The following is a 72089-nucleotide window of genomic DNA, read 5'->3' on the forward strand; positions in this document are numbered from 1 at the left end:
TTAACACCTTGAAAATTAACACATTTTGTAGTTAATTGTCACGATGTTCATTGAGATAAAACTTCCCAAAAAATTTGTAGACTATCAGCTGGAAAAAAAACACAAATTAACAACCCGGCAAACTTTCCTTTTAGTCAACGACTTCTAACAATAGATTTGAATCAATAAACACGCGTGTCTAACAGCGCACCTCTGCTGCTCTTGAAACTATTTTCATTTGGTGCCAAACAATTATTTACCAAACTAGATTTATACAAAGAGAATTTTACTGTAGGTTGTATTTGGAGAATGATAAAAGGATGTTAGGTATTTGCTATTACTGCAAAATAGCACCTTCATAATAGAAAGTTATATGAGAAGCTATAAAGGCAAATAATAATTTGCCACCAATAAAACAGTTGGGCAGTGACAGGTGTAAAAGTGTAACAGCATTTATGTTGTTGTTGTTACAACACATATGTATGTATCTGTATATCTCTGTAAGCGCTTTGCTAATCGATGAATAGGCACTAACCACTCGTTGATGTAAAAATAAATGTGTTTTGTTTAAAAAGTTTGTGGTCAATCACCATGAAAACACAATGTTTGTTGCGAGTTTCTGTTTTCGTTGACTAATAAAAAAACATACATTTGTTGTAGACTTATTTTTCACTAAATCAATCAATTTTTGAGTTCAATATTTGAGCATGTAGAAAATATAAAATTTCAAATGAATTTTAAAAACTTAACAACATCTTGCTTACATTTAGCTTGATCATAATTTATGTATGTACAATGTACATACATAATTAGACCGATTAATATGTAAGAACCGATCCAAATCTATTTCTTAATTCGGATATTGTAGAAGTAGTGATATTTGAACACCTAAATTCCATCTCTCTCATCGGATATTTTATTCCCCCGGATACCCTTATGTCCTGGAATCCATATCAACTCAACGTGATGTTGTAAATCCAATTAAGAAGACATTTCGGCTTAAAAACATAGGAGTTAAGAGTCTTGAGTTATGCAAGTCTATGCAAGTCTATGCAAGTATATATGTATAGTCGAATATTCGAGTTTTCATTGCCGGATTCTTATTGCGGCTTTAACGATGGCAGTGTCATGTAGAACACCTGTCTTGACGGCCTTATATTACCGTGGTAATTTTCATGCACTGGGTAGACTTGAGAATGGTCTATCATACGCCCTTGAATACTACTTTGAAGAACACAGGTGACTTTTTTTTACATGGCTGAGCCGGTTCATGTATAAGCACTTTCCTGAAGTACTCGAGCTATCAAATCTCTTACCATAGTAGCCCCGTTGCGGAATGACAGACGGCATAGACTCAAACGAAATGCACCCCCGACAAGGAAAGAGCAATCACTGGTCCAAAGTCAACAGAAGGCAACATCAGGTGATATCAATCTTCCGGATATACCAGAAGATGACCACCCTTATGATGCCATTAAAGATTGTATTATTTAATAAGCAATCCCCATCATACTAACCTGACAATTTTCATACGGAAGTTAATACGGGCGTCCCACTACGCGACCAGTAAGAAGAGATCGGTATGATCGGGTTCAGGAATCCAGCATATACTGTTTTGACACAGACATGTTCCAGACCTGTTAAACCATAGCAACTACGTGGATCCCAAAGTGCTGCGGGCAACTTGGCCACCCGTAGTACAAGATTATCTTGTGCTCTGGTAAGACCCCATGCCAAATCTTTCAAACGAGAAGATGAGGATACATTTGACATCACCAGTTTATAGTTCCGGCAAACAAGAGATATTGGTAGAACCTTATTACGCCGGGATTGAAATTACACCAAGGTGAAGATTTCACTAAGCAAACATGCCCCCGGGGGGAAGTCGAAGAGACTGTGGAAGATTAAGTTTTTCGCAGAAGAAGGATATGCAGGATTACATGAAGCTTTTAACATTTAAAGAGAATAAGAATTATATTCTAATTCAGATAGATTATCTGATCAAATTGATGTTATCTGTCTTCTATAGTTATATAACAATCAAATTTCATCTGAATGCTATTCTAAAATTAAATAATAACTCGCAATAGTAGTAATAATTATTTATTTCCAACAAATTTTTATAATTTTTTTAAATAAAATTTTGTATTAAATACTTAAACATAAATAATAAGAACTTTATTAAGTTGTAAATAATGTTTGTAATTTTTCTAAATTTCGTAAATTCTATTGAGTGCGAATTTACCTTAAAATAATAATAAATATTCGATTTTTCTCAAAATTTTTTAGTAATTTTCAAAAACTTAAACGAAACATATTCGTTTACATTTTCAATGTAAAATCTCTAACATTACTTAAAAACTAAAGAAATATTTTCTAACAAAAACAACAACAAATAATAATGTTCGAGCAAATGATAAAATCTAAAAGAATATAAGATATTTTTGAGAAACAAAAAATAGCAGAAAAGAACTGACAACTAAATGATTCCTGTGGATGATGGCAGCAGTCAACCAACGCCCTTAGACAATAAATGTTTTTACAAAAATAAACGTCTGTTGATGCAGTTGTTGAGCCATTCCAGTACATGAAATTTAAAGTGAGAGCAATATATCAAATTCTCTGATTTACTTCATCTATTGTTGCCTTTAAGGGCAACTAACCAAACAAACAACCAACTTTCCATACAACTCTTAAATGTATAAAATGTGGTTTGCCCTGTATAAAATGGTAGTATTAAGTTGATAAGTGGTGGTATTAGAAAGCTCATAGATACACTAATACTTTTACATGCACACAGACATATAAGTATAGGTATTGAAGTACTATGTATCTGTGTGTATAAAAGTTTCTAAATGTAGGTGAATTATTTGTTGTCTTATAAAATAAGTTTAAAATATATTTTTGTTGTTGTTGTTGCTAATGTCCTTGTTTTATATTTCATTGTTAGCAGAGTGTTATTGTTGCTGTAGCTGGTGTTGCTGTTTCTTATCTTAAAATGTTGCCAATGCAAAATATACAACAGCAAATGTTTTTGCAGCTGCCGCTGCAGTTGCTGCCGTTTTTGCATTAAGTAAGTATATTTGATAATTTTACTTGAGCTGCACCAACACCATGAAGTATGTGACAACTGCACCAAGAACCTGAAAATATTATAAGAAAATACTCGTAAATAACAAAATTTCCAAGTACTTAGTATTTTATCTTATGTATTTGTCGATGTGTATTTGTGTATGTAGATGTACTAGTTATGTACATGTGTGTATATGTTTTGATAACAAATAGTATTTACCAAGTTAATGTTGTTACAAGAATGAAATATTTTCAAAAGTTTTTGTTTTCGCAAATATTTCTAAGAAAAGTTGTTTTGGAAAAACTGATTTTTTAACATTTAGTGGAAGCACATTGGGTTGTAAGAAGATGAAATTTAGTCAATATTTATTAAAAGTACTACCAAATTTTTAAGTTTTATGATTCTTCAGGCCTTGGCTATATTTCTAAGAGGGCTCTAAAAATTGCCCTCATAACAAGAGAAAACAAGTAGAAAAGTATAGTCGGGCATGGCCGACCATATAATACCCTACACCATGAGTATATTTTTAAAAGTTTTACTTTTTATAAAGAAAGTTTTATGTTGAATATTACCAATAAATTCAAAATATTTAAGCAATTTATTGATAAAAAACTAAAATTTCTAAATGAGGCTTTATATAGGTCAAATATGGACCGATCCTTGGTTAATTTGGGAAAAGGATATATTTCTAAATAACAGTTAGTTTTGTTGAGTTTCATTGCGATACAAATGGTTACAAGTCAATTTTAGACGTTTAAGTCATTTTTTGAAGGGGGGTTCGTATGGGGGCTAGGGTCAAATATAGGCCGATCCTTACGAAAATCTGCAGTGTCATTTATACTTATATAAAACTTATTTGTGCCAATTTTTAAAGTGATAGCTGAATTTTTGACGTAATTATGGCATAAAAAGTTCAAATCGGGAGGTACGGTTGTATGGGGGCTAGGTGAAATAATGGACCGATTTCAACCATTTTCAATAGGCTTCGTCCCTGTGTCAAAAAACATGCTTGGTCCAAATTTCGTCAAATTATCTTGAAAATTGCGGCCTGTACCTTGCGCACAAGGTTTACATGGACAGCCAGCCGGACAGACGGACGGACGGACATGTCTTAATCGACTCAAAAAAATGATTCTGAAACGATCGGTATACTTTAAGGTGGGTATTGGACCAATATTTTTGTATGTTACAAACATCAGCACAAACGTATAATACCCTCCCCACTATAGTGGTGTAGGGTATAAAAATTTCTAGATTTCTGGAAAAACAGAAGCTTATTCCGATACCAAGAAAACGCACAAGCTTTTGTATGCCGTTGCACAAAGTGAAGGTCTTTCTAATTGACAATACCCAGCAAAAAAAGAACTTCCAAAGAAGCAAAAAAAGAAGTAGAATTGACGCCATGGAAGTACTGAAAAAGACCTAAAAAAGTGATGATTTTAACACAGGCTTGACATAGAAGGGATGTCCTTTATATTTGATTCCAAATTCACTACATCTGAAGTCATTCTCAGGAAGTAATTTTTATGTTGCTTTTTTTGCAGTTATTAGGAAGTGAAATTGTACCATTATAGAATATAACTAATTTGACTCAAATAATATTAAAATTTGTTTAATTTCAAAAATTCTAGTACAAAAAAAATATACCTTCAATTAAAAATAAATGGATTGATTCTTTTCGCTTCTTTGGAAGTCAATAAACATCACTTTTAAATAAGGTAAACAAATTCACTTAGTTCCTTAAAGAATATCAGTATCATTTCCGCGTAAATGAAGGTGGCTTTATTTTGTTGGAATCCGTACTGAGTATTTCGGAATAGGGGAAGATAATATATATAAATATATATATATACCGATATATACCGATACGGCAGGAGCTATATGGTTTTGCCAGATCAAAGTGCGGTACATGATTATGTGATCCGTGGCGAGGCTATCTCTGCCTCTTTACGTTGTCCGTAAATTGTATGCTTTCAGCCTGTGGAACTTCAACACATTCTGGGCATGTGTTTGAGAGTCGTGCTGTCTATACGAGACCAATAGGTGTGTGTGTGTTCTTCCCCAAGTACGATAATAATACGATAATCTGCAATTTACCGTACCTCTATGAATATCGTTCAGTACTGCAATGAACGATGTGGATCATGTATATAACTCGAAGAAAACTACAACTGTTGGGGTTGGGGTGATTTCACTGAAGTCAACCCTAAAGAAAATTGTAATATTGTGTTCCTTGACTGGTAGGATTTTCGTTTTCTCATAAAGTTGGTGTTCTAAAGACACCTGTAATCAATCCGTAACGGTCTTGAGGGATGCATTTTGGCAGCTATGCGAATGGTTCATTGGGTATCAACGTTAGGAACCACATTGGAGCTGCATGATTGACAATTGGAAGGAGCGAAGTAGGATTGGATGGGCAGTTTAATATGTCGTGGGTGTCATGGGGACTCTAACTGCAGTACATTCGTTTTGAACGGCCCGGTCTATACGTGACCAGTAGGCACTGAGCCTGTAGCTCCATCCCGATCGTAGTTGTGCCAGAACTACTTTTGTTTTCCGCGGCAGGTTTCCTTCCGTGTCTGCTATAGGCGGTGGGCGACCTCCAAGTACAACATTCATACGGCATCCTAGGAGAGCGAAATTTATGGCGTCTCCATGAATGTCGTTCAAAGCTGCTGTTTTCGAGTCTAATCCAATCGATCCTGCGCATATCTTCATATATTTCCCTCGACATGCCTTGGAGGAGCATCCCTCCGTCCCTCCATCTATGATGTTAATGTTGGGATGACTCCTCCGATGGCATCCTAGAAGGAACTGTTTAATCAGCATGACATTGTGTTCCTTGACTGGGAGGGCCTCCGTTTCCTCATACAGATGATGTTCCAAGGTAATTTGTATGCAGTCCTTAGGGTGGCATTTTTACAGCTTTGAATATTTCTCCACTGGGTATCACTGAGCGAAGGTGACCACTCTGGAACAGCATAATTAACCACAGACCGAACGATCGTTTTATATATAGCTAACATGGTTTCGCAATTTGTGCGTGATTTCAGTGACGTGAGCTGAGGAAGTAAAAAGACTATTAAATGTCACTCCCAGTGACGCAGTGAAGAACTGATGTATTTCATGGAGATAGCCATTCACCACAATGCATAATTCATTAATATTGTGGTCCGTAGCCATAATCGTACAGTCGACCGCATATGAAATCACGTCCACGCCTTGTGGAGGTGCGAGGAGCTTCGAGAGGTAAAAATTGCACAAAAGTGCCGTTAGTGCTTAGTTAGTACGACTGGTATAACTCTACGGAGTTTGAAGCGTCTGTCTCTCAACTCTACAAACGACTGACAACCACTTATATAATTCACGATCCACCTCTTCGACTTGTTATGCATTGTGGATTGCAGGATATCTTCGAAGAGTGTGGCGAGACAGTCGAAGGCCTTCGATAGGTCAAGAGTCACTAAGACCGTTCTTTTACAGGGCCCTTGCTAATTTAATCTTGTGAGAGCTGAGTGGCAATGGCGGTTAATGGTGTGGAGGTGCTGTGCATTTGGTGAAAACCTGCGGGTGACGAGCTGCTGTTAGGTATGATTGTCCCTCCGTCGCGTTTTGTCTGTTCAAAGAACGTATACATATTCGTGCTAAGAAATCTTTTCGATCACGAATGCAGCTATATTTGCTTCTTGGGTTACATAACTGGGTGTATAAAGGTCTCTTAGCCTATACAATCAAATTTGAATTCACTATAGGAATAAAACAAAACGATGACCATTTTTATTTTAACAGCACTTTTAATGTTATAAAAACAATTTGAGGACATTCACTTTACAGCCTGTTTGTACTTTTTGTTAAAAATTCGAATAAAAGCCCTTTGAAATACGATCCCTAGAGTGTCTGGCCTTTTGTACGTTTAGCATTTGTGTGCGACAATAAATGTAACTGTCACAAACACACCAGACAGTATCATCCATGCTGAGTTGAAAAAATTGAAAATATTATTCAAAAAATATAAATCGAAGTATCTATATACATATGTATATACATATGTATATGTAAGATATACGTTGTGATAACAATATTAGTTAATGGCAAATATTTGCTTTGCAAGTCACTGTTTCCTTTTTTTTAAATGTTCCTGTGTGACCTACAACACACAGGTATGAATCAATTGTCTGTGATATGTGGGCCTTTGTGTAAACGTCAGGATATGTGTAGGTTTATTTGTTGTATGTTATTCTCTATGTACATATTTGTTCACATATCCTGTAATGTCTCTTTGTAAAATAACACAGAAAAAATTAATTTAAAAATACAATAAACAACATACCGAAGCAAATAAATCCAATGAGACTGTAAAGAATTTTGCACCCGAAATGGACATTGCTTTCTGGCATTGTTGACAAACAATTTGTACAAAGGTTTTTGCCTCCTCAGAACCATCGTACCAGTGACACGAGTATGCAGCCTCCATAACGGATGAACTCTGGCAAGAAAAACAAAAAATAAAGAAAAATAAGAAATAGTGAAATATTAAATTGGAAAGCAATGTAAAAAATAAAAGTTTTAAAACTTTTACTTTAACAATAAAACATTTGCTAACAAATATACACTTACACCATATATGTTCATAAATAGACTACAAAGCCGCACATAAACACTTCTATAAATATCTAACACATAGAGATAAATTTCTACACATTCACAAATACGTGCAAGACTTACACACTTATACATTTTCAAACCATCGCAAAACAACAAAAGCACTTTAGTGCATTTCCGGCTTTCGAATTTCCGATGAGTGAATGTGCTGCTGATATTTTGCTGCTTCTTTAACTGTGCTTTTATTTTCATGGTCATTGTTGCCTGTGTGTATTTCTTTATACAAAAAACTTTTTCATAAAAGTGAAAAAGTGGCGAAAAGGCGAAAAATCTATTTTTGTTATATTTCAAACGGAAGTTCTTCAAAATGTTTTTGTGCTTGCATGAGTCTAGTTTTTTTCTACTTTTTCATTTCCTTATTGCTCTACAAAACGCAAAACTAAATAATATAATAAATATTTACACTTTAAAGTCATGCACAATATGATGTTTTGGAAATTTATATTATTTTCATAAATTTTGAATGTTAAGTAAAGGTCAAAGACGTAAGCTAAACATGGAACTTTGTCATAGAACAGACTAGACTAAATATAATCCAGATTTTAGGCCCGAATATAGTAGAAATGAGATCCTAAGTTATAGAGTACAATCCATAAAGTACATGGACTATATTCTAAACCACAGAGTGCACTATAATACAGACTATAGACTAGATTATGGACAAGTTCGTAGCCCTGATTGTAGATTACGTATAGACTAGACTACAGATTAGATAACAGGCTGGTTTATAGACAAAACTTAGACAACACTATAGACAAGACTATAGACTAGTTTATAGACTAGACTTTAGACTATACTATATATTATACTATAGACTAGACTATAGACTAGACAGTAGACTAGACTATAGACTAGACTATAGACTAGACTATAGACTAGACTATAGACTAGACTATAGACTAGACTATAGACTAGACTATAGACTAGACTATAGACTAGACTATAGACTAGACTACAGACTAGACTATAGACTTGACTATAGACTAGACTAGACTATAGACTAGACTATAGACTAGACTATAGACTAGACTATAGACTAGTGGAATAAATATAGTCTAAAATATAATCTGATTTTGTCTGGAATTTACACTACAGCTTTGCCACATATTTTAAAATTATTTCATAATTATTGGTTATTATTAGTCGTTTGTTTAAATTAATTTCTTCCGTTTAGCACAAAGTACACATAATCTACCCAATGTACATCTCTTTGTAGTTATCTATGACAAATATTGCTTAGCAGTAATACAACTAGTATTTAATGTACTTCAACCAACCGACAAGATACTGTATTCAAATTTAAGTACATTTAGATGTGTGTGTATTTAATAGTATTTAAAATCGACCTCTTACCTCTTCAATTAAACGATTACCAAAAATACAAAAGTGAAATACTTGAGCCAATGCATAACCCAAATAACCAATAACGGTAAAAGCGTAAACATTGACACCCGTTATTTTGGTGGCCTGATATGCCAACAATGTCAACTTAATGGTTGATGTCAACATGTGTAAAAGTAATGCGGCGCCATACGTGTCACCGATGGCAGCAACTAATCTGTAAATGCACGAGAAAAAACAACAACGCAATGTTATTAGTGGTCGGAAGAGGGTGGCATGTAGGTTTGTGAAAAACAAAAATCATGTTAAATTTTTCCCCTAAAAATTATTTCTTTTTTGTTGTACTAAATATAAATACATGTACTTGTAGTTGTAGCTGTTAAAAGCATCTACATTTACACAATATTTATAGAAAGTTTGTTTAGTCCTTGTTAAAAGCAATTTTATTAAGGTTTACAATTGTGTATGTGCAAATGTTTGTTTATTAATTTAAATATACATAGGTATGTGTGTAAAACTATAAATAAATTTGACAAATATTGAAATATTTCATTTCGATTCCTTTTACATAAATCAATATTTGCTTTTAGTTTGACATTTTTCTACTACATAGTAATTGTGTTTTAGACTTGACAAAAAAAAAAAAAAAAAAAAAACGAAGTAAATAAACAAACACATTTATATTTCGCAACAGTTCCTAAGAATGTATTATACACAATTTTCAATATCAAGTTCCTCAAGTTTTCATTTGATGAATTTTCTATAATAATGAACCTAAAAATATGAAAGTAAAGTGCTTTATTTCCTTAACGTATCTTTAATACCCTTTCTTGTACACTAGGGGGGATTGTTTTAATTTATAAATTTTACAAATTATAATCATAATGTTATTTGAAATGGTGATGAAATTTCATCGAGCTTTGTATTCTTTAAATTTAAGAAATGTGTTTGAGAATTTATTTGTGAACTTTAGTTGAAAAAAAGTCAAGTCCTTGTTTTTAAAAAAAAATCAATGAAGCATTTTGTGGAGAAGATAAATAGATAACACAAATTTTGTTGAAGTAAATATTTCGAAAAAAAAAATGCTAGAGACTAAACAAGTGAGGGTTCTATATTCGGCTGTACCGAATCTTATATAACCTTCACCTTGATGTGTTACAAAAACTGTCAGTACCATAAAGTAATCTTTTCCATCACTTTCATTGGGCTTAACATGCTCAAATTCATGTTTCTAGATTCAATATTATAGAAAATTCAAAAGAGTACCTTTTGAAAAGCGAAAAAGTACCCAAAAGATCCCTTTTATGGGTTTTCATCTACATACTTAATTTCATATTTGTAGGTACAATAGTATCGGAAATTCAAAAAGTACCTTTTGAAAACGAAAAAGTACTAAAAAGTTCCCTTTTATGGCTTCTAACTTAAGCTAGGCTTCACATACATATTTTCATGTTTCTAGCCAATAACAACACACTAGTGCTGCTCTGCCTTGTTTTTATAAACAAGAGTACAATAATAAAATTTTCCGTATGATTATGTATTTTGTTTTTTGCAATTTCTGTCTGAGCCTGAAAAAAAATCTCAATTTTTGATGAAATTTTTAGAGGTTGTCTCGGCTTTTTGCTCATATATCCGGTATTTATGGACCGATTTTGCTGATTTTAAATCGCGATCTTGTCGAAAGCATGTCTAACAGAATTATTGAAGATTCGTATCTGCCGATATCTGGGGTACTCTAAAAACTGATTTCAACAAACACACAGACGGACATAGCTTAATCAATCTACCGAAATTTATGAGGATCCGTTCATAATTATCCAACTCATCGTATAAGTTTCTCCTCAGAGAATAGCTTAAACGCTCACTTCTTGCTTCAAAATACGAGTATAGCGGTGAAGTTCGACACAAGTAAGTTCCTTATAATTACAAATCTGTCTACCGAATTTAATGAGAATCGGTCCATGGTTGACCCTGCCCCCATATAAGGCCCCCTTTAGAAATTGGCTTAAACGAACATTACTGGCTAAAAAATGCTAGTATAGCTATGAAGTTCGATACAAAGAAGTATGTTTTGTACAAGCCAAAATCTCATAATAATATCAACCTAACGTTTTACATTTACTGCAAACGGTTTGATTCGGTATATTCGAATATATCACTCTTACTTGTTAAATTTAGGGAAAGGATATACATGTATTTTGTATTACAAATTCTTATGCAGAATTTCATTACGATACTAATTTTGGACGTTTAAGACATTTCTTATCATTAAAAAAATGCAAAGTTTTGGAAAGGTAGAGGGATATTAACGTAATTATGGCATAAAAATTCATAACTGACCACTGTTATAGCGTCTTAAAATTGATTAAAAAGGTGTTTTTTGAAACTTCCTGACACGATGGCTTAGAGGCCAGATTCAGCGCTGGTAAGTCCTTTAGTCAAGTGTACAATAGTCCCTGGATTAACATTTGCTTTTGTCTGTACTATAAACCAAGCACATTAATAGATTTCTTAAAAAAATCATTATTTACCACTAGTCTAGTTCATTAAATATTAATTTCATTTAATTTGTCTAATAAATATGAAAAATAATCCTCTTAGTTCAACAGTTTAGATAAAATAATGTGTTAATAAAAACTCAAAGAAATAAAAATATATAAATAAATTAATGGAGAAATCAGAGAAAAATCAATAAGACTAAATACCATATTCAGCAATGTTACTTTAAGGAATTAAAATATTTACTTTTATTTCAATTAATACCCAACTATACATATACATAAACAGACATTAAACAAACATGGAAACGGAAACCAAACAGTCAGATGTACAGACACACTCCAGCAAACATAGGATAATAAAAGCCAAATCATCGATGCAAACATGATGGACGATGATGGATTTAGTCAGGACTATGAATATGTTAGATATAGAAAATGCTTATTGGCTTTATTTTTTATCTGTGAATTTTCCATTGGTTTTACTTTTTTTTTTGCCACAAATAAACATGCAACAAAATTAAAAGAAGGAATAGACAAATAGAAAACGGACAGCTGGACGGACGCGTCAATAGAAGGATCTATAACTGTTGAAAACCTAAACAAACCATTTGTCTATAAATAGTAAATAAAAAGTGATGAGTTTAACAAACAAACTAAGTTACTTATAAAAAAACTTTATTCGATTGCAATAGACTGAAAAAACGAAAGGGCCTTGTTTATTGTCTTTAATACTTCAGCATTAGTTACACTGACAGAAAATCGACAGTAAAAATTGTTTCAAAAAAATTAGAAATTGAATTTTGTTATGTGTGAAACATTATTATTTAATTAAGATGATCTGCAAGGGGCTCTAATTCAAGGAATTGTACTACAATATATTTATAAAAATATTCCCTGAATATATATGTATACTAGCTATACCCTGTGTGCTTTGCTACCCAAAAGTTTTTGAAGATTCTAGCTATAACAATTTATAACGCACAATAATATTGGTCGTATATATCCACCTTAAAGTATACCAGAATCATTTTCTGAGTCGATTTAGCTATGTCCGTCCGCCTGTCCGTCCATGCAAACCTTTTAATCAAACTACAGGTCGAAATTTTGGAGATATTTCAATGAAATTTGGTACACAATATTCTATTCAATATCCTGGGACAAAGCCTATTAAAAATGGTTAAGATCGGTCTATTATTTCACCTGGCCCCTCTTCCTCTATTTATAATATCAGTTGGTTTGCTCTCAAACAAAATCAAATCAGTTGCTGATCAACATTTGTCAACGAAAGCCGAATTAATGTAGTAGAACATGAGAGAACAGTTGATAGTTTCTTATATATAGACTTTGATACACGCTCGCTGTCAAAATCCATAATAAATATTTAACAGTTAGCATTAACTTTATAGTTTGGAGTCATTTTATTAGTATACTTTTATTTTGAATGCAATTCTGTTCTCTGCTGCCTTACCAACACACATAAAACTATCTATGATAGTATGTGTTTGAGCACCACTGGTTTAATCAGAAACTAAAATGGAAATATCAAAATATAACACTAACAAGTTATCCGATCTGTTTAATATAACAGATAAAATAGAGTCTTAATTCAATTATGAAATATTGACTTAAAAATTATAGTTGGACCAATTCCAATTTAAGAAACTGGGCACGTGGCTGTATGTGGTACTATTTGAAAGATTCCTCTGACCGAAAATTAAGTAAGATATAATGTCGAAACCACAGTCTGCATGTTCTTATCTTTATCAAAACATTATTTTGATCAAATCCGGTTTAAGGACACGTTGATAATATATATTTAACATATTGGACAGACGTGTTCGATCCTTTACCGGAAGCAGAATATTCTTTACACGGATGTCTCAGGAGGAGATCAATATTAAGAACCCGAAGCCGATATATATACTAGTTTCTGTTCATTAACTAACACATTTCTCTGAGTGTTTTCTATGCTTAAAGGACATTACACAGTTCGTTTGTAATTAAAATTTAAATTTCCTTAAACAACAACTGTTTCCTTCCTTCCATCACTGACGTTTTGTTTATGTTTTCCTTTTCGTTACGATTGAACAAATATAAAGAACTCTGACACAAACTTGGGTTCAATAAACGAATTTTTATGCTACTTAGTTAGAATGGATGGAGTTAGTTGGGTCGCTAACTTATTTACCTGACAACATGTTTATGCCTCTCCACCCAATATTTGATAGCGCTGCGTACCATCATTTCCTGTTTCTTTGTCAAACCATTCGGATTGCCACCGTTGACACCATTGAATGTTTGTAGTGTTGTGGGCGCACGAAACTGTGCACCCCAATCGGCCTTGGTACTATAGATGCCGGTCATATCCAGGTCACTGGGAGGTTCTTTTTCTATAAAACGAAATTAAAATAAAATTGATTTATGCACATACATACATCATCAACTGAAAACACTCTGGCTGGCAGCTGTCTTTTGGCTTACCTTCATTAATGATTAACTCTGACTTGGAGTTGGCAGAAAGTGAACGAAAGAGTGCTGCTGAATTGGGACGATATGTATCTAAGGAGGCAGATAATTCCATTAAAGGTTTCATAATGCCCTTTAGATGTTGCAGTTGTTCGCAGGCGAATATTAACCACGAACAGAAGAGCACATCACACAAGTTCGAGTGTACCATGGAGAATAGTAAGTAGTAGCCTTGAAAGGCAAATGATATCGTATAGAATATACCCTGGCTAGCATCCCAGGGGTAGAATGATTTAATAGGCAATCTGGGTATTTCCACTGTTATAGAGGAGTTGGTCTCCTTGTCGAAGGCAAACTTTACACTTTCACCAAAGAAAGTGATGGTTATCCAAGCTAAAGTACAAAGATAAATTTAATTAATTACCACTTTAATCACAGTATTACACGTTCAGGCATAAACTCCTCCCAAGCATTTAACTTACCCACTGCAGATGCTACTGTCGTCAGCATTACCAAGAAGAATAATTTTCTCATTTTTGCTAAAGCGATTGAATGATAGCGAGCATCGGATTCAGCAAACAATGGATGAGTATTAACCTGATTCCAAATGTTCAAAGTTCTGCAGATACACCACAAAGTTAATGGTTGAAAAAGAAAGAACAAAGAATAACTTTTAATGCAAAATAAATTACTCGATTAATTGATTCTTGTGACATTTTTACTGTGGCACACAGCTCAGCCTAGTCACTAGCACAGACACAGTTTGCAAACAATAAAAAAAGACCCATTTAATATTGTCAACCATGTCAGAGGCCAGATTTAATTTATTCCTTGTATTTTGTTCGCATTTTGCACAAGTAGCAATTAAAAGCCAACAATAATCATGGTTTCATTTTCAATCCCATAGTCGCCCATTAAACAAACACTCACATACACACGCACACATACAAACAATCCTCACATCCATACTCCGCCGTTTAGTGGTGACCCCCATCACTTACCTGTAAAAATTCTTCTGATTCACAGCCAGATAAATAAATTTCGTAACGCAGTGCGTAAAGAATAGTGCGGTAATTGTATTACCGGACAACTCATTTACTTCGTCAGCATTCAGAGCCATATTGACAAGTATAAACATGAATTGTGCCAATATTAACACTAAATGTATGGACGAATAGACTTTTTTCAACAGCGGTGATCCACCCGTAAACGCATGCATAAATAAACCAGAATATTTCATCAGCTTAATGTTGGGCATTAAGTCGGCCACAAGGCCAACATATTTCGTTGGTTGTAGATTCGACTGCATCTGCATGGAGATAAGGTAAAGTGAGATAATGCAATTGTTAAAATTTCAAAGGGATCAATTAAGAAAAATACATTTAATATTTTTTTCAATACAAAATATTTATCTTAATGGACGATTGATCCAATAATTTCGATCAAAGCAACAAGCTGTCATTTTTATATATAATTTTATATTATTTCACGAGCAAATGATTCGGTATCGGAATAACACAGGTCAACGAAATAAATTTTGGTAAGCACTTTAAGAACTAATATAGAATAAAATATTTGGTACATATATTACGGAAATTTTATATAATTATAATACTAGATATACCCAGTATGCTTTGCTATCCTAAAGGCAAAAAAACCCACTTACTCATGGGAGATACCACTCAAATTATTGCAAGTTCGCTAATTTTATCGAACCCTAATTAGGATTTTAATGTAAGCTATGAAAAAATTAAATAAAATTGTATTGTATACAATTCATATGGGAGGGGCCAATCAACCCATGTAATTCATATGGGGGTTCCAAGCCACCACCTGATCAACGTCCGGTTATTTTCCCAAAATGTTGAGTTGAATATGAAAGTCAATTGTGCAAAATTTTAGTAATCTAGTTCTATTAGTTTCTGGGAGTTGCCACGCCCACTGCTGCTAGTCTGCCCATTTTTTATCCTAACTAATCACATTGAAACTTGTGATGGCTCTGTTACATTTTCTGAGATAAACAGATTTAATATTTTCTTAATATGGAAGATGCCGCGCCCACTATAGTAATTCCGCCCATTTTGTCAGTTTTTGTGATTAAAGCCTGTACTCTTTCTACTTTGACATTGAGATGAATTATTGTTGTTCTAAATTGTCAGCATCGTAACTGATTCTGAGGAAGCGCTATGGATTCAGCACTCATTCTTTGGAACGGTTCTGGAACTAGTTCTTAAATCAATCATTTTAGTTCGAATTTGTCAAGTCCGGAACTAGTTCTAGGAAATCTTTGGAGAATGTATTCGCTAATCAATTTTGAGAAACGCATTCCATTAAACTAGTATAGAATCAATGTACAATTAGTATCAAAGAACTAGTTTCTTAAAACTCTTTAGCAAGCAAAGGATTTTCATGCACTAAAAATTTAAAATTTATGTTTTATACAGTATAAAATGGTAAAATATGCGCTAAAAATGTGAAAAAAATGTACCAAAAAATATTTCTCTGCGAAAGTACATATTAATATATAATCAGGTCTTAAGTTTTTACAGGTTATTAAGGACTGTTTTATGTACTATAATACCACTTTAACGGAACCACAAGCCCGAGAATGACATATATAAAGACTAGTAAGTTAGTTAGGTAGTTAACTAAGTTAGTTAGTTAGTAAGTTTGAAAGGAGGATGTAAGTATACACATCAAATTCGAAGAAATACACCTAGGCCTGTTGTGCGCTCCTTAACCAGTGCCACGGGTGGGAATCGAACCCACCAACTCCGGTCTACCAGACTAGAACACTGACCACTAACCTAAAGACTAAGAAACAACTTAAAATAGTATACATATATCTAATTTCTGTAAGCGGAAAGCTTGATGGCAATTCTAATAAAATTTGGTGAATTTTCATATTTTTGTATAAATTACATTTCTTCCGAATTTTATCGTTTGGTAATGTTTTTAAGTGAATTATGAACGTGAGAGAGATCTAAGAACAAAATTTCATCTAGTTACCTTTTTATATATACACTCATATGGACAGACTCAGAAATTGAACTGAACTTTAAGGACCAATACTTTGGACGTGATTGTAAATTGTATTTCATAGAACCTAGTATTTTTTTTTTAAATTGAAATTTGTTGAAAGTTATTTAAAAAAATCTAAATATGTACATAAATACCTAATTTGTTTTAAAAATATAAAAACAGAAAAAAAAAACAAAACAATTTGTTTTAGAAAAATTTTAAAAAAACATGCAAAATATGCAATAAAAATGTTAAAAATATGCAAAATATATGCAATTTAAAGCAAAATATGCAATTTATGTATTTATAACAAAATATGCAACAACAAATCGATGCCATTTTGTAGAAAATTCTTTGATTTGAAAAGAAAACTAGTTAAAAGTTATTTTGAGTTACTGACTAAAAATATGCATTTGCATAGAAATCCTAGCCCTGATAATTAGTATCAAAGAACTAGTTCCTTAAAACTCTTTAAGAACCATAACAATGTTCCGAAGAAAGGGTTTTACAAATAATGACGACACATTAGTGAAAAGGTTGTTGTTAAAGAATCTAAAGTGATTCTATTTGCATTCATTCTAAAACTAGTTGTTTTTAGAACAATTTCTGAAATTATTCCTGCGGTATTATATACTTTACTCAAGTTTTTTTTTTTTAAATCGGTTTAAAATTAAATAATAGTGAAGGTTTCATAAAAATAGGCATAACTTGATTTTCAGCTTCACAGTTTATGGGTTAACATTATTTGATTTTATTTAAACTTCAGACATATCTCTCTTATTATCTGAAATATGATATATTTAGAAAAGGTTTAATATAAACATTAAAGAATTAAGTCAAATTATATTTTCAAAAATTTAGCAAAAGTATTTCTTTTTTTAGGAAATCTTCCAAACTTGAATCTGTAAGATTCAAGTTGACCTAAGTTTAGCCTACACCACTTTACTAAGGGAAGTTATATTGGGTTTGCGCTTATGTTTGTAATGAAAAAAAAAAGAAAAATATATGGCCTCCATACAACCATACCTAACAAATATGGCTTTTCAGGCTAAATTTATGTTAATTGTTCTAGTACTTATTTCTACAAAAATACTTAAAACATAGTTTAGACTTATATTAAGCGAAGTCTTCAATAAGTCTTAACTATGTTTATAATTTAAAACAAGTATGAATGTATAGTCGGATGTAGCCAACCATATGATACCCTACACCAGTCAGTATGTATGTTAAAAATGGGGATTATTTAAAAAATAAAGCATTTGATTTGTTTTTAACTTTATTTCGGAATATTTTTATTTATTTTTATTTGCCAAAAATAAATTTTTTACAAGAGGGCTCAAAGGGGAGTAGGGCAAAATATGGCCCTATCCTTATAAATGTTGGTAGGGGGAGTTAAGTCTACTTCAATATTATTTATGTAGAATTTAAAAGTGTCATTAGTGTTTATAAGTGAATTTTGACCTTTAAGTCATTTTCTGAAGGGGAGTTTGTATGGGGGCTAGGGTCAAATGTAGCCCAATCATTACAAAAATCGGTAGTGTCATTTAAAGTTCTATAAAACTTAGTTTTCTCGACTTTTGTTGACATAATAGATCATTTAAATTAATTATAAGCCCAAAGGCCCTATTTGGGGGGTACGGTTGTATGGGGGATAGTCGAAATAATGGACCGATATTAACCATTTTCAAGAGGCTTCGTCCTTGGGCCTAAAAAGGTGTTTGTGCCAAATTTCATCCAATTATCTTGAAAATTGCGGTACCTTGCGCACAAGGTTTACATGGACAGCCAGACGGACGGACGGACGGACGGACGGACGGACAGAAAAATTTGTAGCAATAGACTTCGTTTTGGTGAAATTATATCTTCCTCAGACTTGTCTTGAGGACGCAATCGGACCTACAGCAGATTTTTTATAACTACCATCAAAAAAGATTCTGGGTCCTCATTAAATTGTAAGATGATCTAGCCATGTCCGTCTGTCTGTTTAAAGCACGATAGGGTTCGAATGATTAAAGATATATAGAGTTAAAATTTTACGCATATGGATAATATAAGTGGAACTTGGGAAAACAATTACAACAGTCATAGCTAAAATTCTCCATAAACAAGTCTTATATGAACTTAAATCTATTAAAGAAATTTTATTAGGATCGGTCTATAATTGGCACAATCCCTTCTATAAGATCTACTTCAGAGTGTGACTTAAACTTTTATCACTGTGGAGAAATACGAGTACAGGAACGAGTACAGGTTCTCAAATTAGGACACCTCGGCTATGTTAAATTTTTAAAACGATCCTATTTCTTTATTTGAGTTCCGATTTAAAAAAATTTCGTATATAGAATCTCCTCATCGAGCACTAGGTAAATTTTCTAAAAGATGTTGAGTTTTCCCTAATTAATTTGTCACTTAAAAACATTAGGTAGGTATGTTATATAATTTTGTCTACTTTTCAAAACTGTATATAATTTTTAAAATTAAAAAAATCGCGGAATACTTTTTAAAAAAAATTAAAAAATGTTTTTTATTCAGTTATTGCGAAGATACAAATTTTTCAAATAGCAATAAAAATTTTATTTATGAATATTTTTTAATAAAATTTTACAGTTTGGTAGATTTTTTTACTCAAAATATAAAATTAAATAAAAATTTCGAATTTTCTTATTAGAAATCCCGGAATTCCCAAAAAAGTTTAAAAAATCCCAAAAATTGGATTTTTTGGTTTTTTGCCTATTACATCCATACCAGTGGCGGGGTTATCGAAACCCGTTACAAAATGATTAAGAACATATTGGGTCATATAAAAAAGGTCACTATAATTAGATATCGACTATGCGATTTGAGAATTTTTGCTCAAAATTGAATTTTCATTAAAAAATAGGGTTTTTTTTGGATGGACCTGGTCCACTCGGTAACAAAAAGTTTTAGGTTTTGTTTCATTTAACGTATTTTATGTAAAGTCAGCTTTCAAAAAAGTATAAATTCTATATACATCTTATTAGAAACTTTTCAGATAACTTAAAAAGAAAAAGATACTTTTTCCCAAAAAATGGCAAAAAATCGCCTTTTTTAATTTATTAAATTAAAATGCCTATAACTTTGGACTCAGTCATGATTTTTACATAATTTTTTTCACTGCATGATATATAAACTTGTTGTTAAGCGAATAAAAATGGCGAAAATCGGGAATTTTTCTGACCCGCTATTATCAAAAAACTAAAGTAAGGACGGTAAAAATTTTAAAATTTTGATTTTCAAATGAGAATATATCCTCAACTATAAAAGATAATTTACTGCTACGACATTTTTTATAGTGTTTGATGAGGAGATTCTATAAACGAATTTTTTTTTTAAATCGGAACTCAAAAGAAGAAATAGGATCATTTTAAAAATTTAACATAGCCGAGGTGTCCTAATTTGAGGACCCCCCATCGGGTCCCTGGTTGGCCTTTAAGGTCCAAATTCAAAACCTAAGCTCGACAACACCTTCTCTTTGTGCATACCAAATTTCATTAAAATCGGATTTACCGTTTAGAAGTTACCGAATTATTTCCCTCTTTTTAATATACCACTGTGAACCGGTCCCTAATTGACCCTACCACAATCGGTCCAAATGATCCAAATAAAGCCAGATTATTACATAAGTCAAATGTCCTTGGATAAAGAAACTAGTATGTGTCGAAATTCATAGACAGACATACCACAATCAACTCAGAAAGTGATGCTGAGCTGACTGATATATATAAGGACCAATATTTACAAATGTCAGAACCAACACATAATACACTCCTAATTATAGTGGTGTAGAGTATAAAAATAGATATTTCTGAATTCAAACAAATATTTTTTAAATATTGCTTTAATCAATATAATCCTTTTTGGAAAATACACTTCGGTTTCGCCTGTAATGATTAAGGTTTAAATACACTTTAACATAATTTTCCATGTATAATGTACTTATAATTTGTACATACTTTAAGTATTAACTTTTTCAGTTTTCTCCCTACTTTGCATACCTTTTAAATTTTCGACTTTTGTAAAAAATTAAAAATAAACTTTAAATATTAAGTTGAATTTATTCCAATTTGATTTTCAAGTTTTTTGTTCTTTTATTTATTTTTTCTTAAACAACATTTTGTTAAAACTTTTTAAATAAGTTTAAGTTGTTGTATTCAATATTTTCAATCTGTAAATGACACAAATTTATCACAAGCACTTTGTCTAGAATTTAAATAAAAAGCGACAACGAATTTGACCTTTTTTTCTGTTCAACAATATGAAAATGTTTTTTTTTTTTTTGTTAAGTTTATATTTTTCTCGTTTTTTGTTTTATTTTTATAAAATGTTCTTAACTTGTTAAAGTCCAATCATTAAATGAATCAATTTAATCTGTCCAAAACGACGTGTACTTAAAATGTCGTTTGCCCTTTTTACTTTTTTTCAGTTTTTTTTTTTTTGTTAAAAATTCTCACGTTCAATACAGCTACAGAAAAAAAATTAAAAATTAAAAAAAAAATAGTAATATAATAATGGACTGGGGTAGTCAGACATTTTTAATATAATTTTATGGAAAATCTGTGCTATCTACAAGAGGTAAAGGACAAACAAACACACAAACAAAGATGTAGTGCGTGTGCCGGTGTGTCTGTATTTAATTAAGTCAAGTCCAACAAAGTTTTCTTGAGTAGGTCAAAGGAATAAATAAAATAAGAGATGGGTGGAGACTTTAAATAGTTTAGCATTAGACATTGATATTGAAAATCACAATTTTATATGTACGTATATATGTATGTATGTATGTATGTATGTATGTATGTATGTATGTATGTATGTATGTGTGTTTTTGTAAGTTAAGGTTTTGGTGTTGAAATAGTTTATACAAAAATATTATGTCTTTGCGTGTATGTAGTTGTATTGTTGAACGTCTGTTTTAAATTTCCAAAATTCCCACAATTATTTTCTATTTCGTTCTGTTAAATATGTGTTAATATAATACAACCTCAACTGCAACTATAACTTAAGTATATTAAAAATAAAATGTTAATAAATTTCAAAATAATAACATTTATTAAAAAAATATATATACAAATTTACAGGCATATGATTTAACACTAAAAGGACCGTTATAATAAATTTTTATCATGGATTAAACAAATATATTGCAATTGCAAACTATTAACATGTATATATAAAATTTAATATCTCGCAAAATCGGTCAAAATACGGATGGAAGCTCAAGTTGTATTATGAGGACAAGGACAGGAAATCAAAGATATATATTTTCTTCTCTGCTTTACAACATTTTCTGCAGAAAAATATTCATGATTATCGACAAGATATTAAGAAAAACAAATAAGAATTATAGTCGGATGAGGCTGACCATATAATACCCTACACCTTTTACTTAAATAATATGTTTTGATAATAAAGCATTTGAGTTGAATTGTACCTTTCCTCAGATATAAAAGTGTGGACATTTAAATCAAATTTTGAAGGGGGCTTTTTATTGAGGTCAGAGTTATATGAGGACCTTTAATTGTAAAATTCATGAGGGTCATCATATATAGAACATGGTTTTGCAGCATTTTGTCGAGATACGTGTATATTAAACATAGTTATGAAGTTGGAGGATTCAGTTGTATAGGGTCTAGATGAAATAGGCTTCGTCTCTGGAACAATAGAAGATCATGTGCCAAATTTTAATAAATTATCTTCAAAATTGCTACCTGTAGTTTGATTACAAGATAGACGGACATAGCTAAATCGATTCAGAAAATGATTCTGAGCCGATTGGTTCTTCTTCTTGAAGGTAGGTATAGGACCAATATTATAGCGCGTTGCAAGTATTAGCATAAACAAAATATACCATCCCCACTAAAGTGGTGTAGGGTATAAAAAGCAGTCATCATTACTGGATCATTAGGGACAACATCGATGAACAATTTACTTTCTAAACTGAATTCCGAAAGACTTTTTGTCCAAGAAACTAGCAATGTCTAATGTTTTAAAATTCAATGACATAGTAGCATGTTATGCAGAAAAGTAAAAGTCCATATACAAGTTTAAGGATTAGTCAGTAGATTAGTCCGTATACTTGTTAAAAGACTATTCCATTAAGTAGCCCAGCTAAAGCTATCATTTTAAGTAATAATTGTAACATGGCGATATTATTGGACTGACCTGTACTTACCACAATCGCTTACAAGTAATTAGAAAAGTCTGCATTTATATCTTTAAACACAAGCTGATGAATAAATTTGAAAGTATAAATTCCACACATTATTAATAAGACGTTAAAAAAGCACTTCAATGTTATCAAAACGCTATGTAGAAGTCATTGAAAAGTCTGTTAGTGTTAGTGGTTCCAATTGCAAGTCATTACCAAGTTAAAACTTGCTAGTTTATTTAAAAGACTAGTTAGTTTACTGCGAGCATATGATCAATTAGACACCATTTTGACAGGATCACACAACTTTTCATATATATTAAGAAATAGTATCACTTCCGATTGTAATTAATTACCTAATAACTTACTTTTCAATAACAATTACATATCTTCTGGATTATATAGAAGTAGTGTAATAAGATCTTACATTCAATGTGTTATATGAATACTTTCTAAATAATTCATTACTCCTCTTGAGTACGAAGTTATATAAGTTTTAGGCTCCGTTTTTTTCATGTGACTTAAAACGACCACTTGTTTTAATGACATTGTCGTGTTAAAATAATGACTTAACCGGACCACTCCACTCGTAAAATGTAATGTTATAGTATTAACTCCAGCCTGCAGCTGTGAGGAATCTGAGGATATCATTAAGCTTAGACCCAGACATCTTATCTCTTTATGGCTATAGCAGGGCATTCACAGAGAAGATGGATTACCGTTTATTCCTTTTTCCTGTCTTTGCAACTGCGAAAGTGATCCTTGAAGAAAAGCCTACGCCGACATGCATCCTTACCTATCACCAAGTGTCCTGTTATTACTGATATCATCAGTCTCAATATGTCCCGTCTACTTTGGTTTATAAGGTGTCTTGTACATTGAAGAAGGGCCACAATATCTTGTTCCTTTTTAATGTATCTAATGCACCAAACAAGATTAGTGTCAGACGGCCTAAACAGCCATGACAGATCCTTCTTGTACTGTTTAACTATTAGAGACTTGATGGTATAAAAGTGAGAGAAGTGTCGCTTGACTATCGACAAATATCTGAGGATACCACTTTCTATAGAACCCAACGGAGTTGCTAATTAATTATCATTGAAGATATCTAAAACTGATCCCGCTCTAGCTAGCTTGTCTGCCTGTTCATTGCCAAATCAACCCCTTAAACTAGAATTTTTTCAAAATTCTTGGTAATGTAGTTATTTCATACATTACTAGGTAATGAGTGGTTGTTATTAATAACTTCATTTCGATTTATTCAATAAGATGTTACAATGTTTTGTCGTTTAATATACATAAATAAGTAGTTGATCATCCAAAAAGTAAGTACTTACACCAATATTGTGATTTTCAAATTTCCATGTCTGTTATAAATATTATAAATGTGCTGAACCATTACTTTAGATTTTAGATAAAATGATCTATTCTTAATGACTTTTTTATTTAGTTCTTCTGTATGGTATCCTGTTTAACTGAATCTAAGATTATATTACTAAATCTATGACAATTTTTTCTTAACAAATATTTGTGGTTAATAAAATTTGAAAAAATTTTGAAATATTTAAATTTCAATTAGTTTTAATAGTGTTAACTGTTGAAATTATGCCACGTATTCCTGTTTTCTTCAATATTTGTTTTGATATCTGTAGATAGGTTTTTATATATATATATACATAGTATGTACATATATATTAGTATATTTCAACACATATTTCGATGTGTGTCTGTGTGAAATATGTATATAAACAACTGTTGAAATAACAAACATCTGCATGCATATAGCCAATTCAAATAATAAAGAAGAACAACAACGATATTATTAAAAACGTGGGTATGTAAATGTCTATATTAGGGTGGTCCCAAAATTTAATATAATAGTTCGAAAATTTTTTATCTTAATGTCAATACTAAGGTAAGATGGTTCAAAAGATAATGTAGTCCTTTTTTTTTTTTGCTTTTTTTCATATTTCTTAAAAATAAAATATTCACAACTTTGCCAGAAAGTAAAAGGTCTTCTAAGGCCGTCGCTTTCAATATCAATCACTTTCCGCAAAAGTTCTAAAATTTTTAATATGCTCAAACTGATGATAACTCACTCAAAGACCTTATTGATGAACAGAATGAAAATTTTAAGTTACGGTATCTAAAAATGAACCAAGCTTTCATTTTCGTTTAGAATATTTTTTCTCTATACAAAACAACGTCATCATAATATAATTGCATACAATATACACATGTGATCAGAGAACTAGTTGTGTTTTTTTATAAAGCGGTTGTAGTAAATATTTTTTATGATCCTGATAAAATTAACTAAAGAAATTTTGATAAATTTTATCGCAAATTTAATATTTAATATTTATTTATAATATTTGTATTTTTAAACAAGTTATGACAGTTAAAGCTGCATTTCGAGGGGCCACTTGTATGGGGGCTATCCCAAAATCAAACAAACCTTGCCTATAAGAAATATTTATGTGAAATTTCAACCTTCTAGCTCTTTCCATTCGGACTCTATCGTGCTTTCAACAGACAGACAGACGTACGGATGTACAGATGGACGGACAGACATGGCTAGATCGTCTTAGAATTTAATGAGGACCCAGAATATATATATACTTTTGTGGGTCTATGACCAATATTTCGATGTGCTACAAACGGAATGACAAAATCAATATACTCCCCATCTTTTTTGATGGTGAGTATAAAAAGTACCTTTGGAAAAACAAAATAAAGCAAAAAAGATCTCTTTAATAGGTTCTCACGTAATCCGGACACTACATGCTAAAGTTCATGTTTAATGTTGTATAAAAATTCAAAAAGTACCTTTTGACAAACGAAGTAGTACCAAGAAGTACCCTTTTGTGGGTAATTATTTTTATGTTTCTTAGTTCAATGTTACAGAAAGTTCAAACGGTATCTTTTTTAGAAGAAAAAGTATGAATCGGGCATGGCCGGCCATATGAACAAACAAGTATAAATGTATAGAAGGGCATGGCCGACAGTATGTTAAAAATATGAATTACATTTAAAAAAATAAAGTTTTTAATTTGTTTTTTAACTTTTTTTCGGATTATTTTTAATTATTGTTGACAAAAAAAAAGAGATTTTCTACTAGAGAGCTGGAGAGATATGGGAGTAGGGGTAAATATAGGCCTATCCTTATAAATGTTAATAGAGGAATTTACGTCTACTTTAAAGTTATTTATTTAGAATTTAATCGTGTTATTAATGTTTATACGTAAATTTTGACATTCAAGGAATTTTCTAATGGTTAAGGTCAAATGAGGCCCGATCATTACAAAAATCGATAGTTTATAGTTCTATAAAACTAAGTTTGGCGTTTTTAGTTGATTTAATAGAACATTTAACGTAATTATAAGCCCAAGGGCCCTATTCGGGGGTATGGTGGCTAGGCGAAATAACCATTTTAATAGATTTCGTCCTTGGACCAAGAGAAGAGTATGTGCCAAATTTCAACAAATTCTCTTGAAAATTACGACCTGTAGCGTGTCCACAAGATTTACATGGACACACAGACAGATGGATGGACAAACTTAGCTTAATCGACTCAGAAAGTGATTCTGATTTATAGTTGGCGTAGGACCAATATTTTTACGTTACGTTACGAACATAAGACCAAACGCAAAATACCCTCCCCCACTATAGTGCTATAGAGTATAAAATATACCAAAAAGACCTCTCATTCATGCTTCATTTCATGTTTCTAGGTTCAATATTATAGAAAAATTCAAAGAGTTTTTTTTTATAAACAAGCAAGTAAATAACAAAATTAAAAGAGAAAAATTCTATTATTTCAACAACATACACACAGAGAGACGGACATTATTCCAATAACATTTTTTTAATAAGAAAAATTTTCACACCTAATTTTATGTTCACATGTATTTAGTACATTTAAACTTTGAACATCTGCTTTCATATGCAAAAATTCCGACTCATCGATAGATGTTGGTTTTTTCAGCTCTAATATGTAAATTTTATTTGTTATATACATACAATTGTATATACATATTTACATATATACATTTGTAAATATGTATTTTCACTTGTATTAAAACTTGTATATTAAATTTAAGAGTGTGTGAAGTTTTGTGCCTTTTATATAAACATATACATACATATGAACAACTGTGTATGTTTTTTTTAATATTTATTTTGTAAAAGTATGAGTTGAATAGTTTTATGAGTGTATGTTCGTATGTGTGTGTACACAACTGAATCTGACCCTACCACAATACACCAATTTACCCATACACCTCTCTATCAATATATTGTACTTAGTTGAATAAATATTTGGGCCAAAATATGTATATAGAAATACATATGTGTGTATGTATATGTATGTATGTACATTTAAACACACTAACAAAGTTATATAAGTATTTTTCCCAAAGTTTATCAAACTTAAGTACAAGTGCCCCCAAGGATACGACCATAATTGATGAAATTTGCATAAACAACTTTTCCCTTTCACTATAATAACGACAACAACAATACAAGCAATAACATCATCAAATAGCAAAAACAATGATTTCCTATCGATATTGTGTAATAATAAGGATACGAAAGAGGCAAAAATCTGGTAAATGAAAAACTTGAAAAGAAAACCACAAAAACAAATTTTTTAAACAAAAAATTTCATTTTAAAACACATTGTGGCACACGCTCGTTGTCATGTTAGTAGATATCTTATTATATTATTTATTTCTATTTTTTTTGCTGAAAGATATGACATTTTATTGAATTCTGATAGATTACAAAATATTTGTTAATATAATATAAATATGTAAGAAATTGTAGTTGGGTATACCGATACCCTATACGATGGGATCCCATTCCCACAACAATCAGTTCTTCACAGCAGAACGACTCGGACATAAACGAACCACGACCAAGGATTGCGAAGGCATCCACACCAGTTTTATACGTATGTATTTGATTCCATAGTATTTTGGTCCGAGCCGAAGTTGAACAAAATCTAGTATACTATTACTGTTCTGCTTGCCGCGGAAATCTACACTCTAACAGACCATTAGTTAGGAGCACCGTTTGCAACGAGCGGGTCCAATTCAGGAAAGATGCCAACCGAAACTGCAGCGGTCTTAATAATCTTGGGAAGTAGGGTGATGGTTTCGTTGGCCCGTGTTAATATAAACAACCCAGCCCCTCAGCGTCATCAACATCGATGCAATCGTGCATAGTTACGCCTCAAACTCGCCAACAGCATATAACACAACACAGTAATACAGGCCATAACAAAAAAAAAATACACTAGCAGCTACTAACACTAACAAATTGCTGCCCATAGACATAAAGTGTTGACATTACTACAGCTTGATTGTAATGACCTCTTTAGTAAGTTTACAGAGAAAACATACTTTATGCAACTTTATTAAGTAAAGATTGTAGCGATTCAAGAAATCAAAATCACGTTTAACTGCCAATAACAGCATTGTAATAATTACAATATCTTGCGAAAGGATCGTAAGGAGCGGTAAGGATCGTGGTAGAGGCATTTATCGTACACAACTCTTTCATTTCGACTGACCTCAATAACCCATATCCAAACATCGAATATCAGGAGATTGCGGTTAAGTCATGTGCTGCCGAAATTGATCTGTACAACATGTATATTCCGCCAGTCAACAGCTTACTTGCAGGCTATTACTCTAACATCAAATTCCTCCTGGAAGGTGATAACCGTGTCGTGATTGGAGACTTCACTGCTCATTACTATCTCTGACACTCGAATCTCAGAGATGACCAGAGCGATATAGCATTTGAGGAACAGATTGACAACTGCACGTTTTACAAAGTGATAGACGATGCACCACCCCATTGGCCCAAACGATCCATGTTGATGCTGAAAATTTTGGATTAACAGGGATTTGAGTATCTTACAAAAGTCCTCAATTAGTCGATGTCAACCGTAATAATACCCGAGGTCTAAAAATTGGGTAGGGTTGATCCCTAGATGAAGCCAGGAAAAAGTGCAAACCAGGTAAAATATTACAGGTTGAAGAATACCTTCAACGAAGATGCTGTTAAAGCAGTTCCTACTGGGATGTCATCGGAGGGGCCATCCGAGTGAAGAGTATAGAAAATCCGGACGAATACCTTACATAAAATTGTCTCGAGTCGAGTGGAATCATACTGTATAGCGTAAAAAAATGCTTCCCTTCATGACCCTCATGAACTTTAAAATTCTAGGGTCTCATTGGGTCCTAGCCCCTATAAAAAGCCTCCTTTTCTAGAGAGGGTCGAGTGAGTTAGAAGGTTGGTGTTAGTAACAAAAATGTATATGTATTGGTGCATTCCAAACACACAGAGTTTTATAAAAAAGTTACAATTTTAAATTTGTTCGAATTTTCAATACCAAAAATTGAAACTCTCTTTGAAAATTAAAATTCAACAACAACAAAAATGAAATGTCAATAATTAGAAAAAAAATTTTTTTTGCAGTTTAGGAAAATTAAACAAAATTTTGTATGAAAAGTGAGATAAAATTATTTTAAAAAATTACAGATTTTTTGTGCACAACCGTAATTTCGCGTACAATCCTTAAAAGTTGCCAAAAATGTAAGTTAAACATTTGAGGGTTTTGACAAGTTTAAATTTCTCACAAGAGAGTCGATTTCACGACACTCGTAGATGTGAGAGAGTAATTTCCTGTATATGAGAGTCGGACTACTTGTTATACTTTGCGCCGAACCTCGCTAAATTTGGTAGCGTCTTGCTATTTTTGAACTTTTAAGCCAGAAATGAGCGTTAAAATCATTATTTATGTCAAATTTTAACACTATATTGGTACATACTCTGAAAGCAGTTATGTCCGTTAAATGTATTTTTCAGAAGTCCACTTGTATAAGGGCTATCCGAAAACAAGGACCGACATCGTGCTTTCAACAGACAGACAGAAGGATAGACGGACAGACATGGCTAGATCGTCATAGACTTCAATAAAGACCCAGACTATAGTAAATACTTTTATGGGCTTATGACCAATATTTTGATGTGTTACAAACAGAATGACACAATCAATCTTCTTTGATGATGTATATAAAAACATACATTCATTCATGTACTTATAAATACTTTGCTGTCTGATTGCATGTATGTATTTTATAATAAGCAGTGGGTTTTTATAACTGATATAAAAGCAACCTACACATACTTACATAAATAATTCTGGAAGAAATGTAAAACATGTAAAATATAGATGTCGAAAAAGGACAAAAAAATAAATATAATATCTTTTATTTTCTTTTAAATATATATTATATTTTTATATGAAATACCTAAAATCGTTGAATTTCTTAAATATGAAATATACAAATTTTATTATATTATTCCTTTTTACACTCACCAACAACAAAAATGGGGTTTTTATAATTTTGTCATTCCGTTTACGGCATATCGTCGTAATATTGATAGTGAATTCTGAAAATGTTGGTTGCTTTTTAGATTCTATATTTTTAGGGTTTGTACATTTTTGTACATTTTCAATATTAAATGTACAAAAAGCAAATCAAAATTCATTCAAAATGTATATACAAATTTGAGGAAAACATTGTCTTATTCATTCAGTCTTACAATCGTGGGCTCGATTTCCAACCAAATCTATAGTTCATTAAATTACAATGATGGTAAAGTTAGACTATACTTAGTAAAGTATTGTAGAATAAAAGCAAGTAAGAGTTCTATATTCGGCTGTGCCAAATCATATATACCCATCACCAAAACAGTGACTTTTACATCACTTTCTTTGGGCTCAACATGCTTAAATTCATGTTTCTAGATTCAATATTATAGAAAATTCAAAAGAGTACCTTTGAAAAAATGAAAAGGTACCCAAAAGATCCCTTGTATGGGTTTTCATCTAATTCAGACTCTACATACCCAATTTCCTATTTCTAGGTGCTTTTTCTGTTTTTAAAAAAGTACTTTTTTAAAAACATAAAAAGCACCAAAAATATCACCTTTTCCGGTTTTAATCTAATTGCGAGTCTACATACTTAATTTCATGTGTCTAGGTTCAATATTATAAAAAATTCAAAAAGTAGCTTTTGCGAAACGAAAATTTAGCAAAAAATTCCTATTGATTTGTTCTCGCCTAATCCGGGCTCCACATACTTAATTTCATGTTTCTGGGTTCATTATTATAGAAAACTCAAAAAGTACCTTTTAAAAAACGAAAAAGTACCAAAAAGTTCCCTTTTATGTGTTCTCACCTAATTCCGAATCTACAAACTCAATGTCATGTTCCTAGGTTCAAAATCATATAATATTCAAAAAGTTCCCTTTTATGGGTTCTCACCTAATTCAGACTCTACATACTTAATTTCATATTTCTACGTTCAATATTAGAGAAAATTCAAAAAGTATCTTTTAAAAACAAAAAAAAAGTTTCAAAAAGTTCACTTTTTCCAGTTCTAACATAATGCCGACTCATGTTTCTAGAACGAAAAAGTAACAAAAATCCCCATTGATGTGTTTTTGTCTAATCCGGGCTATACATGCTTAATTTAATGTTTCTTAGTTCATTATTATAGAAAACTCAAAAAGTACCTTTTGAAAAACGAAAAAGTACCAAAAAGTTCCCTTTTATGTGTTCTCACCTAATTCCGAATCTACAAACTCAATGTCATGTCCCTAGGTTCAAAATCATATAATATTCAAAAAGTACCCTTTTAAGGGTTCTCACCTAATTCAGACTCTACATACTTAATTTCATATTTCTAGGTTCAATAGTATCGAAAATTCAAAAAGTATCTTTTGAAAAACAATAAAGTACCAAAAAGTCCCCTTTTATGGCTTCTAACTTAATCCAGGCTTCACATACATAATTTCATGTTTCTAGCCAATAACACACTAGTGATGCTTTCGCTCTGCTACTCTTACTTTGCTGCTCTCGCTCTGCCTTGAGAATAATAACAACATTTACCGTATGATTATGTATTTTGATATCTAGGGTCCTCTAAAAACTGATTTCAACAGACAGACGGACATAGCTTAATCAACACCGCTACCTATAAGGATCTAGAATATATATATATATATAATATATATATATATATATATTATATATATATATATATATTATATATATAATATATACTAATTATATTATACTTAATTATATTATAAATTTAACGACGTGTACCTTAACTAAAGTGTTTTTTTCTAAAAGTACACCTCTTATAAACATGTTCTTACATAAATGGTCCTCAATTAAAACTTGTCACACATAAAATGAAATATTCCACTTTAGAGAACATATTAGTATTCTTAAAAATTCAAGTGCTGAATAAAATTTGAAATTTTAAGAAACAAAATAGAGGGTTCAGTATATTCGTCTTATGCAATAACGATTATTAAGTTAACAATGGTTATTATTAAAACGTGTAATAAACAATTATTAACAATTACTAACTTTATTAACGGCCCTAAATGTTTACTTATTACTTAAAATAATGTTCATAACTAATACAAGTCCAGACGTGTTGGATTTGAATTTGTCTGTGAGATTGATCCTAAATACAAGATAGTGCTTAAGCAGAATATAAGAGCAACCTCTCTATATAAATCTGTCGTTAGATAGATGATTATAAACTTGGCGATAAATGGAGCTGCAGATCTACATTGAAAACTCACAAAAACCGAGATAATAACAACATAAGCTTCCAGGCGGATAACCATGTTATTATGAATGTCTGAGTATTTTTCAGAATATTTCGAAACCCGGATTGGGCTGCAAGCGAGCTATAACCGATTACTCTTTTAGTGTTAAGCTTGAGCATTAGGATATAGGGTAATGAAAGAGCGAATGTACTAGTTATAAAGGTAAACGAATTTGAGGAAGTTAATCTGGAGAATGTTGTTCGGCGTAACATAGATGAAGGACTCTCACACCCAAACCAAGGGGTGTTAAGAAGCAGTTCGACAAGGAGTTAATGCATCCGAAGTGATTTCAATTAACATATAACAATCTAATTCGCATTTCGTAACGGATGTACTTTCTGTAAACGAGGGTGAAGATAATCATCACTTTTATGTTTCCTAAGCGAAGGAATGGACACTTTAAGAAAAAATTAAAGTCTATCTTTTCGTAATCAATTGGGTGACGAGTTTGTGAAGTAAGTAAGATTTTTATATATTGGTATACTGAATAAACATACATGTTTATAGGCATCACAATATGGAATTGTTAGAACAATATGGGTGGACCAAAAGAGATAAACATTTCAGCATAACTAGACACAGAGCGTGTCTAGCCATATACCTAGAGTGAGTGTGTCGATTTTTGTTCTCTATGAGTCTGTCCGATTCATGAGAAGTTTGATGTGTTGAATGGTGATGAATGAAAGGTCTAGGTATGTTCAACAATAACTCTGCTTATTTAATGGATTCATATTTTTGTCTACCGAATAACGTCTCTAGGTGCTGTTGCCGACTCAACAGAGGCCATAGCATCTGAATGATTGTAAACGGAAATGATGTTTAAACATTTCGGATATAAAGCAACCAAAAATTTTCCATATAAATAAAGTTAGAATAGGTTGGAATTTTGAACCAAAATCTCGGGTTAAGAATGTTGATTAAAATGACGATGCAACGTGAAATATATATTTTGCAATAACTTAGGTGCTGTTGTTGGCTCAAAACAGATGGTTCAGTGAAACCATCTGCCTTAAATCGAGATCAATTTGGCCTCTATATGATGCTCCCAGGTCAAGCTTACTATTAAACTTTTTATAGGAATGCTTGTATCAGTCATAACGGAATACTGTACTATTGGCAATCATGCCAGAAGAATGGGTCTCGAATATAATGACTACTGTAGGAGTTGTAATAATGAGGAAGAAGAGGAAACAATACCCATCATCAATGAAAGCAGAGATCAACAAAAAACCTCATAGAGGAGTAAAATGAGGAATGGAAAGTTCGGAATGAGTTGGTTTTTAATGAATAAGATACAGAATGAATTAGGGTATTTGCACATAAGTAGATACCCAGCAGTTCGACAAAGAGTCAATGCATACGAAAAATACACTAATTTCCACTAATAGTTACCCACCTGGATGATCGTATTTCGTATGTTTTGGGTCATTCGTCACGAATGTACCCTTTGTAATCGAGAATGAAGACAGTCGTCACTTTAGTGTCCTCTTTGTAAGCGGGAGCGAAGACATTCGTCTATTTACTGTCCTCAAGTAACCTAGAGATTATATTCTTAGAAGTTATTTTTTTCGAGAATGAAGACAGTCGTCACTTTAGTGTCCCCTTTGTAAGCGAGAGCGGAGGCAATCGTCTCTTTACTGTCTCTTTGTAGGGTGTAGAATGGCGATTGACTTCCTCGTAGGACAAGCCCATGTTAAAATGGTCGGTCACCTGGGTAATCAGGTGGCAAGGGCCACCACAAGTGGTAGGTTAAGTGGTCAGTTCTGGACTGTCCCGTCGAACTGCTGGGTATATACTCCTATGAATGTATCGTACGTTTTCTCTCGAATATGTCTTATAAATAAGAAGTAAGCCGGGTTTAATTGTGATGGTTGTTTTGTTTTTATTTATTTTTTTATAAAAACATAAAGTTTTTCATCTTTCTCGAGGCTATATTCATATCAGACTTATTACAGTGATTAAGAACTTGTCTTTGTCTTACCCAAGCACTGTCATCTGCATGTTACTGCAAGGTTGGAGTATATCATCTCGAGCTCAGCCTGTGGTTGTAAAAGTACATCTCTTTGACTTATGTCCATTTGTAGTCGAAATGATGAGAGCATATTATTCCAAATAGTCATTTGACTTTTTCATAGAACATGTACCTACATGTTAAACAACTTGTCACATATTTACAAATGTCATTTGTAAGATAGACAAGTTGTATGTACCTTGTCATTTATTAAAAGAGTCAGAGTAAATGATTCGTTCCTGTAGTAAAAGTTAACCTAATTTAAAGCAAAAACAAGTAGGAAAGTATAATCGGGCATGGCCGACCATATAATACCCTACACTATGAGTATATTTTTAAAATTTTTACTTTTTAAAAAATTTGTATTTTTTATAAAGAAAGTTTTATGTTGAATATTACCAATAATTCCAAAATATTTAAGCAATTTATTGATAAAAAACTAAAATTTCTAAATGAGGCTTTATTTAGGTCAAATATGGACCGATCCTCGGTTAATTTGGGAAATAGATATATTTCTAAATAACAGTTAGTTTTGTTGAGTTTCATTGCGATACAAATGGTTACAAGTCAATTTTAGACGTTTAAGTAATTTTTTGAAGGGGGGTTTGTATGGGGGCTAGGGTCAAATATAGGCCGATCCTTACGATAATCTGCAGTGTCATTTATACTTATATAAAACTTATTTCTGCCAATTTTTAAAGAGATAGCAGAATATTTGACGTAATTATGGCAAAAAAAATCGGGAGGTACGGTTGTATGGGGGCTAGGTGAAATAATGGACCGATTTCAACCACTTTAAACCATTGCGGCCTGTACCTTGCGCACAAGGTTTACATGGACAACCAGCCGGACAGACGGACGGACGGACATGCCTTAATCGACTCAAAAAATGATTCTGAATCGATCGGTATACTTTAAGGTATTCGACCAATATTTTTGTATGTTACAAACATCAGCACAAACGTATAATACCCTCCCCACTATAGTGGTGTAGGGTATAAAGAAACACATTTTACATGATCATACCAAATACACAAGATAATTACTCTAACTTAGTAGTGCTATACAACGATATATATTTAAGAACAATTATTAGTGAAATAATTAGGCCATCATAATACATATTATTAATATGAAACCAAAAGAAAAAGTGTTTCTATTTTCATACATAGACATTATAGTTTGCATATTTAAAATCTGATTTAACTTATTTAGGTTTTCCAAATAAGTATCTACTTAAATTAATGTTTGTTTATATTTTATTCAAAATACTCCTTTGACAATGACCTCATTTAATAAAAATAAAGATAATATTTAAAATTAAACAAAATCCATTTTTAATGAGTTAACCCAATACTGCCAACTCAAGCAAACCTAAAATAAAAACAAAATTGTCTATATAATAAGAACAACAAAATTGTTGTTTCTTTTCTCTTGACTATTATTTAGTCTAATACTACTAGCTTTAATAAAGGTTTCTACAAAAAAAAATCTCAATCAGAAAAAATGCTGACAGGTTCTCATGGCAGACAAAAAAAGGACAAAAATCAAAAACAAAAACAGAATTTCTAATAAATTAACTACAAAAAAGGTAAAATCCTACCACCTACATGTTTCTTCATTTCTCCGTTCTTTTTAACGACTTTCATATTTTAACCAATTTTATTTATATTAAAAAAAATATGTGCCATTTGTTTCTGGTTAAACCACCTTTTGTGATTTCTCATAATCCTATTAGAGTGTAGTCCTCGAGTAATTTTTGCCGACAAGTGTTTCTTTAACAAATCTCTGTTGAAGTAATTTTACTCTACTTATTAAGGATGTTTTTTTTATTATACCCTACACCACTTTAGTGGAAAGGGTATATATTTGGTTTGTGTTGATGTTTGTATATTTGGTTTGTGTTGATGTTTGTAACGGTCGATTTAAATATGTCTATCCGTCCATGTAAAACTTGTAATTAAACTACAGCTCATATTTTTGAAAACAATTCAATGAAATTTGGTACATGATCTTTTATTGTTTCAGTAAGTAAAAATGGTCAGGATCGATCCATTATTTGTCCTAGCCCTTGTAATCAATGTTAGGTTACGTGGGTTGCTCGCTAGCAAGCGTGTTCACTTGGAGTCCTCGAGGACCATTGTGATACCCTAGAAATATCATTCCCTTATATTGACGGAATGGTTTTCCTTTCATATTTTCGTTGACTACTCCGTGTAAAGCAGCCGATGTTTTTAATCAAATCGATCAAGTTTATTAGTGACGCATCTCTGAGATAGTCTAAAGCATGGAAGACAGCTCTACAAATATAGAGTAATCTGTTCTCATGTAAGGCTGGGCAGTTACACACGTACCGACATATGTCCAATCATACAGTGCCGAGTAATTATGCTAGTTAGAAGCATAATCAAGTTCATAGTAAGAGACTAGAAAGTCCTAGTTCTATCTGTTGTCAGAGTTAGAGACCAGAGCAGTCTTGATATTCTACAATTTGTGATATTTGACTACAAGAGTTCCGTCTCACTCAAAGCCCATTTATCTATTATTTTTGATAGGGTCGTCATGGATTGTGAATATCCTTTTGCGCGTGGGTCAAGGCTAGGGACGACCCTTTCGTTGCGCATTTTTCAGATATTTTTTATTTTCCCGAATGCCATCATGTCCTGAAACCCTTATCAACTCAACGTAATGTTGTGTAATGTTTCGACTTAATAACATTGGAGTTAAGAGTTGATTGATGAAAGGCTGACCTTTCATCGAATTGTAGTCGAATTTTCAAGATTTAGTTCCCGGATTCTTCTCGCGGCTGTATATATGACGTATATCTCTAAGGTCAGGTAGTCGAAGACAGTAGAAGATTTAGTTTTTTTTCGGAGAAGAGTCCCGATCCCGTGCCCCTTTCTATCTTTGAGTCATCAGTATAGATTGAGATCACGTCGCCCCTTAGGACCCAATTATCCCTTGTCGGTATTGTAGTCTTAAATATTCAGTGTATATAGAATATAATCGGTTTTCTGCCCCATGATTGGCCTGTCTATCTTTTGTAGGATAGTGCCATGACCAACGGTACTTCAATTCGTTCGACTGTTTAAGTCATAGAGCAGATTTAGCACAAATGGATTTGATGTATATATAAAGGGGAATTATGTTTAACATCGTCTCAAGACTAGCCTGAGGGGTGGAGCTTATATAGCCAGTGATTGCAAGACATGGTATTTTTTGTACCTTGTTTAGATATAGAATTGAGAGATAAGTCTTGGTATCCACCTCTCTCCACCAAACAAAAGCTCCGTGGGTCAAAATAGGTCTTATAAGCGCATACATCTTTTCTTAAATATATATAGGAGCCACATTCGACTCTCAGTATTACGTTGCCACGTGAGCTTAGAGTCAAAAATTACTCCAAGATATTTGGCTTCGCTTGAGGTATTCAGAATGGTAATTTTACTTACACAATAGAATTTTAACACGGTGATGTCATTGGAGGCAAGCACTTACCACAAACGATTACAAGTAACTTGAAAAGTAGTTATTGTAAGTTGCAAATGTCTACAACTTCTATATCTTCACTGGCAAGTTTACTAATGAATTATAAAGTATTTATATAACACATTATTAGTAAGACCATATTAGACATCTTCAACGTAAATAAGACGATATGTAGTAGTCTATGAAAAGAATGTTATTAGGTAAGTAATTGAAAGCCATTACCTAGTTTTTGCTGGGTATCTGAGACAAGTTACAATTCAACTTAAATTCTTTATTATGAACACTAAATCACATTTTATTTTTATAACTGGTGTAAGGTATTATATGGTCGGCTTCAGTCGATAATAACATCTTACTTGTTTTTACTTACTATTGAGTTTGAAGTTAACGTGAAAAAATCACGTACTATTGTTTTAAATGAGATAAATTGAAAAAAATAACAAGTAATATTTGAAAGAAACATTTATTTTTGTAAATTTGAATTGAAAAACTATGTGAACAGAAGATATTATTAGGATATAATAAAATTTAAATTTGTTGAAGAGATCCTAAAGTGATACCTTGAACTGAGGATTTACCTTGATTTTCGTTAACCTAGCGCTGAATTTGAGTTAATTAGAAGGTGCTATAGACTAGATTGTTAAAATAAATGTAATTTTTCTTAATAGTCTATAGTTTTATTGAATACTTTAACTACTAACTACTCTACTTCGGTTAATGTCATCATGTCGATAGAAAAATTCAACAGACTTTATTATGTTTTATTTCTAGGAATTCATAGAAACACACTTCTAGATTTTGCTTATTTCGCAAAAAAAATCTTATTCAAATCAAAAAGAATTTAATAAAATTTTCTTTTGCAATCTTCTGCCAATTCATTAGCTTCTACATTCACTTATTCATGGATTTTTCTTTCGAAACTTCCTACAAATAGTTTTAATGTTCATTTCAGCAGAAACAAACAAACACCAACCCACACAAACACAACTAACGTTTGACGAAAAGGATTTCCAATGTCAATAATCATTCTTAGTTCACTCTATTCTCCTTTTTGTTTTTCATTATACAATGTAATCATAGTTTTTTTGTTAAAGGATTTCTTTGGTGAATAGCTAAAAGTTGAAAATGTCTTTTACAGTTTTCAGTCTCGAAAAATGGACAACATTTCAAAATTGTTTTCTTAAAAAAAAAATACATTTGTTTGTATTGACACTGATTGACCATCAGCAACATTGTTGGCATCATCATCTGTAGATGATAAATGTTTTCAAGGTTGGTTGTAAAATAAAATAATGGAAGAAAACTCATTATTAGTTAAAATAGGAAACAGCAATGAATTGATTAAGTTCGACTTTATAATACCATACAAATAAAGAAAAATTGTAAAAATCTAAACTCGGAAACATTTTATGATTAGAACTGTTAACTGTTGTTTCTTTTCTAATTTTTGTAAAAAGGTCGATGTTATCATAATCATCTTTAATTTCCTCGATAAGTCAATGAAATTTATTATTAAACCAAATTGTTCCCAAATTGGTTTTTATTCTTTTTCTATTTTTTTGTCGAACATATTCGCATACCAGCAATTCTAATCTTTCCTTTTAATAAATGGCATGGACTGCCAATATTATTTCGTTTAATTTTTAAAACAAAATGAGGAAAAAACGAAAAGAATACATAATAAACCTTGAGATTAAAAATCAAATAGAGTGGCATGAAGTGTTCATAAATATGTGGGTTGTTATTAACAAAACAATCTCGTGGGTGAGTTCAGAGTAAAGTTTGCTAAAAGTAGTTAACATTCCTTAAAATATATTATTGTTTAAACACATTGCTAGCTTAGGGTGAAATATTCAGAACTGAAAAAATTAAATTTTGAATGAATACATGAAGTTAATTCTTTAAAATGGATTAATCTACATGTTTAGGTTAATAATTGTTTTGTTTGCATAACAATTCTGTGATTTGGGATATATAAACATTATTAAAATACTTCAGTGTTGTATAATTATGTGACGTTAATGAGATATGAAACATGATTTTTGAAGTTACATTTTAGAGTGATGCCCCACTTTAACTGAAAACTATGATTAAAAATGATACTTTCTCTTTAAATAAAAAATATACACTTATTCTACATTACATGTATGATTAATTCAACGAGAAAAAATTAAAAAGAATATTCATACGCAACATGATGCATAGCAAAAACAGATAAGTAACAAAAAGGAAAATTATTTAAGCTTTGGTAAGAAAGTTGTTTGGTTATGTAATTAGTTAGATAGATAGATAGATAGATAGATAGATAGATAGATAGATAGATAGATAGATAGATAGATAGATAGATAGATAGATAGAAAGATAGATAGATAGATAGATAGATAGATAGATAGATAGATAGATAGATAGATAGATAGATAGATAGATAGATAGATAGATAGATAGATAGATAGATAGATAGATAGATAGATAGATAGATAGGTAGGTAGGTAGGTAGGTAGATAGATAGATAGATAGATAGATAGATAGATAGATAGATAGATAGATAGATAGATAGATAGATAGATAGATAGATAGATAGATAGATAGATAGATAGATAGATAGATAGATAGATAGATAGATAGATAGATAGATAGATAGATAGATATATAGATAGATAGATAGATAGATAGATAGATAGATAGATAGATAGATAGATAGATAGATAGATAGATAGATAGATAGATAGATAGATAGATAGATAGATAGATATATAGATAGATAGATAGATAGATAGATAGATAGATAGATAGATAGATAGATAGATAGATAGATAGAAAGATAGATAGATAGATAGATAGATAGATAGATAGATAGATAGATAGATAGATAGATAGATAGATAGATAGATAGATAGGTAGATAGATAGATAGATAGATAGATAGATAGATAGATAGATAGATAGATAGATAGATAGATAGTTAGTTAGTTAGTTAGTTAGTTAGTTAGTTAGTTAGTTTGTTAGTTAGTTAGTTAGTTAGTTAGTTAGTTAGTTAGTTAGTTAGTTAGTTAGTTAGTTAGTTAGTTAGTTAGTTAGTTAGTTAGTTAGTTAGTTAGTTAGTTAGTTAGTTAGTTAGTTTGTTAGCTAGTTAGTTAGCTAGTTAGCTAGTTAGTTAGTAGTTAGTTAGTAGTTAGTTAGTTAGTTAGTTAGTTAGTTAGTTAGTTAGTTAGTTAGTTACTTAGTTAGTTAGTTAGTACCTATTGCCTATAAAACTTTTGGGGTCTATTTTCTTAGTACAAAACGAGGCGTATGAGTATTTTTTAAGGTCGCCGTATGAACATAAAATCAATCATACGTTAAGGTGTATATACAATCTTCATTTACACTTTAAATGGGAATAAAACAAATAATATAATTATAGTAGATTAAATGCAGATAACATTTTACTTTTAAACGTTACTAAGTTTTAAGAAGATTCTCCAAATATAAAAAAGGATTATTATACAAAACTTAAACACATATACATATATAAAACAATACTACAATATAAAGAGATTTCTCTTGGATTCTTTTCTTCTATTCCTGCAAATGACAGTGTTTGAACTCAAAAGTGTTTAAAAAACATAGACAAGTTGATAAGTAAACGTATATAAATTGCTATAAATACCCACACACCAACATACAATACAAATGAACAACACCTACACAATGAAAGTGAAGAAAGACAAAACACTTGCACACACATTATGAAACGAAATTTAACTATTCAGTCGATTCCTTAAATATTTTTGTGTTTTTGTGTGAGCATGTATGTGAAAGAATTTATTCATGTTTATGTATGGGTGAGTTTGTGTGTGTGTTCGTGACATAAAAATATGTGTACTTTCAATGTAGAAAAATGATACGTGTTGGTATGTGTATGTATTTTATGTCTGTTTGTATATGTATGTCTGTTTGTATGTCATTTGTCGCTATTACTGCTGATATTGTTGTTTTTGTGCTGCTGTTGTTTCTGCCGTTCTTTCATTATTACTTGTGTCTGTCAACTCCCAGACCGGAAGTCGTCTTAAAATCTAAGTAGGGGTGTCTGTCATTGATTTTAGAATAGTTCGTTAGTTCTTTTCCGCATTTTATGTTTGTCTTTTCATTTGATTTTTTTTAATGTGCTCACAGCAGCACTTGTATGTTGTTGCTGCTTATGACTTTCTTAAAGACTATTTGGGTTTAGTGGAATATATCATTTAATAAGACATACATACATAATAGGGATAAATAAAAAACATACAAACAATAAGGACTAGAGCTTTATAAGAGATAGATAAAAATGATTTGTAATCCTAAAAAACAAAATCATAAATGCTTGCGAAAAAAAACCCAACTATTTCCCTTTTGTAATGGCTAGAAGAGAGATGTAAAAAAGTACAACAACATTGTTTTAAGACGTTTTTGTTTTATTACTGTGCTTGTTTTTGTTTTTTTATGAATAAACAGGTCAATGGATTCCTAGTTCTTTTTTTCCTTCTTGCTTTAATTTTTCTTACGGAAACACTACATCTTTACATATAAATCATTTTCAAATATGTAGAATCGAGATAGAATATCATGGCGCACCCATCGTTGTCTGTCTATTATTTTTACAGCAGACAACAACGTGCAACAATGTTCTTGTACAACTGAGAATTTTTTATAAACAACTGATGTATTTATGAATACTACTAAAGCAGTATCTTGATTTAATTTCGAAAATATATATTTTAACAAATTCGAAAATGGTGAGAAAGAGAGAGGGTGTTGCTATTGATGCGCATGTTTGTTATTAGAGAACATTTTATAGTAACAATAATGCCAGATGTCACTTTCGTTCATTTTTTAGGAAAATTCAAACTTTAAGCGACTAGACTATAGGCAAGACTGTACAGTAGACTACAGACTAGACAATACTTAAGTAGACTATGGCAAAGACTAGATTATTGACTAGTCCAGACTATTTAAATAGACTAGAATATAGACAAGAGTATAGAACAGAGACTAAATTATATACTGGACTACAGACTAGACTATAGACTAGACTCTAGACTAGACTATAGACTAGACTAAAGACTAGACTATAGACTAGACTATAGACTAAACTATAGACTAGACTATAGACTAGACTATAGACTAGACTATAGACTTGACTATAGACTGGACTATAAACTAGACTATAGACTAGACTATAGACTAGACTATAGACTAGACTATAGACTAGACTATAGACTAGACTATAGACTAGACTATAGACTAGACTATAGACTAGACTATAGACTAGACTATAGACTAGACTATAGACTAGACTATAGACTAGACTATAGACTAGACAATAGACTAGACTATAGACTAGACTATAGACTAGACTATAGTCTAGACTATAGACTAGACTATTGAGTAGACTATAGACTAGATAATAGACTAGACTATATACTAGACTATAGACTAGACTATATACTAGACTATATACTAGACTATAGACTAGGCTAGACTTGATTGTAGACTAGACTATAGACTAGACTATATACTAGACAATAGGCTAGACTATAGACTAGACTATAGACTAGACTATAGACTAGACTATATACTAGACTATAGACTAGACTATAGACTAGATATAGACTAGACTATAGACTAGACTATAGACTAGACTAGACTATAGACTAGACTATAGACTAGACTACAGACTAGACTATAGACTAGACTATAGACTAGACTATAGACTAGACTATAGACTAGACTATAGACTAAACTATAGACTAGACTATAGACTAGACTATAGACTAGACTATAGACTAGACTATAGACTGGACTATAAACTAGACTATAGACTAGACTATAGACTAGACTATAGACTAGACTATAGACTAGACTATAGACTAGACTATAGACTAGACTATAGACTAGACTATAGACTAGACTATAGACTAGACTATAGACTAGACTATAGACTAGACTATAGACTAGACTATAGACTAGACTATAGACTAGACAATAAACTAGACTATAGACTAGACTATAGACTAGACTATAGTCTAGACTATAGACTAGACTATTGAGTAGACTATAGACTAGATAATAGACTAGACTATATACTAGACTATAGACTAGACTATATACTAGACTATATACTAGACTATAGACTAGGCTAGACTTGATTGTAGACTAGACTATAGACTAGACTATATACTAGACAATAGGCTAGACTATAGACTAGACTATAGACTAGACTATAGACTAGACTATATACTAGACTATAGACTAGACTATAGACTAGATATAGACTAGACTATAGACTAGACTATAGACTAGACTATAGACTAGACTATAGACTAGACTACAGACTAGACTATAGACTAGACTATAGACTAGACTATAGACTAGACTATAGACTAGACTATAGACTAGACTATAGACTAGACTATAGACTAGACTATAGACTAGACTATAGACTGGACTATAGACTAGACTATAGACTAGACTATAGACTAGACTATAGACTAGACTATAGACTAGACTATAGACTAGACTATAGACTAGACTATAGACTAGACTATAGACTAGACTATAGACTAGACTATAGACTAGACTATAGACTAGACTATAGACTAGACTATAGACTAGACTATAGACTAGACTATAGACTAGACTATAGACTAGACTATAGACTAGACTATAGACTAGACTATAGACTAGACTATAGACTAGACTATAGACTAGACTATAGACTAGACTATAGACTAGACTATAGACTAGACTATAGACTAGACTATAGACTAGGCTATAGACTAGACTATAGACTAGACTATAGACTAGGCTATAGACTAGACTATAGACTAGGCTATAGACTAGACTATAGACTAGACTATAGACTAGACTATAGACTAGACTATAGACTAGACTATAGACTGGACTATAGACTAGACTATAGACTAGACTATAGACTAGACTATAGACTAGACTATAGACTAGACTATAAACTAGACTATAGACTAGACTATAGACTAAACTATAGACTAGACTATAGACTAGACTATAGACTAGACTATAGACTAGACTATAGACTAGACTATATACTAGACTATAGACTAGACTATAGACTAGACTATAGACTAGACTATAGACTAGACTATAGACTAGACTATAGACTAGACTATAGACTAGACTATAGACTAGACTATAGACTAGACTATAGACTAGACTATAGACTAGACTATAGACTAGACTATAGACTAGACTATAGACTAGACTATAGACTAGACTATAGACTAGACTATAGACTAGACTATAGACTAGACTATAGACTAGACTAGACTATAGACTAGACTAGACTATAGACTAGACTAGACTATAGACTAGACTGTAGACTAGACTATAGACTAGACTATAGACTAGACTATAGACTAGACTATAGACTAGACTATTGACTAGACTATAGACTAGATAGTAGACTAGATAATAGACTAGACTATATACTAGACTATAGACTAGACTATATACTAGACTATATACTAGACTATAGACTAGGCTAGACTTGATTGTAGACTAGACTATAGACTAGACTATAGACTAGACTATAGACTAGACTATAGACTAGACTATAGACTAGACTAAAGACTAGACTATAGACTAGACTATAGACTAGGCTATAGACTAGACTATAGACTAGACTATAGACTAGACTATAGGCTAGACTATAGACTAGACTATAGATTAGACTATAGACTAGACTATAGACTAGACTATAGACTAGACTATAGACTAGACTATAGACTAGACTATGGACTAGACTATAGACTAGACTATAGACTAAACTATGGACTAGACTATAGACTAGACTATAGACTAGACTATAGACTAGACTATAGACTAGACTATAGACTAGACTATAGACTACACTATAGACTAGACTATAGACTAGACTATAGACTAGACTAGACTATAGACTAGACTATAGACTAGACTATAGACTAGACTATAAACTAGACTATAGACGAGACTATAGACTAGACTATAGACTAGACTATAGACTAGACTATAGAATATACTATAGACTAGACTATAGACTAGACTATAGACTAGACTATAGACTAGACTATAGACTAGACTATAGACTAGACTATAGACTAGACTATAGACTAGACTATAGACTAGACTATAGACTAGACTATAGACTAGACTATAGACTAGACTACAGACTAGACTATAGACTAGACAATAGACTAGACTATAGACTAGACTATAGACTAGACTATAGACTAGACTATAGACTAGACTATAGACTAGATAATAGACTAGATAATAGACTAGATAATAGACTAGACTATAGACTAGACTATAGACTAGACTATAGACTAGACTATAGACTAGACTATAGACTAGACTATAGACTAGACTATAGACTAGACTATAGACTAGACTATAGACTAGACTATAGACTAGACTATAGACTAGACTATAGACTAGACTATAGACTATAGACTAGACTATAGACTAGACTATAGACTAGACTATAGACTAGACTATAGACTAGACTATAGACTAGACTATAGACTAGACTATAGACTAGACTATAGACTAGACTATAGACTAGACTATAGACTAGACTATAGACTAGACTATAGACTAGACTATAGACTAGACTATAGACTAGACTATAGACTAGACTATAGACTAGACTATAGACTAGACTATAGACTAGACTATAGACTAGACTATAGACTAGACTATAGACTAGACTATAGACTAGACTATAGACTAGACTATAGACTAGACTGTAGACTAGACTATGGACTAGACTATAGACTAGACTATAGACTAGACTATAGACTAGACTATAGACTAGACTATTGACTAGACTATAGACTAGATAATAGACTAGACTATATACTAGACTATAGACTAGACTATATACTAGACTATATACTAGACTATATACTAGACTATAGACTAGGCTAGACTTGATTGTAGACTAGACTATAGACTAGACTATAGACTAGACTATAGACTAGACTATAGACTAGACTATAGACTAGACTATAGACTAGACTATAGACTAGACTAAAGACTAGACTATAGACTAGACTATAAACTAGGCTATAGACTAGACTATAGACTAGACTATAGACTAGACTATAGACTAGACTATAGACTAGACTATAGACTAGACTATAGACTAGACTATAGACTAGACTATAGACTAGACTATAGACTATATTATAGACTAGACTATATACTAGACTATATACTAGACTATAGACTAGACTATAGACTAGACTATAGACTAAACTATAGACTAGACTATAGACTAGACTATAGTCTAGACTATAGACTTGACTATAGACTAGACTATAGACTAGACTATAGACTAGACTATAGACTAGACTATAGACTAGACTATAGACTAGACTATAGACTAGACTATAGACTAGACTATAGACTAGACTATAGACTAGACTATAGACTAGACTATAGACTAGACTATAGAGTAGACTATAGACTAGACTATAGACTAGACTATAGACTAGACTATAGACTAGACTATAGACTAGACTATAGACTAGACTGTAGACTAGACTATAGACTAGACTATAGACTAGACTATAGACTAGACTATAGACTAAACTATAGACTAGACTATTGACTAGACTATAGACCAGATAATAGACTAGATAATAGACTAGACTATATACTAGACTATAGACTAGACTATATACTAGACTATATACTAGACTATATACTAGACTATAGACTAGGCTAGACTTGATTGTAGACTAGACTATAGACTAGACTATAGACTAGACTATAGACTAGACTATAGAATAGACTAAAGACTAGACTAAAGACTAGACTATAGACTAGACTATAGACTAGGCTATAGACTAGACTATAGACTAGACTATAGACTAGACTATAGACTAGACTATAGGCTAGACTATAGACTAGACTATAGATTAGACTATAGACTAGACTATAGACTAGACTATAGACTAGACTATAGACTAGACTATAGACTAGACTATAGACTAGACTATAGACTAGACTATAGACTAGACTATAGACTAGACTATAGACTAGACTATAGACTAGACTATAGACTAGACTATAGACTAGACTATAGACGAGACTATAGACTAGACTATAGACTAGACTATAGACTAGACTATATACTAGACTATAGACTAGACTATAGACTAGACTATAGACTAGACTATAGACTAGACTATAGACTAGACTATAGACTAGACTATAGACTAGACAATAGACTAAACTATAGACTAGACTATAGACTAGACTATAGACTAGACTATAGACTAGACTATAGACTAGACTATAGACTAGACTATAGACTAGGCTATAGACTAGACTATAGACTAGACTATAGACTAGACTATAGACTAGACTATAGACTAGACTATAGACTAGACTATAGACTAGACTATAGACTAGACTATAGACTAGACTATAGACTAGACTATAGACTAGACTATAGACTAGACTATAGACTAGACTATAGACTTGACTATAGACTAGACTATAGACTAGACTATAGACTAGACTATAGACTAGACTATAGACTAGACTATAGACTAGACTATAGACTAGACTATAGACTAGACTATAGACTAGACTATAGACTAGACTATAGACTAGACTATAGACTAGACTATAGACTAGACTATAGACTTGACTATAGACTAGACTATAGACTAGACTATAGACTAGACTATAGACTAGACTATAGACTAGACTATAGACTAGACTATAGACTAGACTATAGACTTGACTATAGACTAGACTATGGACTAGACCATGGACTAGACTATAGATTAGACTATAGACTCGACTATAGACTAAACTATAGACTTTAGACTTATCTACAGTCTAGTCGATCCAAAATAACACAACCAAAAAATATGGCAACCCGAATTCGCCAATATTTTACTACGAAAATCCCAGTTTCTCTTTCTCTCAAATGAAGAAACTTCCGCTCCCAGTTGGTTGGCAACCAGATGGATATTTGCAAATGACTGTTAAAGAACCCAGTTAAAAATGGTCCACCGTCGCGACAGCATCCCGGGCAATTTGGAAATTACGTAAAATAAAATATTGTTTGGACCAAAGACTTTCAAAATAGAAATTCTCTTTAATTTTTTGTGTTCAAATGTTTTTTATTTTTGTGTAAAGTGTTCAGTGTTGAGTTCAATGAAATGAAGAAGTGAAATTGAAACTACCACGAAAAATAACAGCAACAACAACAACATCAGAAAAAGTGAATGATTTTTTTATGTTTTAAATTTAGTTAAAATTCCACCAAAAAAAAAGGAAAATAGAACATCTTTTTTAAATAAGTAATAATTAAATAACAAAAAAACTATTAAATAAATAAGAATTAAATAATAGTATTAAATTTTTAAATGGTATTCTTTGGCATATATTTTGATAGAAAAAAATATACATCCAAAAACAAAAAATTTAACAAGTTACATAAGCCAGTAATCGCAGTAACAGCAAAATTATTAATGTTTTGAATTCAAAAGAAGGGCGCTTTTATTTGCCCCTAAAATTTTTTGAACAGCTCTACAACAATATATAAACGAATCTTAAAATAGAAAAACAAATTACTTAACAAAATTTCAAGCCAAATTTTTATAGTTTGTACAAAAATGAAAATAATTTCAAAATCCATGAAAAGGGATAATGATTTTAAAGTGAAACGTAACAACAACAAAAAATTAATACAAATATGATGGCGTTGAAAGTAGAACAAAGAAAAACTACAGATTTGAATGTGGAATATTGTGGCAGGAACAACAAATGTTGTTACAGTTATTGTTGTTTTTGAGGCAAAATTTTAAACAATTGAATATATTTACACACACTCACAGACATTCATAGTCTTTAACAATGCCAGCATTATTACGAGAATAGAAAACAAAAGCAACAACTATTTTAATGTAGAACAGAAATAGTAACAAAATAATGATTCAAATTCATTCATTCATTTTATCATACAGAAAAGAACTGATATTTTATCATAATGTTACCTACACTTACAGGATTAAGCCTATTAATTATAAACGTAATTGAACCTTTAAGAATTTGTATTAAAAATTTGTATATTTGTTTAAGAAATGTATTTAAACAGTTTTTTATGAACAACATCAAAATTCAAATTCAATTCAAATACATACAGTGAATCAACTAAGTTTTTTGCCTACTTTTTTTTTAATAGAAATTAGATTTTTGTTCATAAATAAAATTGGAAAAAACATGTAAAAAGTAAATTTATGTTTTCCAATTAAAAATAGAGATTGTGTAAAATGGGAAAACCAAGAAAAAAATATTGATATACAAATTTTGGTGCATTTGTTGTTGCATTTTATTATTCTTCACCAGAATTTGCATGTCAATAAAGTATTTTGCATATTGAAAATTTCGGTTAATTTCGTTGGGTTTTTCAAATTATGTTTTAATTCCTTTTTACAATTTATTGTTTTATTGTTAAAAGGACGAGTGTTAAGTATTTTTCAATTGTAATTGCAAAAATCATATCCTCATTGTGTAAAAATGTGATGTTATTTGCCTTAAAAATGTTTAATGGATAAAAATGAGGCAATTTCGATATAAAAAATTAGTTAAGATTTCTATAACAAGTGTAAATCAATGAAATATAATAATGAGATGCTTAATCAATAACATTAAAATATATTAAATAGAGTAATTGATGAAATGATCCAAAGAATTATTAGAAAAATCTTTAACTACCAAAGGAAAGCGACCTGTATCCATGGAAAACCATTGGACTCTTGATTTATCTTCTCCAAAATCCATATACGAACTAGGAGGAACACTATGTTTTAATTTAGACTTCTAAACAGACATTAGGATGCTTGGAACCAATGTAAAGTAAACTGTCGTGTAGTACAGAAAAAATACCTAATTTAGATATTTTAAAATAGAGGTGGTTATCATACCCTTAGGTCAACAAAAGCAAACAATTTTCAGCTAATATATACACTTATAAATATTTAGAACCCAAATCAAGAATAACTATTCAGATCTTAATTCATAAAATAAAGCATTTAAAATATGAGGTTGATAATCAGGATTTTATCATGTAATAGTTTTATAGTTGTATATGGTGATGTCCCCATACTCAGAGTGGCTAGGATGGTACTTAGTGTTACATTTATTGAATAAGAATCAATATTCTACAATTCTAAATAAAATTTACACAGTACTCCCCAGTATAATGGGGTTACGTTAATGTAGTTTTTGTTTATCAATACAAAATGACCAAAAACCTAGATTATTTTTGTTATACTATATAGATTTATACCTGACTAAACATTTTTTCTATATCCAAATCCATTGATTATCTAATATATCATGTATCCAATTCAAGATTACTTATTATTTTCGAAATTTAATCAAAGAAACGATAGATTTCATATTAAGTCAAATATGGATAAATTCTTATAGGTATATAGGATATTAAATGAGTTAAGAAATGTCCAAGAAATGTCGTTCCACTACTAAAATATTTAAAAATATTATTCTAATATATAGGAGTAATAAAAATATTAAATTTTATAAAATAATGCAGCAATATTGAAAAAATAACAAAAAAAAAAAACCCTAAAAAGCAAAATACTTTATTGACGTAAAAAATTAAAAATACGTTCTCATTTTATCAAAAATTAAAATAATATCGCAATTTTACATTTTATGGTAGAAAATTAAAATATAAGATATTCTTTAAAAAATACAACAAACAAATAGTTTTATTTTGCTGTAAATAATTGTTCAGATAAAGTTTTTTCTTAAAATTTATAAAATTTTACATAGGCAAATTACTTAATTGATTCTTTGTATATGCCGAATACATAGGCACTACTATATAGATAGCTATCTCTCATTTTTATGAAATTTTCATTTTGATAAATCTCAAAGAAAAATGTATTTTTTTTTCTATTTTAAAGCATTTCTTAAATTCTCTATATTAAAAACAAGTAGGAAAGTATAGTCGGGCATGGCGACCATATGATACCCTACACCATGAGTATATTTTTACAATTTTTACCTTTATAAATTTTTCATTTTTTGTAAAGAAACTTTTATGTTGAATATTACCATAATTCCAAAATATTTAAGCCATTTATTGATAAAAAACTAAAATTTCTAAATGAGGCTTTATATAGGTCAAATATGGGCCGATCCTCGGTAAATTTGGGAAAAGGATATATTTCTAAATAACAGTTAGTTTCGTTGAGTTTCATTGCGATACAAATGTTTACAAGTCAATTTTAGACGTTTAAGTCATTTTTTGAAGGGGGGTTTGTATGGGGGCTAGGGTCAAATATAGGCCGATCCTTACGAAAATCTGCAGTATCATTTATACTTATATAAAACTTATTTGTGCCAATTTTTAGAGAGATAGCAGAATATTTGACGTAATTATAGCATAAAAAGTTCAAATCGGGAGGTACGGTTGTATGGGGGCTAGGTGAAATAATGGACCGATTTCAACCATTTTCAATACGGACGGACGGACATGTCTTAATCGACTCAAAAAATGATTCTGAACCGATCGGTGTACTTTAAGGTGGGTATTGGACCAATATTTTTGTATGTTACAAACATCAGCACAAACGTATAATACCCTCCCCACTATAGTGGTGTAGGGTATAATGAAAATATCTATCTTTTCCAAAAATTTAATATTTTTCTGTTGCAAAAACATTTTACCAAATTTACCGACAGCCGGAAGGCAGTTAGAGCGATATCAGGCGATAAAAACTATATTGAATTGTAAGAAAGCTTTAACTGAATACATTCCCAGGGGCCACTGTATTAGCTTTAAAGGGAGTAGAGATCTAGGTAATTAACCTGACGAATGCAAAACCTTTCGACCCAACGAAAGTTTAATTAAAAATATGGGAGAGAAAGTTCCATGAGGTTTCTTAGAATAATAAAACGTTGAATGACCGGAAGTCAATTAGGGAAATATGAGGCGATAAAGACTGTATTGGATTGTAAGAAAGCTTTAACTGAATACTCTCCCAGAGGCCACTTGAGAGGGAGAATGTATTAGCTTTAAAGGGAGTAGCGATCTAGGTACTTAACCTGACGAATGTAAAACCTTTCAACGTAACGGAAGTTGAATTATAAATATTGCTGAGAAAGTTCCAAGAGGCTTCTTATAATAATAAAACGATATAACCATATAAATTCTATGAGAGCAATAGTAGAAATTTTATATGAACAAGTTCGATGCTAGTATGATTATGCCCTTTTCAAATGCTAAAGCATTTGAAAAGGGCAATGTAACTCTAGAGTACTTTATTTGCCATTGTCAAAAAGTTCGTGACATTCCAATTGCAACCACTTAACTATTGACATACTTTTCAATGACTACTACATATTGTTCTGATTACATAGAAGTAATTAAATAATGTCTTAATAATAATGTGTTTTATAAATACAACTTCTTCGATAAGAAATAGAAGCTGTATAAATTTTTGCACACGATTTACTTTGACTGATTTTTCTTATTACTTATAAGTGATTGTGGTAAGTACTTGCCTCCAATGACAACACAATGTTAAAATAATTACCTCCATTAGCTCTACAGCTAGTCTGGCATGTATTATGTGGAGGGAAGAACTTTCTTATAATGTATATAGCATGAAGGATGATTCTATCCTAAGTCTAGATTAAAGCATTCTTATTGGTTTAGCATCTAGATTAATTTAGTAAACCTTGTAATTAAACTACAATTTTCAAGATAATTCAATGAAATTTGGTACTTGATCAGGGACGAATCGGTTCATCGGTTTATTATTTCACATAGGTCACGTATAACTGAACCCTGAACCTTTATAGGGCTTGTAAGCGACAGGTCGAAATTTTGAATTCAATGAATTTTGATTTTTTTTTTGTTGTTTTAGGGATGAAGTCTATTGAAAATGGTTAAAATCGGTCCATTATTTCTCCCAGTCCCCATGCTACTGATCTACCCGATTAGGGCTCATAATTATGTTAAATATACACATATGCCTATAGAAAGTGGTACTTGCGTTTATGACCCTGCCGAAGTTTGTAACACTCGGGCCCACCCTTGATAGTCAGTCCACCACAATTTGCTTAGAAATGCTAATGTCGCGAAGAGTGACGTGTCATTGAGTCGTACTTTCCATGGACGTTATGACAATTTTTCAAAGAGTCATAAATTTTTTGAGAAAAATGATTTTAAAAATGTCTACTTATCACAAAAATCTTAATTTATCGAGGACGATATTAGAAATAGCCCAGAGTTTAACAGCCCAGCGCCCGACTGTAGGCCGCCTATCCAGAACACTTTTTAGAAAGTATCCAAAATGCGATATACACTAAATGTTTTCAACTTAACCTAAATTACACATTCTTGCAACTTACAATGTTTCCTTGATGATAGATCCCTTCTTGGTATATTGCAATCCGGGGGTAAAAAGGTGCTACCAGTACATCTAGTCTGCTTGGACTATAAACTGATATTGTCAATTCACTTCTCGGCTAGTCCTTGATATGATTTGTCAGTGGGTCTAACATGACAACCACATAATCTGATACTACGGGTGCCCAATTGCCCGCAAGACTATGTCCTGGCAGGTCAGTCGGTTGAGGTTCCTTCGTGATCTATGTAGTGTCTGTGGTTTAAACCCAAATTCACGGGACAGAAATGGTCAGAGACTAGATAGCTCGAATACTAGCGCAAAGTGTACGTGTATTGGACCGGACATCCATATGTAAATTGCAATCTGCGTGTAAGATACAAAAGGGCCGTGGTGAGTTGTTATTTTTTACTCACCCAATAGATGGAAGAGACCATCGTAAAATAGGCCGTTATGGCAGGTGTTGACCTAAAGTCTTTATTCAGCAGTTTTTACCTCAAAAAGTTGTCAACACCCTGTAAAAGTAATTTATGTTATGGAAAAACAATGGTAAAATTATTTACATTCTTCCTCTACCGTGTTATTTTCGTATACACACTAAATAACTAACTGTTAGCAAGACAGTGAGATTTACACAAATTTACATTAACATAAACTCAGCCCACGTTGTAAACATTTAAAAGGATTCAGGTGTTAAATTTTTCATACGCACATAAGTAATAAAATTCAGTTTTATGGCCAACATTAAACATCATTTTAATGTCCATGTTGCACGTTGTGTTGAGTCATTATGGTTGAAAATTTAAATACAAATAAGAAAAGAAAATGACAATGTCTAAAAATGCACGTACATGGATGGTAACTTTATTATACTATATCCTTCTTCTGCTTTGTCGGATTTGAACATCAGTTTTGTTTGTTTTTTTAGATGCAGGAAAAATAATGAAGATCTATCCATTATCCAAAACAGAAATGTTGCTCATAAAATGTGGTTGCTGTTGTTATGTGTGTTGGTTGTCTGTTATGTTTTGTTTTGTGGTAAATTATAGTTTCATTTTCTGTGTTTTATTTTTCATTTCTTGTCTTCTCGTTATTTGTTAAGGTTTTCATCTTTTATTTTTGTTCAAATGAATTTTTAATTCAGTTCATGTTCATAAAACTATTATTTTGTAATTTACGATAAAACTTAGTGGTTTATTTTTATGGGACACTCACGGTTAATATGTGCGTTTTTTTTTATTTAGATATTTTCTAATTTGAAATTTATGTTTGTTAAAGTAAATATGAATGAATTTTTAGAGCATTCCAGAGACTAATATGACTAAATTTTATGATTTTCTTAGTTGTCGTAATAACATTAAATGTTTCAATCATAATGACCAATGAGTAAGGTTTTATGTTGGAATTCATTATCATCCTATTAGATTTAAGTGCATTTTCACTGACATGAAATTAATCCTACAAGTGGCTCTTTGGATAACACTAACACAGCAACAGTTTACATTGATAAGAAATGAGTTAAACATTTTTCACCATTTATTCTTTAGCTTTATTACTGATTATTAAGTAATGTTTTAATGCCATTGCTGACAAGTCCTTTCTACACTTGCTTACAGATAACGTGTTAAATAAGTCCTTACCACGTTCGCTAACATGTAACTCCTTAAATAAGTACGTACAGATAGAAAATTGTGAAGTTATGCAGTAATGCCACTGCTGCACGCTCGCTTACAGGTAACTACCTAAATAGGAAATTAAACAAGTAAGAAGTTATAGTAGGGCGAGGTCGACCGCATAATATACTACACATGTATGTGAATAAAATGTGATTTAGCTTTCATAATTAAGCATTTTAGTTGAATTGTACCTTGTTTCATTTATACTTAAGCCATTTATTGTTTAATAAAACTGTGGTTTGTTTACGTGGTAGTTCACTACACGGAAACTGTCAAGTAGAATAATCGAAGAGACTCCGTTTTGACCTCCGAAAACTGTGGATATTTAAGTAAAATTTTGATGGGGGCTTTTTATAGGCGCTAGAGTCAAATGAGGCCCTATAATTATAAAGTTCATGAGGGTCATCAAGAACTTGATTTTGCAGTTTTTTTCGAAATACGAGTATATTATATTACAATTATGAAAGCCCTATTTGGCGGGTTCAGTTGTATGGGGTCTAGGTGAAATAATGGACCGATGTTAACTATTTTCAGTAGGCGTCGTCTACGGTACCATAAAAGATCATGTGCTAAATTTCTTTAAATTATCTCCAAAATTGCGACCTGTAGTTTGATTACAAAGTTTTCAAGCTGTATTCGGGGGTTCAGTTGTAAAAGGGCTAGGTGAAATAATGGACCGATTTCAACCATTTTCAATAGGCTTCGTCCCTGGAGCAATAGAATATTATGTACCAAATCATTATAATCAATAAATTATAATCGAGATTGCGACCTGTAGTTTGTTTACACAGGACGGACAGACGGACGGACAGACGGACGGACAGACATAACTGAATCGACTCAGAAAATAATTCTGGACCAATATTATTGTGCTTTACAAACATCAGCTCAAACCCAATATACCCTCCTAACTAAAGTATTGTAGGGTATAAAAATTATGCAGTAATTCGTAGTTATTGAAAAGCAAAAATCTCTGAGAAGTATATATTGTTGTGATTTTAAATAGATTCAAAAGGATCCTTTAGTTAGTTTTAAAGTAGTACTCGTTCCAAAATTATTCCTTTCGTTAAAATCAAACATAGAAATTTGATTTTCTTAATCGATTAAATCTAAATCCATTTTACAAGATGCATTTTTATTACAATTTAATTTTCATGTTAAAATAAAATGTTCTATTTAAACAATCTATACTTATTTACATAAATGGAACATATACATATATGATTATATAAGATCATACTTGCAATTTTTACACTTTTTTTAAGTAAATTCATAAAATCTAAAAAAAAAAACAAAACCAAGAAAATAAATGTGTTGATGAATGTAAATATGATGATGAGAGATGGTGCTTGTAACTACAAAAAAAAAAAAAAGAAAGTAAAAATTACAACATGACAGATTTAAATCCCCATCATTATAGCAAATAACTGTACAATAGCAAAATGTATAAATGTGAGAAGAGAGATAGATGAACATATTACATTTTACATATACATATATATGTATATGTCTTACTAGTTTTCTATTTACATACATATATATGCACGTATTAATATTTCTTATAATGTAGGCGTTTCAATGTAAGTAATATTACATTACATACAAATACACAATTTTATTTAAACATATATTTTGTATGCAATGTATATATAGAGAGTGTAAATAAGTTATATTTAAATTTATAGGTATATACATATGTATATGTATATTAGTACACATGTAGGTATCAATATGAATAAACATAGACATACAGAACTCTATAAACGCTTTAAATATCGAGAGCAGTTGCAATATATAAATCTTATAGGTAATCATTAAATTGGTGTTAAACATACCACCCAAAGAGTCAGCCAAAATTGCCAAAGACTTCGTACGTCACATCATTGTTACTCTATATAACAATATCCTGCATGCTACAATGTTTGCTCATGTAATTCCAAAAAAATATAGAGACTAAAAACCCTAAAAATTACTGCCCAGTTGCAATTTGTTCAGCACTTTCCATAGTCAGATAAATTATGCTAAATTTACGTTTTGTCAAATATTTACAGTTTATCTTATTTCACTATTTTGGAGAAATTAAAGATGTTCTTCTGTATACTATACGCACTAAACGATTTGTTATAGATGGATGGGATTTCATGAATAGAACGTTCAAGATTAAGGGCTTCAGTAAGGCTCTGTTCTTTTCTAACAGCACATCTAATATCTGACATACTTATTTATTCAATTGAAGTCGAAGTCCTTTGGATATTAAGTCAATAAGGCATTATATGAATGAATTTTAACAATCTATGAAGGAGCCAGTATTGCTTCTTGATTCGCATAAAAATAACAGATGATGTTGTTCCATCTAGTATGTCTATGAGTATTGTAAATATTAAGAAATCAGAAATTTTTAATGTTCCAAAATCAACTGATTTTTCAAATGTCGACAAAGTATTCAAGCGTCTCCGTTTTTTAAAACGATGTAAGAGATACTTCACTTAATATGATCTCCTCATTATTCTTCTGATATTAGAGAACTTGTTTATCGAAACCACACCCATTTGTTGTCGATTGACCTGCGAATCGCACAACACCTTCTTTAGTCATGTAGTCACTGTATGGAACAGATTTCCCCCAGAAATATTCTTCATCAATTTTGATATTAAAAGAAAAAGAATTAAATCAAATGTCCACTAACTCTACTATCTCTGTGCTCCCACCCATAAACTATTTTTCTAGTTCTAATACAATGCAGTGTGTGAATAATTATCGGTAGCTGAGTGCTAGTCTAAAAAAAGAGTGAGTTGAATCAAACTGAAGCACATTTTTACTTGTAAGTCTTTTGAGTCCTTACCGACCAATGATTAATGCTGCAGCTAATAAACATCTAGTTCTTCTTAGAGAATTTTGTTTTTTTAATGAATTTCTCCAACATCATTGGATTTATTACCTTTAATTTTTAAGATTCTAAACAAAAGAGAATTTGGAACATGTGTTTGTCCAATCACAATACATTTGTCCAATTCACAATCTGTGTTGTAGGGTTGTAGGGTTGTATCGTAGTATGTCGTAATTTTATATAATTGATTTGCTTTTGTTGTTAAATACATACAATTGTCTAATTCACAATCTGTGTTGTAGGGTTGTATCGTAGTATGTCGCAATTTTTTATAATTGATTTGATTTTGTTGCAAAAAAAAAAAATATTTAAAATATTTTTATGACTTACAACGTTACAACGATACGAAAACAATATGTGAATTGGATTGGAAGAATGTAGAGTAATGATATTTGAGTTTCTAAATCATTGGAGATATCTCATTGATTAAAGTATTTCTTTCAACTTAACCTAATACCATAATACAACAGCTTTAGCTCTCGCCATAGGTCAGAGAAAAGGAGAAAGAGAGGAAGAAATATGAGCAATATTTTACAGATTTAAATCGATCTTCCAGAATGATCTAATATCGAGATTATCTAAGAATTAATTTAATACATATTTTAATATATATTAGAAGAGCTATAGAACAGTTTATAAACTTGAATATCCCCACAGATATGGATAAGAAATAGTATATAAATTCACTAAAAAATACACCAACGCTATGGTAGCATCCTGATCCAACATAGAGTCAGAAAATGTCTTGTCCTTATGGGATTTATAAGCTTTATTATATGCCACTAAGGCTTATATGGAAGAAGACAAAATTTGAATAGTCGTAGGCTTACTTATGTCCTCCTGTTTTATATCCCACTTGTGTACATAAAATTATGGTCATATTCATGTATGAATAAAAAAAAATGCATTTTATATTATCCTTTAAAACATTTTAATTATCTCAGCTATAACAATTATGTTGAGTACCCCCTTGTGACATATTTACGTGTCTGACAGCAATTTCAAGTGGGTGTTCTATGAAACTCATATCCTTTAAGTATGTTCAATTTAATGTTCCTTAAGCGCCATTAAATAAAGGTGTAAATTTCACATTATAAAATTCGAAATTATTAATGTTCTTTCATGATATTTTATTACTCGTATAAAAGTGTAATGTAATATAATAAACTCAGCATAAAATGAGGCTTAAGTGTAATGTTCGTTAATACAAAAAACAAAAAGGATCGCATGTATAAACGGTAGTGGGTGTCGTGTTAAAGGTGTAAGGGCGTCATAATAATGTTAGAAGATATTTCTATTTTTATTTGCTATATATTCAGTTATTTTATTTTACTTCTTACACTGACTGTTGCTTTTGTTTATGATATTGGATTTAATGTAACAATAAAACTACAAAAACAATAACAACATCCACTAGAGTAATTGTTATAGCTATAGCAATATTAATAGCAACAATAGCAGCAGCAACAGCATTATTACAAGTATTATAAAAATAATATGAACAGCATGAACATATAATGCCAAACAATGTTGTCATCTAATGAATTTCTAATTGTAGAAACATTAAATGAGAGACCTTAATATTAAAGAAATCAAGGCAAACACTTAAATCCTCCCTATAACACTCCTTCTCTATCTACTCCACCTCAAGAATTGTATTCCAATTCTTCGCATTTCACAATGACACTTTTCTTCGTTGATGCTACTCCTTTTGTTGTTTTTGTTATATCTTACCCACTATAGATGGTCAGGTATAATATGTTTGCGTTAAAGTTTGTAACATTTAGAAATTTTGGACTCGGACCTGAAATCTAGTTTTTAAAATATAATAACATAAAGGAACTATAGTTAGTAAGTTGGTCGGTTAGTTAGTTAATTATTAGTTAGTTAGTTAGTTAGTTAGTTAGTTAGTTAGTTAGTTAGTTAGTAAGGTATTTAGTAACTTAGTTAGTTAGACAGTTAGTTGGTTAAATAAATAGATAGACAGACAGACAGATTGATAGATAGATAGATAGATAGATAGATAGATAGATAGATAGATAGATAGATAGATAGATAGATAGATAGATAGATAGATAGAAAGAGTTAGTTAGTTAGTTAGTTAGTTAGTTAGTTAGTTAGTTAGTTAGTTAGTTAGTTAGTTAGTTAGTTAGTTAGTTAGTTAGTTAGTTATTTAGTTAGTTAGTTAGTTAGTTAGTTAGTTAGTTAGTTAGTTAGTTAGTTAGTTAGTTAGTTAGTTAGTTAGTTAATTAGTTAGTTAGTTAATTAGTTAGTTAGTTAGTTAGTTAGTTAGTTAGTTAGTTAGCTAGTTAGTTAGTTATGACCTATCTATCATGTTGTGCGCTCCTTTACCAGAGTCTCTTAAGAGAAGCCAACCCACATCCTTTGGACTGCCAGTCAAGAACACTTCCAGAATCAGTGTAGGGTATCTGGCTCACTTATTTCTTTTATCATCCGGTATAATGGTATTTAAAAGCCGTCTTGTCTTGTTTACTTTCATTTTTGTCAGGCAGGACTAACGACAAATGAACAAAAGAATGAATAATGGAATGAGGTAAAATGAAGGACAGATAAACAAAAGAAAACAAGAAAATATAATAAATTTTATTTTGGCTTACAAAATACACAAATACAAAGGGAAAGAGTAACAACTACATACCTTTTCACTTTTATACCGACAGACTGATTGACTGACATACAGACACACTCATTCAATTTGTAACAGAGCAACCAAATTAGAGTTTGAATGACAAAACGCAAGAATGAATGAGAACTGAGTGAATGACTGACTAATGAAAACAGCAGCAACAACAACAACAATAACAACAGCAGTAACGTTTACTTGTGAATGTGTGTCAAAGGAAACGGAAGCAGGGAATATGAACCGAAATGAAAAGTAGATGAAAAAAATAGCGACACTTACTGTGAATATAAAGAAATCAAGAAGGGTAATTTCTTTAATGTGAAACGTGAACAATTTTTAGGCATGTGGCAGTGTTGTTAAGTATACAAAAGTGTTTTTATATGTTTTCTTTGCCCAAATTGACAGGGGGACGATATATTTATAAAATTTTTGTGAAAAATGTCATGGGAATATTATTATTATTATTATTAAAGGTAAGAAATTGCAGTGGGGAAATGATTACGAAGGATGTATATAAATGTTAATCATAATTTTTATCTGAAAATGAAGGGAATACATTTCACTGCTATTGAAATCGGGTATTCTATTAATGTCTACGTAGACAGTTTTGCATCTATTATGGTTCTTAACTTTAGCGTTCTAAAATTCAGACTTACGGATCGTTCTAGAACAAATAGATGGTTATATTTTCAGAAAGCTTTTTCATAATATGGATGATGCTTTCCTAATTTCACAATATGATAAATTCCACATTTACTTCATAGCTAATTACCAAACCTACCACTTACATACATATACATATATAAAACGTTTGAGTTGATGAAAACTTTAACAAAGATTGCGTGCATAACGTCATCTATTCAAAATTATTATTTTTGTTGTTCGTGTTGTTATTCCCGACATTATTGTATAGAGTATTATTTATATTTTTGGGGCGACACCAGCTAGTCTATTTTTTTCTTTTCTATATGTATAAAATATTTTATTCATTTTCTTACATGAAAATAAAAATACAGCCAGACATAATGGCATATTTTCCATTTTCATACTTCCATAGTTGATACCAACTGCTGTTACAGTATTCCCATGACGTACTTTTTCATTTAAATGAAGTGTGAGAGTGAAAGACTTGAATACACACTCTCGCATACACACACACATATCCAAGATAATTCACACTTTGTGATGAGACAACATTTTGGCGCTAATTTCTTCTGCTTCATGTCCTTTATATGTTATGATGACTTTTAAATAAATATGAGCAATTAATTTAAGGGACTTGTTTGTGAAAATATTTGTGGATATACTATACATATGTATTACTAATTGTGAATGGTTATGGTTTTGGTATTATATTTGTTGTATTTGTTTAGTTTTAATAGATTTTTGATTAGAGATATTGTGGAAACTTTATGTTGACATCACTGTTTTCAGTGTCATTTATATATGTATGTGTTTGTTTGCTAAATGGCTGTTGAAATTTTTTAATAATTTTTGCTATTTTGCAACCTAGACATCTATGTGGGAACATTAGTTTGAGTGGGATATGTGATTTTTTTTTAAATATCTGTCGAGTAACCATTGACTAGTTTAATGAGTGGTCGTTTTAGTAGTTAGTGGTCTAGTGTGTTTACTACTACATGAGCTAATCAATTGACTAGTCTATTGCATAATATATATATATTATGTCTTTGAACTAATCTATTGACTAGTCTAAAAAATTATATGTGGACAAGTCTTTAGACTAATCTTTTGACTAATCTGTAGACTAATGTATGTACTAATATGTTGTCTAGTCTATAGATTATCTTATTTACTGATGTATTTTGATAGTATACTGATAGTCATTGTACTTGTCTATTGACTAGTCTACGAGTTGACGGCTCTTTTACTCAGTGGACTAGTTTATCGGCTAGTTTTCAATTCTATAAACTTATAGAGTCTGTTGCCTATACTATGGACTAATCTATTGACTAGTCTTTGAGAAAATATATTGACTGATCTGTTACTAGTGTATGGACTAAGTCTATGGACTAATCTATTGCTTAATATATTGTCTATGCTGAAGTATTGATATAATAGTATAAGCACTAGTCTACTGACTAGTCTAGAGTCTAATCTATTAACTAGTCTATGAGTGAGTTCATTGACTACTCTATTGACTTGTATATAGACTTGTCTTTTTACTAATCTGTTCACTAATCAAAGGTTTAGTCCGCGGTCAAGTCAATAGATTCATATATTCTATTCCTATAGATTACCCTATTGACTAGTCTGTGACTAAGTCCATTGACTGTATTTATACTAATGTATGATCTAATCTATTCACTAGTCTAACTAGGCTAATATATTGAATAGCAAATGCACTATTCTATTGATAAATCTATGGTATAATCTATTAACTAGTCTTTAAATAAGTCCATTGACTACATTGCTGACCCGCATATGGACTAGTCTGTTGACTAGTCAAAGCTCTAGTCTATAGAAAAGTCTATGGACAAATATATTGACTATTCTATGGAATACTAATCTAATGACTACTCTGTGGACTAATATATGGATGTTAAGTCCAAGTTGATCTCCTTCTATGAAACATTTTACAAGAGAAGAAAGATAGTTAAAAGTAGAAACTAGAGATAGAGATTAGAAAAGAGAGAGAGAGAGAGAGGAGATGCGTGGAAGGTGCTTAAAGTAAGAAACCAGGTCATTCTGCAATGGATAATTAATGTGGGTCACAAGGTTCACAACCATTTTAACAAATTTATGACCGCCAAAAAATTGAATATTTGACAATTTGGATAGATCGCTAAAATAGGCCGACACAAGAGTCCGAATTCGAGTGTCTGTTTAAGCAGTATACTCATAAAGAAGATGAGTATTAGTCTCTTTTTTATTTTCATTTGACAACTCCTACAGAAGTCATTGAACGGAAAATCAATGCGTCTAGAATGGTTACCAAATTTACAATGGCTAGTAACAATCGATATCAGCCTACCTAGTTATGCTCTTTGGAGAACCATTTGATATAAAAACCTGTGTAGATCCATTTGTGGCCAATGCGCTCAAGATATTGTCGCGAGCGATGAAGTTGCAGTTTTTAGTGACTTGCCTCTTTATTGCAAGAAGTGGCTGACACTTTGACCATACTTGCCAAAGTGTCAGTAATATCATTGCCATACGAAATCTGGTTTCCTCTTACCCTAGTTAGGGTAAAAGTTCCAATGTCTCGCCATCTCGTTGAAATACGTCCGATATTCATGAAAAATTTTCGATGTTGAAAACACAGTAATTAGGGATTTGATAGCATCTTGTACATCGGTAAAAATTCTGATATCTCTGTAAGATATCCGATAGTACCTTAGCCAATTTGACGCTCTCTTTACCGCTGAGATTTCAGGAAGTAGGATAGTAATTTCGTTGTCTTGCATTAGTCTGTAAACCTACGGAAACAACTATTTGGCGGAAGGAGAGATTCTTGAGACTCTGAAGAGAAGTAATAACGGAATATTTTTCATAGAAACGGTTCCAGAATAATGTAATCACTGATTACTCTAAACTAGTACATAAACTAATTCATGAACTATCTATTGACTTATACATTTTGTTATAAGTTAGCAGAAGAGCTAGTCTATTTACTAATCTTTTAATTCTTTTATTTACTAGTCTAAATCCTGAATTATGTGGAAAAATTCTCGTCTCATCAATTCCTTCTCAATGAATGTAATCAATCTGTCATAATGTATTTCAACTTAATGTTATTAACAAATTTTGAAAATATAAAAAATATTTTATTACCGCTTCATTAGACTATAACCAAAAAATCACATTTAATTACAAGTTATTTATTTAATTATGCAGCTGTCATAAAAATAATGATATCATGCAAATGAATTTTAAAATGTTTAACTTAAAAAATTATTAAAACTTTAAAAGTTATTATTTTTCAAAATTTCACAAAAAAAGTAATTAAACAAATTAAATGTTTGCTTAAATTGAAATTCCAATTAAAAAAACAACAACTGCATATAATTGTGAGTTGTATTGAGGGGAAAAAACAAATGAATTTCAATGAAGCTTACATAAATACCAAAACATTTTTTTCTAAATAGTAGCAGTAGATAGAAAATGAGAAATTAATGATGTTAAGCTGTTGGCAGGGGTGTCAATGATTGATGATTTTTCTTTGAAAAAAATAAAAGAAAACAACTGCAAATAAAAGTGAATTAAGTAAAAATAAGTGATTATGTTTGTGTTAATATTATAAAATTCTAACAAAAAAACTTTAAGAAGTCATACTATAACAACAATGTTATGGTCAGCATATTAAAAAAAATAAACATAAAAAAATCATAAAAAGCATATAAACATTAAGAAACCATTTAAACAAAAAGTAATTCATTATTATCATTAGCATTAACATTAACATTAAATGAAATACAATTTTATTAGCAACACCTTAAAGTATGCAACAAATGTAGCTGAAAAAATCTTCATTTAACAACAACAACAACAGCAAATCAAACAGCGATTAACTGCCCTTAATTACAGCAATAAAAAAATCAGCAACAAACAACATTATCAGCAGCAACAATAACAATTGTTAAATTAAATACATTAAGTAATTATAAATAAAATACATACATAGTACTAATACTATTACATATTTAACAGATCAAAATTGAATTCAATTACTAAAATCAAACAAAAAAATAAAATAAACAATAAATTATCAAAGAATACAACAACAACAATAGTTTAAACTTAATACTAAAAAATTTAACAGCAAAGTTTAAAATTTCAAATTAAAAACACAAACCAAAAACGTCATTATCATCATTTTAACTATATCATCTTCAGCAGTAGTCAAATATTGATTATAATTTCTATTTTATAACATTTTTCAAATATACATTTGGTTAAAAGTTTCATTTTGTTTTCATTTTCTCTTTAATATTTACTACTATCAAGTAAAAAGTGTTCATTTGTGTGTGTGCAACATTATCATCATTTAAAAACGAATATAAAAAAACAGCAAAATAAATTTTGTAAAGATATCTGATGAATTTAGAACAAGTGCTGAAACGGTATAGAAAAAAGTAAATGATTGTAGATGATGGCATGTACATAAAAACGATGACTTTCTAACTGAAAAACATTTCTACTGAAAAATTCATTAACATCATTATCTGGTATCGATATTAAATTCCAAAGCATCACTAACAACAATCACATCAACAATTGTCACCAGTAGTAACAGCATTAATATCATCAGCAACAGCATTGAAGCATTAAAAATTTAATTAACAGCATTGAAGTTAAGGTTGGTATATTTTTATTGAAATAAAATTTTGTAAATATCTTAACAGTGTGAGAATATCGTAAACTTGTATTTATTTTATCAGCTACGGTTAATAGGTCGTTTTTCAAAAAATATTTTAATTATTAAAAATATCTTCGATAATGATGGGTATTAGGTCATGATGAAAATGCATAAAATCTATATAATGTGCAATTAGCCAACCAATTTTGCTTCACATCTTGTAAAAATCATCTACTGCTAAGGAACTAATTATATAACACATTATTAATAAGTCGTTATGAAACTTGTTCTATGTAATCAAAATGATATGTATAGATATATAGATAGATAGATAGATAGATAGATAGATAGATAGATAGATAGATAGATAGATAGATAGATAGATAGATAGATAGATAGATAGATAGATAGATAGATAGATAGATAGATAGATAGATAGATAGATAGATAGATAGATAGATAGATAGATAGATAGATAGATAGATAGATAGATAGATAGATAGATAGATAGATAGATAGATAGATAGATAGATAGATAGATAGATAGATAAATAGATAAATAAATAATTAGTTAGTCCGTTAGTTATATATCATTATATTATCTTGTGTGATCACGTAATGTTTTTTTTATCAGTACATATCTGCAATTTTGCATAAGTATATCCCTAATTAAAAGGTTTTTGATATTTTATTTCGTTATTTAAATTATATATATTTCTATTTTAAACTTATTTGTTTAGTTTTTACAGCTAATTATATTTTTTGCAATGATGAATTATTTTTTTTTTTCATATCCAAAAATTAATGGTGGTTTTAGTTCTTCTCACTTGTTTTAAAAAATATTTATGAATTTTTCTAAATAATTTTATAAAATGCGTTAAAAATGGGTTTTATGGTTATGTGGTACATTTTTTACTAATTAAAAATAAAATTGTGTTTTAGACACTAAACTAAAGCAATAAAATAAAATATTGAATATATATATTATTTTTTTGGAAATTTTTGGTTTTCCTTAAATTTTTTTTAGTTTGAAGTGAATATATATTTTTTGGAAAATTTAAATTTTTCTATTTTTTTTTTTTTTAGTTTAAAGTGAAATTAAATATTTAAATTGCACGCACATCAACGTTGATTGTAAATCCCATAGTTTCATATGTTATAACTGTTTGTTTCTTCAAAACTTCCATTGACTGTGGTAAAAGTAGACATTTTTTTCTATTTTTAGATTTCAATTTCCTTTTTCTTTCTTAACAAACTGTCAATAATTAAAATATACATATCTTCTAGATACGACAAAAACTTTTTATATCAAACTCTTGTCCATAATTGATGCGATATGATCAAATAAAATCCAACTATTTTATGCTCAAATGTGGGTAATAATATCAATCAAATGATTTACTGACATTCATTTGATTTTGCCAATAAATAGATTTTAGTTAAGGATTTTCTAATTAATCTTTTATATAAATTAAATGTTGGTTTTTATTAAGGAACAATAACGTAGAAAATAATGTTTATTTCTATAAATAATTAACTTAATTTAATCAAATTTTTAACCAAATCCTAACTACGATGTAGCAGAACTATTGGTTGATGGGGGGGAGTCACATCGTAGTTATGCTAACGACTACCAATGTCTTATATTGCTTGAATCCTAAGTCATTCCGGAAATCATATCAGATTCTCTGTTAATCTTTAAAGCAAAGAGAAATAAATCTAAGGAGCAACTGAACACAGAAAAGAAATCTTAATAAATTGCGATGAATGAAAATTATATCGCTTCTAAAGCAATTATGTTCAAAATGTTAAGAACATAAAATTACCTATAACGGTGTTCACAGAGCATGCATATACGTATGCAAAAAAATACAACTAATCCAACCAAATGCACCTAAGCCTTTATCGGACCTTTGCCTCAGGGCGGAATCAAACCATCAACCTCTGGGCAAACAGTTTACAACACTAACCACTAACATTCAGGAGGCAATACATAATTTAATACTGTAATACAGTTTTCCCAAAGTCAAGTTATTTTCTAGCTATCATATCTCCTTGTTATAAAAGCAAAAATTGTGGATATAAGCATAATACCCGAAATAGTGCTGCTATAAATTAGGCGTATACTTAATATGTATATATTTAAACTCAATAAATCATTAACACGTATACGTATAGATGTCGTAAATAAAAGCAGTGCAACTTCACATTATAAAACTTTTCACTTTAAATAAAACAAGTTCTATATTCTATTATCTTATAAACCCTACACCATGATGTTTTAAAAAAACAATCAGTACGAGTTTTATCACAAAAAATGCAAAAATACCAGCTAGGGATGCTAAACGGGAATTCCCGAAAATCCCGGGATTTTAATTTAAAAGTACCGATAACCGGAAATTTTAAAAATGAAATCCCGGGTATTTTCGGGATTTTAAAATCCCGAAATTTAATGTTTTTCCGCTAAATCTATACATTATAAAATATTAAATAAGAGAATTTTAATAGTTATTGATTAAAAAATAAGCAGGATCATAAACTTTTAAACATTACGTCCTTTTTTTAAATCGAATTACATTATTCATTGAGTAATTAACTTAAGATAACGCTACTAACATACAAGCTGAAATATCAAAAATTAAAAGGACAATAAATAGGCATAGATACTATCGGATATCTAAAAATAACAAATAAGAAATTATCTCTTAATTTTCATAATAAAGCATTTGATTTGATTTGTACCTCGCCTCAGATATAAATTTAATTTACTGTTAAAAAACTTATTTTCTGAAATATGCTTTATTTATCCTCATAAAATTTGGAGGATGAATTTACGGCTTCATAAAATGTATTTATGATGAATTTCACTATGACACTATTCTTTTTAAGCGAATTGTGGACATTAAGAGGGCTAGGGTCAAAACTAAGTTATGCCAGTTTTTGTCGATATACGAGTATATTAAACATAATTATCAGCTACTCGGGGCAAACCTAATATACCCTCCCACTCCCCCTAAAGTGGTGTATGATATAAAAAGGACTATAAATAGGCATTGACTCTATCGGATATGGGTATATCAGAATATGTACTGGTAGTCAACGTGTTAATAAGATGACATGATGATAATTCTCTTATTTGGGTAAGAGGATACGATGTATAACTGGAAATAATATTGCTGATAACTTGGCAAAAGCTGGAACTACGATGGCTATACTTGAAATAGACCAGTTTTGTAGTGTTTCCCTAGCGACCATTAAAAGCCATATATCCGGTTGGTCACATGAGTGGTGTATCTAGAAAGCACTGTATTTAAATAACTATTTTATTATTTTCTGTACTTTAAATTAATTTATTTTACAAAAATTTCACAAAATACTTATTGGAAAGCTTTCTGTATTAGTAAACACATACTTAATGTATTCTTATTGTAATATGAAATAAAAAATTTTATTTTTGTCGGTAAATTATTAAGATTTGTTGAAAATTTTTTTATATATTTCGGGATTTAGAAATCCCGAAAATTCCGGGATCCCGATACCGAATCCCGGGACTTTTAAAAATTAGTCCCGATTGGCATCCCTAGTCGCAGCAGAAAGTACCATTTTATAGATTTACATAATATCAGGATGGGCGATATAACTTAATAAAGTTTAATCTAAGACTGTATTATAAAGTTCTATATGAATACTCTCCCAGAGGTAAGGTTTACATCATATAGTAGGTGGCGACGACATGGCGAATGTATTAGCTCTAAAGGGAAGGTAGATGTGGTGGGTTGAACCACGAAGATCCTATGGGGTAACAGTTACAGGCATTATTACGGGCATAGCTATAAAAAATTGGACATTCGGATTCAGAAGAATATAGAGCATGTGAAGAAGGCGGTGGATCATTCGTCGAAGTTACGTTCAATCATCTTGAGGGTGGCTATATTCCGAAAATAACATTCCTCACCAGCATTGATTAGAACATTTTTAAGAAGTATATCCAGGAATCTAATTTTTTTTGAACATTGAATACATTGAAAGAAGTGCACAACCGGCCCGATAGTGGCCTAAGTGTATTTCTTCGGATTTGACGTAGTATACTTCTTCCTATCAACCTAGACTAACTTAACCTACTCCGGGGCTAATTTTACGTTTCTCGGTTCGATTTCATGTTTCTAGACAATAACGACACACCGCTTAATTTTTATGAAAAAACAAGTACAAAAACATAATTTACCTTATGATGCTGTATGTGTTGTTATTGTGTATTATTATTTTGCCTGATTTCGCACAAAAAATCTAAATTTTTATGAAATTTTTAGAGGCTGGGTTTTTCAGCTGATTTTTAAAAGAGTTCTTTCCGAACGTATGTCTGATAGAACTATTGAAGATTTTAGACATCTTGGGTCTTCTGAATACATATTTTAACATTCACACAAACAGGCGGACGGACATATTTTATTCATTCACAATTTGTTTACTTAATGACCAAAGATACAAATTTCCCTCAGAAAATACAACGGTGGCGATTAATAATATTAAAATTATAAACAATTTGAAATATATATTAATGTTTTTTGGAAAATCTACTTAGATCTATTAATGACAAAACATAAGACTACAACATCCCGCCAAAATGCCGATTTAACTACTGATGATGTTGCAAATTATAGTAAATGTACAATAATAGTTAGATTGTCACACGGTCACGCTTGC

General features: G+C 31.0%; 1 protein-coding gene across 2 annotated transcripts; it reads right to left on the reverse strand.

The window, feature by feature from the left end:
• Window positions 1-2077: 2077 nt before the first annotated feature.
• LOC111683784 (odorant receptor coreceptor) lies at window positions 2078-21112 on the reverse strand. Of its 2 annotated transcripts, XM_046949495.1 has the most exons (8): window positions 21060-21112; window positions 15024-15331; window positions 14505-14641; window positions 14038-14415; window positions 13745-13946; window positions 9068-9272; window positions 7383-7538; window positions 2923-3122 (listed from the first exon to the last, which is right to left on the reverse strand). In XM_046949495.1, the coding sequence occupies exons 2-8, from the start codon at window positions 15329-15331 to the stop codon at window positions 3072-3074; spliced, it is 1437 nt and encodes a 478-aa protein (XP_046805451.1). In that variant the 5' UTR covers window positions 21060-21112; the 3' UTR covers window positions 2923-3071. The 2 variants fall into 2 exon arrangements, with proteins under 2 accessions (XP_046805450.1, XP_046805451.1); XM_046949494.1 differs by lacking the exon at window positions 9068-9272 and having other exon boundaries at window positions 2078-3122.
• Between the last annotated feature and the right edge of the window lie 50977 nt (window positions 21113-72089).

The sequence above is a fragment of the Lucilia cuprina genome, chromosome 4 (assembly GCF_022045245.1).
Source record: "Lucilia cuprina isolate Lc7/37 chromosome 4, ASM2204524v1, whole genome shotgun sequence".
Lineage (NCBI taxonomy): Eukaryota > Metazoa > Arthropoda > Insecta > Diptera > Calliphoridae > Lucilia > Lucilia cuprina.

Bases quoted from the DNA above. Each gene is read 5' to 3' on its own strand.
- LOC111683784 (XM_046949494.1), bottom strand. From the start codon at position 15,331: ATGCAGTCGAATCTACAACCAACGAAATATGTTGGCCTTGTGGCCGAC. The intron at 13,947-14,037 runs GTAAGCCAAAAG...TTCGTTTTATAG, and splicing joins AGAGTTAATCATTAATGAAG to AAAAAGAACCTCCCAGTGAC. The intron at 7,539-13,744 runs GTAAATAAGTTA...TTTTCTTGCCAG, and splicing joins AGGCATAAACATGTTGTCAG to AGTTCATCCGTTATGGAGGC.